The 68,593-nt window shown below is 40.7% G+C and overlaps 2 protein-coding genes and 2 long non-coding RNA genes across 4 annotated transcripts; 3 read left to right on the top strand and 1 right to left on the bottom strand.

Annotated features, from left to right (window-relative positions):
• Positions 1 to 983: 983 nt before the first annotated feature.
• On the top strand, positions 984 to 2,211 carry LOC131227242 (uncharacterized). Its single transcript, XR_009162130.1, has 2 exons — positions 984 to 1,337; positions 1,602 to 2,211. It is a non-coding gene; the product is annotated as an uncharacterized LOC131227242 (long non-coding RNA).
• Positions 2,212 to 9,325: 7,114 nt separating this feature from the next.
• LOC131227100 (uncharacterized) lies at positions 9,326 to 9,731 on the top strand. Its single transcript, XR_009162069.1, has 3 exons — positions 9,326 to 9,342; positions 9,435 to 9,514; positions 9,610 to 9,731. It is a non-coding gene; the product is annotated as an uncharacterized LOC131227100 (long non-coding RNA).
• A 19,526-nt stretch (positions 9,732 to 29,257) lies between these two features.
• On the top strand, positions 29,258 to 32,054 carry LOC131227492 (double-strand break repair protein MRE11-like). The gene is made up of 3 exons (XM_058223279.1): positions 29,258 to 29,430; positions 31,417 to 31,518; positions 31,941 to 32,054. The coding sequence occupies exons 1-3, from the start codon at positions 29,350 to 29,352 to the stop codon at positions 32,040 to 32,042; spliced, it is 285 nt and encodes a 94-aa protein (XP_058079262.1). The 5' UTR covers positions 29,258 to 29,349; the 3' UTR covers positions 32,043 to 32,054.
• Positions 32,055 to 64,417: 32,363 nt separating this feature from the next.
• Positions 64,418 to 64,943, bottom strand: LOC131226973 (serine/arginine-rich splicing factor SC35-like). The gene is made up of 2 exons (XM_058222664.1): positions 64,833 to 64,943; positions 64,418 to 64,783 (listed from the first exon to the last, which is right to left on the bottom strand). Exons 1-2 carry the CDS (start codon positions 64,941 to 64,943, stop codon positions 64,418 to 64,420), a joined length of 477 nt encoding a protein of 158 aa, XP_058078647.1.
• Positions 64,944 to 68,593: the final 3,650 nt, after the last annotated feature.

The following is a 68,593-nucleotide window of genomic DNA, read 5'->3' as shown; positions in this document are numbered from 1 at the left end:
TGTCTGTCACTGGACTATTAATCTATTGGGCAAATGGCCTACTGATGATATCTCAAAACAATTAGATTATCAACTGCATCACTATAATTGCTTTAATACCATTATCTGTGCCGTCCGAACATTGTCCATGTAAATCAATAGTTAAAAATCTTTGGTTAGACACTCAAATGTGATTTTATGCTTGTGGCCCATATGAGACTTAGAATTTCATCATTTTCGGGCAAAGTATGTATTTCAACAGGCTTATTATAACTATTGTGTCAAACATTACATGCGTACAATAATTAAAAATATTAAATTTAATTTAATAATTAAATTCAAACCCCAATAAATATACCATGCATCAAGGGGGATTTTGAATCCATAGTGGCAAACACAATTGAAGGATTTCAAATTTAGGGGGTTTCAAATCCAGGGGGTTTTGAATCTAGAGGGTTCCAAATTTATACTCCCAAACAGGCCGTGAGCACCTTTAAAATTCTTTTAGGGACCACAAAAGCTTTGGATCCCGATGATATTTATGTTTTCCCTTCATCCATGTCTATGTGACCAACCATCACAATGGACCGTAGGAGGCTTTCAATGGTGGGTGTCATTTTCATATCTGGTTAGTATTAATGCACTACAACAAAACTATGTAAAACCGGCACTTTTGGTTGCATCATGCACCGGCGCTATTTAAAAGCGGGCCCACGGATGTTTTTATATAAAAACAAAAACAAAAACAAAAACAAAATACGATTTCCATTTCGCTCCCGACTCTCTCTCTCTCTCCCGACTCTCAGCTTCTTCCTACCCCCGACTCTCTCTCTCTCTCTCTCTCTCTCTCTCTCGCGAGCTGCCATTAATTTTAGGGCTTAGACGAAGATCTGAAATAGGTATGAGTCTAGATTTCATCAATTTCAACCTTAGTGATTTCCTAATTAGGGATTTATAATGTTGAAACCCTACTTCAATGTTGAAACCCTAATTAGGGATTTTTCTATGTCCGGAAGTATTTCAAATCCTTGAGGGATTTATAACTGTACCTCCGTTGTTAATGGATTTATACACTTCTTCCTGTTCCAATAGATGATATTTCTGTCTACCTTCTGATGCTTGTTTAGACAGTATGCTTTTTGTTCTTCTCCTTTTTTGTTTTCTAGGGTTTGATGGATTTTTTATGGATCTGTAATGGCAGCAGGTGGAGTTGTGGTGATGGTGATGCCAAATGGAGAGGGTGAAAGCAGAGGTTTTGATGGGGTCGGCAGTTGTGTGCCGCAGAGTTGTGGCAGCTGGTTGAAGATGTGGTGATGGTGATTTGCTGTTGAATCTCAGTGTGCTCGAAGATGAGTAGGGTATGGGTAGATTGGGTTGTGGTGGATTGTTCCTCTTTCCTTTTCTTTTTCTTCTTTTAAGGAAAAAAAATAATAATAAAAAATTTCCTCCTATATTTCATGCATGCTAACTGTTTGATGAAATGGCTCAACAAGGAATGTTTCATGTTGTTATTTTATTAACTGGATAAGGAGTGTCATAGTTGCTTACAGTGTAGATGCTTGGCATTGCATGTGTATGTTCTTTTACTGATTTTCATTTATACTTTATTATGTTCTGTTCAGGTTCAACACCTCTGTATCCCCTGCCCATGTAGATGATGATGAAGAATCCATCTTTCGTTAGACGTGTTTCTTTCAGGGTAGAGGTCAGTAGCATGAATAATGTTTGATGGTATCCACAATTACATCAATTCCAAAAAGAGCTCAAGCTAAGCTTATCTTATGTTTTGTCAAACTGGTTCTCATGTGACTACAAGGCTTATAGACGATAACTAAAACTTTGGGAAGTCATCATTGTAATATTACAGGTATTGCTATTTCTTGCTCCCAAGCAAGTTGTTAATTTTAATGTTTTTTTCCTCACTTCAAGTGCTTCAAATGTGAGGAAATCGTTTCTTTAAATCTGAAGCATTTTCAATGTCCTTCAGCTATATTAGTTGTTTGCATAAGAATTACCATGATATGTTTTTCAATGTCTTTTAGCTATATTAGTGGTAAGCAAGAAATGTATTGTGAATGAGATTGACGTGTATTGGATGTTTTATTATGACAACTTGGGGTTGGCTTCAATGAGAGTTTTATAATGTAGGCATTATTTTGACTAGCTTTCAAATAACTCTCTCCTCCGCAACCATGTAAATTTGAATGGGAAAAAGGATTCCATTTTCATTCACCCAAGTAACATCCCAATCTGATTCATGCCTTTGAACATGATTTGTATTTGAGAGTAGAAATGGTCGGGTTAGACTCTACCCAAGCCCTACCCATTTCCTGAACGAGCTAAGAATTTTGGCCCAATCCTGACCCATAACCCATACACTGGTCCATCCCAACCCTCTCAAAATTCACCAAATTCAATCTTGATCTGAGCACAAATTTTGATTTGATTGGACCCAACCTGATAAAGACTACAACCCGGGGGGTTGTGGTTGGTTGCACCAAATGTTGTGGAATTTTATGTATTTGAATACTAGTCTAATACTTTGTTTGGATTCTGGTTAGATTGGGTTGTCTGGCGTATCCCATTCATAACTCGTATGGCCACTTTAGCTAGGTTGGGCTTTGCCCAAAATGTGCCCAACTTATTTACTTAATTGAGCCTCATTCTCCGGCCTGAGCCTGATCGGCTATCCATCTAATATGCTCCTCACTCAGCTCTGAAACAGGCCGTGCATGTTGACCCGCAGGCAGACATGACACCAACCCTTGTACAAAAATCAGCCTGATCCACTGATCAGGTTGCACATATCATAGAGAATAATGTTTATTAGCTGATAAATGACAAACTACAAGTGCATGTTGTCTGCTAGGTGAATATTATAACTCATGTGCAATCAGTTGGATGTAAGCATCTCTCTTTGTATATTCGTTTGTACATGTTTGTGGAAAACATGTGTGGTTACTTGAAATCAAGGCCATCCATCATATGTGCCTAGTTGTTTTTCTTTTTTCCTTTGTTTTTTTTCTTTTATCACTGAGAATCAGTCTAACCTATGACTAAACTGAGCCACAAAGGGAAGCAGGTGAGGAGGGAATCCCACTTTTGATTTCCTGCATAATCTGCGTGTATTGTAGTCCAATGGTCTTTTCCTAGATTTGCGGTGTATCTGCTTCCACCATTTAATGTCTGGTCTACTGCATATGATAGCAAATATAATACTCCTTATTGCCAATAAATATAGTATTAGAGGCATATTAGCTTTTTTTAGCTTTGGTGCTAGAAGATTTATTAGGGGATGGTTGGAAATATTTTATACAACTTTTTTCTATATATATATATATAAAAATCTTTCTTGGAAAATGTTTTCCACCATAAGGTGAACTCACAATTAGAGAAAATGTCATTTTCTTGAAAAATATTTTCCACTCAAATACTTTCTGAGCACTTGAACGGGCCCTTTTTCAAAGAATAATTCATAAAAGAAGTTTTAAAAATTATTCCCAATCTTTTCTTTATTTGTTTTTCTAAGCCCACAAGAAGCCATAAAAATATGCCAACTTCATAACTAATAATTTTATTACAGGGCTTCTAAAGAAGGAGAAGATGGTTACAACAAGGCCAATTGAAGTTCTTTGGAATGCCTGTTCTTAAAAAAAAGAAAAAAAAAGAAAAAAAGACAAACTTTTCCAAAGGTGAGGAGGCTTCTCTAATTAATGTAATTTTTGGATATATTCAAGCAACATAAGGCTCTCTTGAGGATAGTTTCAGGGCTCTTAACAATAGGGTTTTTTTTTTTTTTTTTTTTAAAAGCTTGTTAGTACACCCATTGTCAGTTCACACTTCACTGTTAGCCACTCCCTCTAGGGAATTGATACCAAGACCTCAGTGTTGAAACGAGGTATCTTTCACTCAGTCTACCACTTGAGCTATGTATCTGGGTAAGTGTGAAGAGGGTTACGTGTGAAGACATGCATAGGTTGCTTATTATGCTCCTATATAGACTGGAGTATATTCATAGACACTTTGCATTGTGATACAATACTACCATCTTAGTCACATTTCCAGAATGTGGATTCATCGTTTTCTTCTTCTTCTTCTTCTTCTTTTTTCCTCTTTCAACTGAAGAAGCTATAAATTACCATCTCTTTATCCTTTGGATTTGAGAAAAGCTTCACTTAAATCCCATTTACCTATTTATCCCTCTTATTCAATCTATTAGAAATCTTATCGAGGGTTACATGTGTTATGTTCCTAACATGCTGAGCAGGTTTTACTTTCCAACCCTTGTTTGACATATTTGGGAGGGAGAATATATAACAGCATTTTCAATTCTAAATCCCTCTAAAAGAAAGCCATTCTTAGACCATATCAGATCTTGAGTCATTTTTATTTTAGGCAGTTATTGTTGTCAATTCCACAAGCTCGCTCTTTGTTGCCTGGGATATCCCCACATCATATAATAGAGTGAGTCTTCATGTGCTTCAAAACCATGATCAAAGATATCTCGACCCTTGGTGGACAATATCTTGTATTAAAATAAATGATATAAGAATTGGGCTCATGTTCTTTCCTCTCTCCTCAAGTGCCATCTAGGGAGTTATCTTAGAGGTTGGCATGCATAGGTTGAGAGATAAAAGTCTAGAAACCTTTTTGTTGGTATCTCCAAATTAAATATTATTTATATTTTAGATGCTCTTATTGAAGTTTATAATGAGGTGTGAGATCTCTACTCCAAACTCTTCTTCATGGACAATGAGTCTATTAGTTGGTGCACTCTTTTATCTCTTGCCTTGGATTATTAGAAAGTGATAGAAAGCTCTTACTTTAAGATTGTCTAGGAATCCCTTCCTGCTTTTCGAATTATTCTTGCTAGCGAGTTACCTTCTCATTTGATTTTCTTTTATTTTCTTCTATAGCCTAGGATGTGGGCTCTCCCTCTCTAGACCAGAGCATGGACTCTTTTCCTTTTCCTTTTCTTTATTCTTTTTTTAGCTTGGGGTGTGGGTGCTTGTTTCAAGCCTAGTACATGAGCTTTTTTTTTTTTTTTTGTTAACTTTGCTTTAAGGGCTTTGCCCCCTGTTTTTTGTTTGTATTCAATTAGGTCTCGGCCCTTGGTAATTAGAGAGTCTATTCTTGCCTTCCTTTTGGAAAAAAAACAAAAAACTTAAACCATCTCTCTTAGATAAATAAACTCATTCTTTTACTTTTCATAATACATTAGTATATATAAGGAAAATGATTACAATTCCTAGAAGGTAGATTTTTTATTTGGCTTGAAAACCTTCAGTTAGAAGATAATCACCACACAAGAAAATATCTTTATTCTTTCAAATACTTTATTAGATATAGATTTCGACCACCAACTATTAAATACAACATTTTTTATAAACATCGATTCCACATACTGAATTATGTACATATCATAACAAGAAAAACAACTTATCTATGCTAGATGATTTTCATACAATAAACACGCAGTAATAATGTACATGCCACCACATGCCCACAAGCTTGGTGATTTTCATCCACCCAACTATACCTTCAGATCCATCAGTTGACGGAATGGCTGTAGCGAGAAAGAAGGCCCACCAATGGATAGCTCCTGAGCCACATGTCGCATGGTTGGTCGAGAGTCTGGATCTGGCCGAATGCATGCAAGAGCCATGTATACCACAATTAAGACTTGCTGTGCGACATCAGTCATCGGATCTGAGAGACGCTGGTCCAACATATCTTTTATCAGTGTATCTTGTCTACTTGATGATGACAAAGAGGAGATGAGCTCCCCAAGATGACTTCCCATCATCACTTCAAGTGCCACAACACCAAAGCTATATACGTCGCATTTTTCAGTCACCCTCATTGTATATGCAAGCTCTACAAGAAAGAATATCATCAGTCGTGTTCTTTTCACTTTGTTAATCATCAATAGTTAAACTCTTAATCATATCTCAAAGCTTATTTGGGTTTCTCGAGTTAGGTTTCATATCTTGTAGGTTTTTGTGCTTGATAACCCTAAGGCATCTCTTCAAAAATGTGTTTAGTACATTTGGGAGGTGAATAAGATAGGCCAGACTTTCGGATGATCTTGCTAGAAAAGTCGGGATGGTTCACTCGCTAGGCATGCCATATACATACATTAAGTGTATATTGTTGGGTTTTTTTTTTTCTTGAAACTATCTATTGTTTTCACGTGGTGGTAGGCTGCCCAATAAGCATACCAGTATAATCATAGTGTCAGGTCACCTGGCATGTATGAACCAGGGTGTAATGGTGCACATATAGGTATCATTGTAGCTAGACATTTCATTGGCAAGGATTGGGTGATATGGGCATTGTTTCCTAATATTAAAATGGATTTAGTATAATTATTTGTATCAATATTCTGGATTGACAGACCAAATCTCTCTCTCTTAGAGAGAGAGATTTGGTTTCAGTCAGAGAGAGAGAGAGAGTGTGTGCGTGTGTGGGAAGCAAAGGAAACAAGCAACAAACATGTTCCACCAAAATGTTTCGATGATATTCTAATCAGGTTAAAGTCAGTAACCAGTGGGACCCATAGTTCTAAGATCCAAACTACTGATAGGCCCCAATTTGGTTGGATCATGTATTAATAATTCTTCTAATTGGAACTTTTGTTGTGTGGGGCATTTAGTGTGTCAGACATCACATTGATGGCTTGGATTGTAAAGCTGTGAAACCCTTGTACAACAGAGAAAACCCAACTATTCTCTTGGATATCTTTGCAAAGGATTGCAGGATACCACATTTCTTGCTGTATCATTTACACATTTACTTCTCCGGACTTACCTATGCTTTGGATTTGAGACAAGCATCATTATAGGGTCCACAAGTTAGTTCAGTGTTAGTAGGAAATATTTAGGTTATAATCATTGAGTTTGCTTGAAAATGGGGATAAACGATTTTTTTTTTAAATGAGATAATGACTGGTTCATCAGTCATCCTTTAATTAAAGTCAAACAATGGGACTTTAGGACTATATTTTGAAAGAGTAACTGGGTTTTTGTTTGGGTTTTTCTAGTGCTTTTTTTTTCCAATTTATAATGACTATAGAACTTAGCAGTTAACCATCTGTATGGTATGAAGCCATTACAAACTCCTCGGCTTCTGTTTATCATGCATGATTCATTGCTCATTTGGATCTATGTTCAATTATTGATTCAAGCTCTGTTATTATTGAGGCTTTTTTTTTTTTTTTTTTTCAGACTTGTCCATATTTTGTATTCCCATGTGATTGCTTAAATTGCAAGTCATTTTGTTTTCTACATTTCTTGCTTATATTTGGAGCAGTACTTTTCCAGTGCTATTTAAGGAGAGATTATATGTCATGTTTCTGTTTAGTGCATTTCTTGATGCTTGTTTGATTTCTTGAATGTGTGCAATAATATTTGTGTCAACTGACCTCTTTGTTGTTGCTATGTAATAAGGCTCTATTACATTTCCTTGATCCAGAGAAATTCAAGAATAAAGATGATTTTGTTGAAAAATACAAGAATCTAAGCTCCTTCAATGACATTGAGGTTTTATCACTTACCTTGCACTCTCAGTTCCATGTGGTATATTCTGTTTCCATATGTAGTTGAAGTTTACTGGGTTTGCATCATTTGATGTTTTGGAAAAGCCTGCAGTTGTTCCTTGCCTGATTTGGTGTTTCTGTAGGAGGAGCAATCATACAGTCATAACCTCTTATTGTTTTGGAAAAGACTAAGCGCATTCCTTTGATTACACAACTGGCTTGAAGTATTTTTTAGAATGGTGTGATCGTAACTTGAGATTGTGTGTGCATGGTGTGGGTTTACACTCTTATATGGTTGAGGCTGCCATCGTAAATAATATTAAGATGCATCTCTGTTTAATTAATTTCAGTCCATTCATAGCCCTTGATTACATATAGATCTTTCCTTCAAAGAAGGAAATAAGGAATGGCCTAGAGAAGCCCTCTTATGGAATTACCGTGATCTTTCCTTCAAAATATTTTGTTGTAGGTGATGTGGTTCTGTTTAATTTGGGAGACAAGCTTCTTGAATGGAATTACCGTGAGCTTACATTTTTTGTTTTCATTTCAAAATTCAGGCAAAAGCTCTTGCGGAGAAAAATATGCGTGACATTCTTGTTCAAAGGGAGCAAGCAGAGAGAAATGTAAAATATCTGTTCACAGTTCAGAAACTCAAGGATTTTCAGACAGCTGCTCTCAAGGCCAGGAATGGCTACGACTCATTCCATATTGCTGCTAAGCAGGGCCATCTTGGTAAGCATTTGATTTGATTGATTTATTTATTTATTTTTTAATTTTCGTCTTTTCTACTTCTACATGGACGGATAGTTTACATTGGCATGCCTGTTAAGTGTTTTAAAATTTCATTTGCTTGGGATTTTTTGGCCAAGTCATTCCAGTTGGCATTTAACATAATCAAAATTGATTGTAAATGTTTAATCATTTATGGGAAAATTGTTAGTTCCAGGCTTCCAGCAATGCTTTCCTTTTGCTTTAGGCCGTTTGCTTTTTCTCTTAAGGATAGTTTCTGATCAGCAGTCTGTTTGACGTTGATTTTATTTGTTAGGCCCAATGTTTGACTGGAGATTGCTATCTTCTCTAAACAAATGAAACCATGAAAGCTTTGGTGATCTTTAACACCTCATAAAATAGCAGGAAGATCTTGGGTATTTTTCTTTGGTGTACTGACAAATTGTGTTTAGCACGTTTGCCAGAACAACTTGGTGTTTGTGGCAGTAAGGAGAAAGACATGTGTTAAGCTGCTAGTGTTTTCCTGCTCTCTGTTCCAACGGCCAGGATTTGATGCCTAGTGCAATCCTTTTGGCCTTGGAAGATCAAACATCTAAATCACAAAAGGAGGTGAACTCCATGGCTGATTGTCTGCTGATTAAAGAATAAAGAAAAAAAGAAGTGACCACCTGTTTTACCAGTTTGCCACTGTAAGGTCTTTTACAGATGCTAAGAAACGAGTTGATGGGGATAGCTCACGACTAAACTGCTTCGCCAGCTTTCTCTTAGATGTCTTCTTTCCCCTGTTCTAATGTCAATTTGCCATCCATTAAAATAATTTCTGGATTTTATGCCTGAGATCATCAATGGGGATCTCAGAATTCCGAACTAATTGCAAGTTAATTTTCCACGATACTTGGAGGAAAGATCGGCCAGATCTTCCTTCATGTTAGGTCGGCATTTGTCTAGAGACCGGGACGTGGTAGTTCGAACTTCGATTATGGTCGGCAAATGGGCATCATAATGCTGACTGAGCTATAAGAAGTGAGTGAGTTCACCCTTATATAAGATGTGAACAAACATAAATCACTCATGCTTGCCTGTCAGCCTGCTTGGATGTATGCAATTTTGTGTAATCTTTCTTCAGTATGTAATTGAATAATAATGTTGATTTTCAGCTGCAAGGACCGATTTCTTGCTGCTTTGCCAGCACCTCATCGAGCAAGTGCTTACTTCAGTCGGCCTGTTTTCACAGCCACTGCATTCTACTTGTGTGCAAAAAGACACAAGGTAGCTAATCATTGAAATCCTTTCTTCTCTTTCCATTTCGACCTGCCTGATTTTTTAAAATGTTTCTTACGCTTCAGTGTTTACTTCTTTTGCAGCTTAAAGTAGACAAGATTAAGCTTATTGAGCTCTATGGCACATCAGAATCTGAATTTACTAGTGTAAGACATGCTCCTGTTAGCATTTTCTTTATTTCTACTTTGTAGCATTTTTTTTTATTGGACTTCCGAACCAGCTTTAAACCTTTGAAAGATGGTTTTTGCAGTCTTAGAAGACGTAGCAGAAAATCTGTAATTTTGAGAAACATGAAAGCATAATTCATCTTCTGTTTTTTCCCTTTCATCCTGTCCAGCATTTGGGTTGGTTTTTCTCTCTCGATCTTTCCAGAACATATTTGGATTTTTCTCTCAAGCTATAACAGATTTTCGATGCAGATCTGGGGTTTTCTCTCAAGCAATTAGCAGATTATCTACGACCACATCTAGTCATAAGGTAATTTCAGCTATTTCTTATTCATATTATCTGAAATTGCATTGATAGGACTCTTTGATAAAGATCTCCGTGTTGCTGTTTATTTTTGGACTCTGTTTTATTGATCCTTTTTTTTTTTTCTGAGTGTCATCCCCAAAAGATGTATAAGACGTAGGTTTGGTTTGTCAATATAATCAAGCAGAGTTTCTTTGTAAGGAAGCTATTTGTTTTCTTGAGAGCTGTTATCATGTATTGTGGATCATGGTTTGGTGATCTGGATCATTCCTCTTTTAAGCCCCCCAGACTAACATTGGTCATTTTCCCATCGAATGAGGGGGCTCAAGATTTCTAAACAAAAATAGATTTGTTGAAAATTTCAATTTGAAATAGTTGTAACCACAATTTGAAGACTATCTTAAACAATTGCAATTTTGTTAATTTCTACTCTATTGAACTAATTATTGCAATTCAATTTGATTGTGCATCCAAACACTGCCTAACTACAAAGCTATACCAATGTGCTGATCCTGGCATTGCACTCATGTTATTTTACCCTGTAATATCTTTAAGTTCGATGATTCTGCAGATGGAAGGAAATGCTAGGAAATGCACTGAACGCTGTTGAAGTGGGCCAGGTTAATTTGTCTTTCTTTTGGTTTATCATACCTTTCAACATTTCCTGAAAGTTAATCTGCCCTTTCATGCATTGTGCACATTTGTTAATCTATGTGCCTACACATGTCAATGTTGCATATAGTGGCATGTTTGTAAATACTATAAGGAACATGCATATTTGGTGCATTTGTCTTTAATATAATGTGTAAAGAGGTAGAGCTTACAATTGCAGATTACTTTTCTAATTTATAAGGCTGATTAGACATACTTCAAACCTTACACTACAACAAAAGCACGCTTAGCCAACGATGTGCGTGGTTAGTTTACCGGCGCTAATTGAAAAGGGGCGTCGGTCAGCGATCGGGTATAAATACGTACCAAAAGCCCTAACCCTCTTTTCTCCCCTCCCGATGCTCTCTCTCTCTCTCTCTCTCTCTCTCTCTCTCTCTCTCTCTCTCTCCCCCTTTAGATGCAGCGACAGCCATCGCCATCTCCACTCCTCTAGGGTTTCTCTCTCTCTCTCTCTCTCTCTCTCTCTTAGGGGTTTTTAATCTCTATCTCTCTTTTAACATGTCTAAGGATGAGCCCACACACAAGGAATGCTACCTACATGCCACCTACATGCCACCACATGTGCTAGTGTGGCCGACATGTACAACATCCAAGTTAGGTTATTCAATGGAAAATCCAAATCATTGGTTGTGTGGGAAGCAGTTGATGCATGTCTTGTTGTCATCTGATAGGGAAGAAGACAATTGTACTTGAAATATGCATTGGACAGAATGGTAACACTGCAAATATAAAAGCTACCAAGCATAGTATGTCATCAGGTTTAGAGATGAAGCTTGATGAGCTGCGGAAAGAGCTCTCTTCAAGTCCTGAAGGAATATTGCCACATACCATTCTTTCCACCCAACAGATCAGCATGTTAAGCGCCGAAAAACCAACTTCCATGCAGCAGCTAAGGACTAGCCTGGTTCTGACTGACTATCATAGGAGTAGTTTTTAAAGGGCTAATGGTGGGTGATCCACTCTTCTCGTTGCATACAAGTGGGGCAATCCAGAGTTCAAATCACTTCAGCCTTTTGACGCCACTCGTGCTAGGAGTAGACTATATAGAGGATTTGTTTTTATTTATTTTCAAGACCATTTATTGTAATAAATTTTGTTTAATATTCAGTTTTATTTGTTCTGCATCATTTTTATGTTTTAAATATTTAAGAAATATAGGTTTTGATGAATTATATATAATAAAAAATTATTGGCATGCTAGAGCCTAGGGAATCCATACAAAGGCTTTTACCGGTGCTTGTGTAGAAATGTTACGGCGCTATCTATACGAAAAAGTGTCACAAACCTCTTTTAGCAGCGCTCTGAGTGAGTTTTAGCAGCGCTTATTCACGTCGGGGAAAATGATAACTGCGGCGCTTAGAAAAGCGCTGCTAAAACTTAACTAGCGCCGCTATAACCTTTAGCGACATACCCATTTATCGGCGCTTCATTAGCGCTGCTAATAGAATCACCGGCGCTTTTAGGGACTTATAGCGGCGCTTATGAGCGCCGGTAAAGTCCCATTTGTTGTAGTCTTAAGCCTCATTTTTGGGCGTGTACCCTAAAATGATATGTAAAAATGGATGGAAAGTGTAGATAAAATCCATACATCACAGTAGCTCCTCAAATCTCATGTCTGTTCCTAGCTAAGAACTGGCTGGGGTAGTACCCGATCTACGTCCTGATAACAAAGGATGCAAGAATGACATGGCCCAACCAAGAGAGGTGGGCTCACTTTCAACTTTCAAGATGCACACAATACTTTTTTGAGTCCAAATCCTCCATGATGATGTGGCCCAATTACAATGTAAGTAAACAGGATTTCACTGTTTGTCACAAACGAAAGATCCAAATTCTATTTTTTTTAACTAGCGGTGGGAGGGATTGGAAGATATTTCTAAAACAAGGCAATTCATGTACCTCCAAAAAAAAATTCCACTCCTTTTTCCCTTTCTCTATATTGTAAAAGCTCCTAGCGGCATTTTTCTTAGATTTTTTGTTAAAGCAGACCCAAGGTATATTGGGCCGCCCCAAAATAAAATCCCTTGGTAAATACTTGCTTTTTAGACTTCTAACACCTTTTTGAAATATTATTGGACAAAAATGCCTATTGCCTTTCTTCCTTATTTCTTATAAAAAAAATTTAAAAAAATTACTACTCTGCGGCTAACTCTTCTTTTATCAGTACACTTTGGTAAACTTTCTTACTTTTCAGTGATCTTCTGTGCTTCCTGACTACTCTCCAATGAGGTTTTTCATTTTCCGACTATAGTCTATGGCATAAACTTTTTTTTTTTTCTTTTAACCTGTTATATTGAACAAGATCGCTCGACCAGTCGAGGGTTCGCTCGACTCAAAGTCCAGCGAGCTGTAGTTTTTTGGGTCCGAGGTGCTCGACCGGTCGAGGGTCCACTCGACCGGTCGAGTAGCCTGCTTGACCATCGAGGTTATGCAAATTCATTTTGCAGATTTCACATGGACTGCTGAATTTTGAGGCGATTTCACAAGGGTGCGAAAGGGAAGTTGTATAAACTATAAATAGGGGTCGTAGGGTTAATCTCGAGTATGGAAAAAGGTTTTCTAAAGAAAGGCTAAGAGTTTTCTATACGTTTAAAGTGAGTACATTGCTTGTAATCTCGTTTTTCTTCATAGTGCAAGTTCGCACCCATGATTTTTTACTCTTATTGGGCTTTTTCCACGTATATTATGTCTTGTGGTTTGTTTAGAATGCTTTAATTCTATTTCCAGATTATTTTCTTCTTATTTATCATTTGTAAGTGAGACCGGAGATTGGATCTCGGTTCACTAGCGTTGTTGGCGTGCTGCGCAACAACTGGTATCAGATCTATTGGTTTAGCTTAAGTGGGAGTGATGACGGAAGAAGGGAATACTAGAATTGAGAAGTTTGATGGTTTAAACTTTTCATTCTAGAAGATGCAGATGGAGGATTATCTATATTAGAAGGAACTCTATATTCCTCTATGAAGAAAAGAGAAGAAACCAGAGAAGATGATAGATGATGAATAGTTTTTATTAGATCGGAAGGCTTTAGGAACGATCCGACTCTCTTTGTCTAAGAGCGTCGCCTTCAATATATCCAAGATGAAGACCACAAAAGAATTAATAGAAGCCCTATCTACAATGTATGAAAAACCCTCAGCGTCCAACGAGGTTCATCTTATGAAACGGCTATTCAACATAAAGATATCAGATGGTGGGAGCATGGCTGAACATTTAAACGAGTTCAATACAGTTCGAGCCAGTTGAAATTCGTTTGCATTGTTTTTTAAGACAAGGTCAAGGTGTTATTGATCTTGTTCAGTTTGTCAGACAGTTGAGATGGTTTGGTGATTACCATGAGCAATTCTTTAAGGTCGACAAAACTGAAATTTGATGATGTGATGGGTTTAATTCTCAGCAAAGAATCTAGAAGAAAGACATCGGGAGTTTCAGGAGCTTTAGGGAATGCTCTAAACGTTGAAGGAATAAGAACATCGCTGAACAAAGGGAGCAATAAACACGAACGTTCTAAGTCAAGGAAAAAGTACAAGGGACCGAAAGACAAAGATGGGCGTTGACATTGCAGGAAGAAGGGACGCATGAAACGTGATTACAGGGCGCTTAAGAAATAAGAAGGAAGCTCTCAAGGTGGAAAGGATTCAGTAAATCTATCTGAGGAGAGTGACAAGGAGGCGTTGAGCTTGTCTCTTGATTTGAGGAATGAGTCTTGGGTCATAGACTTGGGTGCTTCATTTCATGCCACTTCATGTAAGGAAGTTCTGCGTGATTATGTGTCAAGTGACTTCGGGAGAGTCTACTTGGGTGATAATGAGCCGTGCAGTATAGTTGGAAAGGGAGATGTTCATATAAGTCAGAAAGATGGAACGGCTTTAAAATTAAAGGATGTCAAACATGTACCAAGTTTGAAACAGAATTTGATCTCAATGGGACAGTTGGCCGATACTAGATATGTGACAACATTCACCAGTGATTCCTGGAAAATCACAAAAAGTGCCTTGGTAATATCTGGAGGCAGGAAAGAAGATACTTTGTACGTGACTTCAGGATCGTATAGTTCACTCGCAGTCGCATCAACTGGAGTGAATGAGCAATTATGACATCAGAGGTTGGGACATATGAGTGAGAAGGGGATGAAAGTGCTATTGTCAAAAGAAAAGCTACCAAGGCTAAAGTCTATTGACTTGAAATTCTGCGAGGGCTGCGTGTATGACAAGCGGAAGAGGATAAGTTTCAAGAAAATAGGACGCGCTCCAAAGACGCATCTGTTGGAGCTTATACACACTGATGTGTGGGGACCGACACAGGTATCATCTCTTCGTGGTTCACGTTATTTTGTTTCCTTTATGATGATGCTAGTAGAAAAATGTGGGTTTATTTCTTAATGCACAAATCTGGTGTATTTGATGTATTTAAGAAGTGGAAAATAATGGTAGAAAATGAATGAGACAGCTAAAACAGTAAAATGTTTCAGATCAAATAATGGGGGAGAGTACTGTGATAAGAGGTTTGAGGAGTATTGTACAGCAAATGGAATCAAACATCACAAAACGATTCCAGGGACACCACAGCAGAATAGTGTGGTCGAGCGCATTAACAGAACCATCCTTGAGCGCGCTAGGAGCATGAGGTTACATGCAGGGTTGCCCAAGACGTTTTGAGCAGATGATGTAAATACTACCCCATATCTCATCAATAGAAGTCCCTCAACACCATTAGATGGTGGGCTACCAGAAGAAACGTGGACTGGGAAAGAAGTGACTCTTGTACATCTCAAAGTTTTTTGTTGCACTTCATATGTTCACATTGATGCAGGGCACAGAAACAAGCTGGATACGAAGTCCAAGAGGTGCATGTTTATAGGCTATGGGTAGCATGATTTTAGCTACCATTTTTGAGATATAGAAAACAGAAAAATCATCAAAAGCAAAGACGTAGTCTTCAATGAAAAAGTGATGCATAAGAATAGTATGCAGCAAAATAAGGCCGAGGATAAAGAATTCGTAGAGTTGGAAGAGTTACTGGACACAGGTGTTACAGTGCCACAGGATGATCATGCACAGGAACATTATAAAGCAGAACCGCAGACACCGGTTGTGAGGAAGTCTACTTGGGAGAGGGGACCCATAGTCCGATACTCACCCTCCTTACATTATCTACTGCTGACAGATAATGGTGAACCAGAGTGTCTTGAAGAGGCATTATAGTTAGATACACGGGTTAAGTGGAGCAGGCCATGAATGATGAGATGGACTCTCTTGAGTCTAATCGTACATGAGAGCTAGTCACTTTACCTAAGGGTAGGAAAGCTCTTCATAACAAGTGGGTTAACAGACTGAAGGAGGAGCACGATGATTCGAAATGGTACAAGGCTAGATTGATTGTGAAAAAGTTCCAACAAAAGGCAGGTATCGACTTCACTGAAATATTTTTATATGTGGTGAAAATGTCTATGATTTGTATGGTCTTGAGTATAGTGGCTACAGAGGACTTACATCTAGAGCAGCTAGATGTTAAGACAACCTTTCTTCATGGAGATCTTGAAGAAGAGATATATATGCATCAGCCGACAGGATACGTGGCACCAGAAAAGGAGAACAAGGTGTGTAGACTGAAGAATAGTCTATATGGCCTGAAGTAGGCCCCGAGGCAGTGGTACAAGAAGTTCGACAGTTTCATATCAGGAAACGGTTATAGGAGATGTTATGCAGACCACTGGTGCTATTTGAAGAAGTTTGATACGTCATACATTATCTTTCTTCTGTACGTTGATGATATGCTTGTGGCCGAATCAAGCATAAAGGACATCTCAGATCTCAAAAGACAACTATCTAGAGAATTTGCCATGAAGGATTTAGGAGCTGCAAAACAAATCCTAGGCATGAGGATAAAGCGTGATAGGAAAAATAAGAAACTAGTTTTGTCACATGCAGAGTACATAGCCAAGGTACTTGATAGATTCAGTATGGGAAGTGCTAAGCCGGTTAGCACTCCATTAGCCAATCACTTCAAGCTTTCTAAGGAGCAAGGTGCAAAGACGTAGGAGGAACAGGACTACCTGACTAAAGTCCTATACGCGTCAGCTATTAGGAGTCTCATGTATGTTATGGTGAGCACGATGCTAGATATTGCTCAAACAGTGGGAGTTGTTAGTGTTGATGGTCAAATATTGCATATCAGACCCAGTTATTGCCTGAATTTATGAACATGGTCCCGTTTAATTGCTCATCTTAATCGTGTTTATGATACAGGGTGTATTTATGAGCTTGGACTGAAACAAGGTGCTAAAAGCTGAGATTTAACCCTCAGAATTCACCAAAGCATGGAAAGGACCCCAGGAGACCAAGATCGACGAATTTACATGCCAGAGACCTAAGAAAATCGAGAAACTGAAGCTCAAGTGGCCCGAAATTGTTCCAAAATGCTAGATCACAGGGTTCCCACCATCCATTGGGCTCGAAACTTCATAAATGTCCTAAGAACCACAAATTAACCGTACACGATGAATTTCAGCCCTCAGATCCTTGTGGAAGAGGCCCAATAGCCATTTCAGCCCACAAATCGTTAAAGTGGGGCCCGCATGATATCTGGATATGCTTCAATGTTGGGTCCAACCCCTTAAATGGGGTGGCACAGTGAATAGACGGCATGGATTTTAAATAAGCATCATGATGGACCCCACATGGGGGTTCGTGTGCACAGTGCATAAGTGCACTGGCTATGCACCAAATAAGCTAGATCGGTCAACAGGCTGTTGACCGATCCCTTCTTCATCTCCCTCGTCAACGAAAAGCTCGAACAGAGCTTGCAGTGGATCATTGTGGGTCACCACCGGCTCTTAATAGCCTGATCTATACCGTCCATTGGAAGCCTACGAGACTGGTCATCGAAGCCTAGGTGTCAGGCTACGAGAAGACAGCAGAGTTGGGTTTTTAACGGTTTAACCAGAAGCTGAACGGTGTAATGACAGACTCTGGGATCCACACTGAATCTGAGTTAAACCACGCCATCCTCGACTGGTTTTTCTAGACGCATCTAATGAACGGCGTGGATTTCTCGAAAGAAAGATTGAGTGGGCCCCACCAAGCATCAGCGCAGCTTCCGTGCGTGAAGTTACGCATGTCCAAGATTTTCGAAAGTTCTGGGAGGTGGTGACCCACCTATGATGATTAGATTAATGATCTGAACCGTTCAGTAGACTCCAACGACTCAGCTAATGAAGACCTAGGAGAGTGAATTTGAAGAGAGCTGCATGATCAGTTTTTCATCGTCCAAACGCAGTTCGAACGACGGTCTAAAAAGCTAAGGAGGGCCACATAAAAACGGATGAAAAATGGTCATGTTCGACCGGTTTTCCGTATACAATCCAATGAACGGACCCGATCTCGCAAGAAACACCAAGAAATTGGCCCACCATCATACCAGCGCAAGACCGTTTCACAGCCTCCACACGCCGAGAAAACCGGCCGCTGTGGGCCATTATGCGATCAAATACAAGATCAGCTTGATTATCTAGACCGTCCAAAAGGTGGATAGGAGGGTTTTTACCCTTCTTATGCAATTGGAATTCGCGGAATGGATGACCATTCGTCTCGGTTTCAGTTCAAACGCAACTGTTTTGCGTTGTTGCTGCGTAAAACAGAGACTCGTGTCCGGCTCTGTTACAAAGGACGTGCGGAGCAAGGAAAAAGGGGGTAGTAGGAGGGCTGAACGTGGAGCACACAGGCAAGGAACGTGAGCGAGTAGCGGCTGGAATGTGAAGCTGGTTTTCTCTCTTTCCTTCTTGTTCTTTTCTTTCCCTTTTTATTTTTATTTTGTTGTTTTATTTAGCCCATTCATGTGTGGCTAAACCTCTTAGCTAGGGCTAAGAGGTGAAGCTTGTATTGAGATGGGAGACTTTATTTGTTGATTTAATTATTTAATTGTGAATTAAACTTGATTGTGGTTTAATTATTAAAGGAATATTTTCTCAGTCTTTAATGGTCTGTTGTGACTGAAATTACAATGGGTTTGCAATGGCTTTGAATATTTCTTTTTTCTCTTTTGATGTTTATGACGTCAGGAGGCCCTGTTGTTCACCATCGTCTCCTGGGCATGGTTGGATGATAGTACCCTTCCTAACTTTCATGCACTGTTGATTGGTTGGTAATTAGTTTAATCCTGTTGTTTGCTTTGTCGCCTGGGCATGGTTAGATGATGGAATCCATTCTAATTCATATACCTTTCATCTCTTGAAAACTAGATCAAGTAAGTTCAACTTAATCCCATAATCCTTGATGCAGGCATAAGATCTCCCTGATCTCTACAAGTGGATCCTCTGAATCCCTAGTTTCCCTTCCTTGAATTGTTTAAAGTTTTTAGATAATTATTCCACAATTATTTTTAAAATTCTATTTGATTTAGATTGCATCTTAGGCTAGTTCTATTTCTATCTAGTTTTAGGAACCGTACAAGTTTCAGTCCCTGTGGATTCGACCTCGGTCTTACCGAGTTTATTACTACATCACAACCCTATACTTGGGGAGTGAACAGTTAGCAGGTTCATGAACAACACTGGAAAGGAACAGTGGGAAGTTGTGACGTGGATCCTTAGATACCTGGTAGGCACTAAGGATGTAAGGTTGTGTTATGGCGGATCGGAAATCAAGCTATAGGGCTACGTATATTCAGATTTTGCAGGAGATATCTACAACAGAAGAAGCACTACAGAGTATGTCTTTACTCTAGGTAGTGCTGCAGTCAGTTGGGTCTCTTAGTTACAGAAGATAGTATCTATCAGTATAACGGAAGCAGGATATGTTGCAGGTGCAAAATATGTTGCAAGTACAGAAGCCAGCTAAATTCTAAATTTGTGGTTTTTTTTGGTAATAGTAAAAATTATTAAAAATAATACAAGTAATCTAATTTTATCAAAACTCTTGAAACTTTAAAAAAAAATTAGGATAGTAAGTTTTAATTATTTTGTTAATAGTTTGTTTTAACTTAAAATTATAATTTAACTCATAAAATTGTTAAATATTTTGACAAAATCATTCAAGGCTAATGGACTTTGGCATTAACTAGCATGTAGAGCTGGCTATGCTCCGACTCCATGGCTTAGTGGTAGACAAGCCTCTGTTTCAACACTGAGACCAAGGATCGAGTGCCCATGTGGTGTGAGTGGGTGTGTGGGTAAAAATAAAATGTAGAGCTTGTTGATAACTTTTCAATACCATTTTATACACACGAAATGGATGACGAATCATAAAATTATGATTGTCAGAAGTTCAATTGTGTACTAACCCCTTGAGTTGAATTCTCTAACCTGATTTCCTTTGATCCTGGCTGTCTATATGATTTCCTCTACCTCATCTTACATCATATCTAATTTGAGTCTAACTAAGATGAAGAGAAAAACTACATATAATCTTGATCCAAAAGCTTATGTGGGGCTGAGAAATTTTTTCCACGATGCCTCGTCCTTATTTTTATATGTAGCTTGGCATGGTTGAATTTTCGATCAACCAATTTATTTATTTATTTTTATTTTTTTTTGCTCACATTCAAACTTGAGATTGGTTGTAAGGTGAATCAAAATATCATTAGAATTTTAAAATCCCATGCCATATTTGCAGCAACGCAGCGGCTGGAGAACCCTTGCAAAGTGTTGCTTCTACCTTTTTAGAAGGAAGAGCACTAAGTCATAAACATGTTAGCTCCTTAACTCCAATGCTCACGCTGGACTCGTGCAATGCTCCAACACTATTAGAGTCATCCCTCCTACCACTAACACTAATAGGAACTTGCTAAAAATGAAAACGATTGCTGAGACACCACAAGAGAGTGTGAAGAGGAATTTACAATCACTTAAAAGTGCTTGAGTGTTTTACAAATGAGGTCTCCTCCTTATATATATAGACCTAAGAGAAATCTAAAAATTCTAATCTAAGGCCAAAATTGTACCAAATGATACTCATTCAACTACTAGAAAAGGTCTAGAAAAGTTTTAAAACTTTTATATAAATCTAGCTCAAGACATTTATAGAGATTTTCAGAACTTTCTAAGAATCTCTACAAAAGTTTATTACATTCTAGAATACTTTACAACTCATATACAAGTATATTAGTGTAAGAGGTGGCTAAAAATTAACTTTGTCATAACAAAACCTCTAAACCAATGACAACTAGCTAGGAAAATGGCTATTTTATACTTCTGAAGAAATGAATTAGCTGTGGACAACTTAAACAAGTGGACTTTTCTAATTAATTTTGCTCCAAGTCATCTTCATGATATGGCCCACCATTTTGAGGACTGAGATATTCCACCAAAGTGACACATTATTAGAATATAAAAGCGGTGTATCTCAACATTTCCCCACCTTTCTCTCTTCTTTTCTAAAAGAAAGAGCATTAACTAATTAAAGTGGTTGTGTCGTGTCTGCTTCCTTTTGGCAGCTTGCTTTGTTGTGATACACGAGGATGTGAGCAATATAATTATAAAACTTGGCAAGTCAACTCAAAACTTGGTCGAGTCAACTCGACTCGATGAGAAATCGAGCCATTTAACTTGCTGAGGAGCCTACTTAGTCAACTTAGCATGACTTGAACGGAGTCATTTGGGTTGAATCAAAGGACTATAAATTATTTTTTAAGTGCCAACCCGTGTTGCCAGTAGTGATGAGTAGGGCCAACCTAGGAAGCTTTTAATGGTGTGACGTAGGGATGACCATGATGAGGTTGATCACTGTCTTCATGATAACTACTCCAAATCTATGGAGATTCTCCGGACTCCTTACAAAGACTTCTCGAATCCACACGGAAAAAGTAAGAAAAATAAAAATAAATTCTATAAAATTCATAATTTGATAGATGAATGAAATAAACAAGTTCACAACCCTTTAAATAGGGATACTAAGAAATGGGAGAGGTTTCACAATCAAATTACAACTAAAACTCCTAGAATTCACAACTTACTATTTATAGACGGTCGTGATGTCTACTAGTGCGCGAGGTTGTCAGCCAAAAATAGTAAGTGTCCTATTTGGCTTCACCACGCTGTTCTCCTAATTATTGTAAGTACTTTTCTAGTTGGGTGCAACTCCTAAAGCCTAACGGATGAAGAGTTAAAATCAAACTAAAACTTACTATTTATAGAAAAAATGGTATTAAAATATGAAAACGACCGTCGATTTGATGGTATTTCACAAATTTGGCTTGCGCAACTCGACATAGCTGGCTAAAGTAGCTCGTTCTACCCAAAAATCATATATTTTACATCTGATAGCTCATTTCGGATTGTGAGATACGCCCAATTTAAAGTCTAACGATCCGGATCATTTCTATCGACGACCGGGCCTTTTTTGATCCATCTTGGCCATGAAACTATCCGCGACCCGCTCTACATCATGGTGGGTGTTCAATCACCACAATTTTCATGTGGAGTGGTCTACCCGAGATTTGGATTTACCTCATTTTTAGGTACATGTCTTAAGATGATTTAGAAAAATGGATGGACAATGTGTATAAAACACATGCATCATGATGGGGCTGGAAGCCTCAATAGGCAATCCACGTCCAAAATTGGGTTATTTTAGAAATAATATAATTGAGTAGATTTATAAAAGGAAATTGTACAAAAATTACCTAATTAATATGAAATTTATATTATGGTATCTTTTTCAAAAAGCTACCTCATAATGGATATAATTATTGTTCCACTACCTTCTATCATAGTTGTTGTACCAACAAATGTATCAGTGGCTTGGGTGAGCCTCGCCGTGATGTTTTTTTTTATAAAAATCCACTTGAATTATCGGATGCATCATCCCATGTTAGGCCAAGGGCCTAAAAAATCAGCTTTATCTATGATTTAGGTGGACCACGTGATTGGAAACAATGTAAAGGATAACGCTCATCCTCCAAACTGTTTCTATTAAGGTAGCGCACATGAATCACGAATAGGTATGATTTTTGGTCCACGGGCCTAAATATTTTTGTAGAAAGTAATGATTGAAGTGGATTTTAAATAATGATTATGGTGGGCCTTGTAAAAATCTAAAATTGGACTACTCTCTCCGAGTGGTTTGTAGTGGATCTCAATAAACATCATGGTGACCCATCAAAATTAATAGTCGTGCTTGTACAATTGATTTTTTATATATAAATATTCTCTCTCCAACTATATAGGAAAGCAGGGACTTTCACTTTTTCTAGGGACCATGATGTGTATGAGAAATCCACTCCGAGCATTAGACGTGTGATTCCAATTTAGACCCATAACCAAATAATTAATCAAAGTAACTTATGATCCAAGTGGCCCACACCAAAGAAAATAGCATGGAGAGAGACGACCACCCTTAATTTTTACATAGCCCACCATGATGATTATATGAACTCCACTCCAATCATTAGTTGCCACACCAAAATTTAAGCATTTTATCTAAAATTAGATCCATTCATGATTCAAGTGGGCCATACCAAGGAAAATAGCTTGGAGGGCAAATATTGCCCTACACTATTTCCAATAATGTGGTCCACTTGAATGATGAATAGGGGTAATTGTTGAGCCCTTGGCATAACATGAGGTGATACACTTAGTGGTCAAGATAGATTTTATATAAACATCATGGTGGGCCCACCCAGGCAGCTAATCCATTTGCTTGCATGCCCACCCAACCGGCCATTAAAGAAATATAAGCGTAAGGTAGCAAAACCATACTTATCGGATTAATGAATGATACACTTAGTGGTCAAGATGGATTTTATATAAACATCACGGTGGGCCCACCCAAGCAGCTAATCCATTTGCTTGCATGCCCACCCAACCGGCCATTAAAGAAATGTAACGTAAGCAAGCAAAGCGATAATTATAGGATTAATACGCCTTTGGCATAACATGAGGTGATACACCTAGTGGTCAAGATGGATTTTATATAAACATCATGGTGGGGCCTACCCAAGCAGCCAATCCATTTGCTTGCATATGCCCACCCAACAGGCCATTAAAGAAATGTAAGGTAAGGTAGCAAAACAATAATTATAGGTAGTTTTTTCTTAAATTTCCTTTATAAATGGAAGTAAAGAGAGAGTGGTTGTCTCCATGGCCCAGCGAAAAAGTGTCATGTGAATGTGTGTTAGAAGTGGCCCCACATGGAAAATAGCTAAAACCTCATTTTACCTTGAAAATTTTTTGTCGTATTGAGGAACCCCCCTTACCTAAGATGATCGATTGGATGAACAATCCCGGCCTATGATTTGCGGATGCTTTTTGAAATAAGATGGTAGGATGTTTTCATTTCTAACGTTCTAAATAAGTGTCTACCAACCTAATAGTTAGATAATTAAATCCGACTATTTTTTGGTGAATGCTACATCTAAACTACACAAAATTTAAATGGTTAGTTTCTTTTTCTATTGTTCCCTTTGGTGTAATTCACTTTGGCCATTGTTGGATTGGATTTTTGTTCCAATGGCCTAAAACACGTCTCACCCCATGGATGGAGTGGATGTCACACATGCAGCATGGTAGCCCTTGGATCACACGTATTAGAGTACTATTTTTTAGTAGTTTAACAAAAGATGCAAATTGGCTGCAACCCTTGAAAACGGGTAGACTTTAATCCTGACGTTGCCTAATGAAAAGCTCACGTGTTCTAAATGTGAGACACAAATAAAAATCTATATCAAATGACATATAACAAGTGCTTTTTCATTGGGCCGTGTGCTTTTGGCCCCCAAAGGTTAAGGGGGCTCTTTGGCAATCTGTCATACAGTTTGGACGCAAATTGCGAGGATTGGATACTTCTGTGCTCTGTCCTTAGCTAGGAATGGATAGGGGCTTTAAGGGGCTAGTGTGATGTATGGATTTTATCCACACCGTCAATCTATTTTTTTATATCATTTTAAGGTACAAGCCCAAAATTGAGGTAGTGCCAGGGCTCAAATGGACCACACCGTGGGAATTAAGGAGCCATTTGGCACCATGAATTTAGGGGGTTTTGAGTGGATTTCAAATCCCATTGTATGTTTGGCACCATAAAGTGACTGGGTGTTCAAATCCCCTCAAAGAGGGAGTTTGAAATCCAACGTGAAAGCTTGGGTTACATCTAAAATCTTTCCAAGAGTTGTATGTGTAACATGTCTGTCACAGGACTATTAATCTATTGGGCACATGGCCTAATGATGATATCCCAAAACAATTAGATTAGCAATTGCATCACTATAATTACTTTAATACGATTATGTGTGCTGCCCAAACATTGTCCATGTAAATCAATAGTTAAAAATCATTGGTTAGACACTCAAATGTGATTTTATGCTTGTGGCCCATCGGCCCATCAGAGAGTTAGAATATCATCATTTTCGGGCAAAGTATGTATTTCAACAGGCTTATTACAACTATTGTGTCAAACATTACATGCATACAATAGTTAAAAATATTTAATTTAATTTAATAATTAAATTCAAACCCCAATAAATATACTACGCATCGAGGGGTATTTTGAATCCAGAGTGGCAAACACAATTGATGGATTTCAAATATAGGGGGTTTCAAATTCAGGGCTGGGTTCTGAATCTAGGGGGTTCCAAATTAATACTCCCAAACAGGCCATAAGCATTCACCTTTGAAATTCTTTTAAGGACCACAAAAGCTTTGGATCAAGATGATATTTATGTTTTCCTTTCATCCATGTCTACGTGACCAACCATCACAATGGACCGTAGGAGGCTTTCAATGGTGGATGTCATTTTCATAGCTGGTTAGTGTTAATGTCTTAACCCATGGAGTAGCCTCATTTTTGGGCTTTACCCTAAAACGATATGTAAAAATGGATGGAGAGTGCAGATAAAATCCCTTAGGAACGCTGCCACATGATGATAAAAATACTTACCACTCAATAAAACTAAAAATCACATAAAAAAACCTAATCCAAACCGTCTAAACAGTTAAAATATCTTAAAGTGGGCTACAAACACAATATCAAAATGATTAGACAATTCTACCCTTCAATGAATCTAAAAAATTCAATAACCAGTTTCATACCGTTGAATAAATTTTTATCTTAATCTTACTTCTTATCTATACCAAAATTCCACTTATTTTCATCCATTCAGGATTTTGATCTAGATATAGACGGCTGAAATTGAACCAAATGACTGTGTGCGTATGTATGATTTACATAATCCGGCCGGCAGTGTATCAAAACTTCCATACAAGAAAAACGAACACAGAGATCTAAAAGCAGAGCATGAGATGCTTCGTTTTAAAAACCCAACATCTATCTTTCCTTTTCCCACTCTCCCACCTTTCGTTCTTCTTCTCCTCTCTACTACAACGAGCTTTCGCTATGGCAGCTTCTACCAGAACGACGAGAGAGGCTTCTACAACACCACCCCCCTTTATAGGTAAGGCGGGGAGATATACCGTTTTCATCACCCCTCCGTCGACGCCAAAACCCCCTCAAAATGCAGCGGAATCTCCGAAAACGCCACCGCCCGTACAACCTCCGCCTCAGCAGTTCGAGAAGCCAGCATCGGTAGCCCGATCTTCATCAGGAGGCAATGACTAGAGAAAGTTAGGAAGAGATGAGAGAGAGAGAGAGAGAGAGAGAGAGAGAGAGAGAGAGAGAGAGAGAGAGGAAGATTCCGGAACTTGGAAGATGAGAAAGAGAAATCGGGGCGTGGGTTGAAGTTTGGAAGACGATAGATCCTGTGTCCTTACAATCAAATCATCGGAAAAGTAAAGGAGGGAGATCAAAAGAAAGGGTTGAGATCGGGAGATCGAAAGAGAGGGAGAGGGAAAGGGAGAGGGAGAGGGAGACGGAGCCGGTGATGGATGCGAAATGAAACGTGGGATTTTGGCATAAGGAAAGGGTTAAATTTATTCGGTAGTTTACAGCAGATGGATGCAGTGTGCCTCTTGGGCCTCGTGGGGTCCACTAAGAGGTTACTAATCAAATCCATTCCGTCCATCTATTTCAAAATAAAACAATAAAACATAGTAATAACAAATAAGAAGATCCAACACTCAATTGGGACACCACCAAAATAGCGGAAATAATGTAGTAGTACCGTTTGAAATTCAGGAACGGCTTAAAGCCGTTTCTGAACCAATAAACCGTCCATACTGGTCTAACAATTTTGTTGTAGTATGCTTTGAGAGCACCGGAGCATTTCTGATCAAAACAATAAAACTACTTCTACAAATAAGTACACACACACACACATATATATAACAAATTAAAACTAATTCTAGAAGTAAGTACACACACACACACACACACACACACACACATATATATATATATATATATAACAAATTATAAAATTTTGTTATATTAATGCATTAATATCATTTAAATGATTTTTATTTTCTTTTTTCAAAATATCATTTGATTCTCGAAATCTAGGCAATATTTGTCACAATTGTTTTACTGTCAATTACGGACCACATGCTGAGTGGTCCAAAATTATTCAAGCTAGCTTTCGATGTTTTGGACATTATGTGATAAGTCCTACCTCATGAAACATAGTAAATGGACGATTTTGACCTGTTTATTGTGGACTGAGTCTAAAATAATGAGAAGAATATTTTCAATGGATTAAATTCAACTCTAAAATACTGAGAGGATCATGAAGTGTGATCACAGTACAATAGTTATTTATGTTAGTAATTAAACAATAGACGGTTCAAATTATTGGACCCTCTTAGCGTGTGGGCCCAAGTGACATAAGCGCAAACGTAAAATGAACACCTAAAGTGAGATGCATGCCTCTTGCCGAGGTGGGTTTTGGTATATTGATTTTTCTTTGTTTATTTAATACTAACCCTTTCTCCTGTCGGGTTGCTTTCACCTTTTATAATATAAAAGGAAGAGCACTAACTAAAGGTGAGGAGGAGGATACATCCTAGCAGGGAAAAACTTTGTGAGAACATGATAGATAATGAGTTGGCACTTATAAATTTCTTGGAAATTGCATACTTGGGATATAAATAATTTGAATTAAATTGTTGATGTAAGACATGCCATAGATGTATTATTGGACTACAGAAGCCCAAATGAAAGCGAAAGTATTCCATTAGAATTGGACCCAATCATACATAGGGCATAACATAATTGGGTTTTAGGGGTGTCCGAATTGAAGAGATTCATTCCGGGTAAGGAGAAATTGTCGTTCAAAGTGTGAACTGTAAATCAATTGTAATCTTTAATCTAGGCATCGTCATAAAACGCATAACCTATCGATCTCTATGTAACGATGCTTTCAAGGACAACTGGCCCGCTATGCCAGCAGAATTCATCTATTTTGCAGAAAAAGAAACGTCCAGTCCAACATTGTGATTTTTAAAAAATATTACTATTTAAGACTTTTTTTTTTCATTGTTTTTGGAGTTTTAGAAATTTGCGTCTTTTTAATAATTACTTGTAATTAGGATGAGAATATTGCAATACAATTTATCTAGACTTTTTTTTATTTTTTCTAGCAAATTGGGCTTTTTTGATAATTTTGAATTAAGGTTTAGGTTTTCTTTATTAGTTGTGTAATCAAGAAATCATACGCACATTATTCAATAAAGACACGATTTTTCTCTCTTATTTTCGTGTGGACTCAAGTACTCTCCTTGTGTATTCAAGGTTTTAATCACTTGAGAAAGATGACGATCTTTCTCTTATTGTTTCTTGCCCTTCCCTACATTAGTTAGCATCATAGTGAGGATTTTTCTCGGTTTAATGGCATCTAACAATTATTCGAGTAACAACTCTACGAACATTGCTCTAAGGAACAATCATATTACAATGACGGTGTTTAAGGCTTTCCAACAGGAGAAATTGCGAGCCATACAAGCACTACCAAAAAAATGACCAAAGGCTACAGACCATGATAGTTTTTAGCTATGGATATAAACCGTAGCTCTATTGCTACGGTTTAAAACTGTAGCTAAAAGTAGTAAAATCGTAGCTAAAAGCTAATGCCACCTCCTGTGCCTACAACATGTGACAGCCCCATAAAGAACTCTACGAGGCCCATTGAAATGTGTGTGCTCCATCTAATACGTCTATCTATTTTGAAAGATCATTTTAGGGCAAGATCCTAAAAAAGGAAGTAGATAAAAGGCTCAAGTGGACCACACGGTAGGAAACAGTGGAGATTATATATGTACCATTGATCAATGGTGTGGTTCAATTAGACCTTTGATTTGCCTAGATTTTTGGGCTATTCTCTATAAAAAAAATTTACAAAATTAATGGACGGAGTGGATATATCAAATGCATCATGATGGACCCCACAAAACTCCTGACTACATCATCCGTCTAGAACCTGTCAAACGTGCAAACGCGGAGGGACTGTGAAGGATGGCACAACGGCTACGGCTACTGGGATTTTAGCTATGGTCTAAAACTGTAGTAGAAAAAAATTCAAAAACTCAGCCCGTGCGCTGCCCTTTTTCTCCTTCCCCCTCAAACAAAACTTTCTAAAAATTTTCTCTCCATCCACTTCGGGGAAAAAAACCCAAATCCGCGCATCCCTTTTCTCTCTCTCTCTCTCTCTCTCTCTCTCTCTCTCTCTCTCTCTCCACTCTCGCTCTCTCGCTCACTCTCCCTCTCCCTCTCGACCCTAACCCCTACATCCCTCTATCGCTCCCTCTCCCTCTCCCTCTCTCGTTCCCTCTCCCTCTCCCTCTCGATTGCAACCCTTGAGCGATGCACCCCCTTCACCTGGGCGAAAATCCACCCCTTCGGCCCCCGCCTTTCACCTCTTCTCCGTCTCTCCTCTCTGACCCGGTACCCATTTCTCTCACCATATATTCCAAGTTTGATTTTGAGTTTTTAGTTCTAAATCTTCAAATCCACAGATTAGGGTTTCGTTTCCTGTAAAATTTATAACAAGAAAAGGATTTAGGGTTCTGTAAAATTTGTAACAGGAGAAAAAGGGAAAGTTTTGTTTTTGCAAGGTATTTAAGGATTTTTTTTGTACACTCAAGAGGGCTTTCGATCTTCCTTTATTCAATTGATCCAGTGTCGATTGACATTTATAGGTCTCTCTCTCTCTCTCTCTCTCTCTCTCTCTCTCTATTTCTCTCAATTGATCCAGTGTCAATTGACATTTAAGGATTTTCATTTCTTGCAAAATCTGTACACCAGCCATTTACTTTGTGTCTATCAATGTTTATGATGATGGTTATCATTATTTTTGTGGCCACTTCTCAGAACAGTTAGCATTATGTTTTATACTTGGGTGACAGGATAACCTTTCTGAAATTGATATCTAATGATGATTTTTATGAGCACTATTGAAACATGGATTTCAGTTTTCGAGTTCTTGTTTGCATAGCAAGTGGAAAGATCATATTCCTCTCACAACGATAGCCAAGATTCAAATTATGGAAAAGTGCAATGATTGCTTAGTGGAATCCATCCTTTTCTTTGCTATCCAAACAATAAAAATTGTCACATCAAAGGAAAACTGTTTTTCTGTTCCATTGTTTGGCATGGAATCCCTATTATCGAAACATGGCCTTATATTTATGTTCGAGTTTGATAGCAAGTAGCTTGGTCCTAGGTTTCATCTTGAAGGTTGGGCTTGGACATATCCAGACCCTATACCTGCCCATTAATAGCCCTACTGAATACTGTATAGAGAGCTAGATGATGCTTCAATCTGATTGCCTTTTTCTCACTTGTTCAACATGAATATCTGAGCATAATAAGAAAAAAATGAAATAGCAGTTCATGGATGGCCAACCAATGACGATTCTCAAATTCTGCAAATTCTATGCACATCACTAACTACTCATTTCTTGATTCTGTAGATTCATTCTGCATCATCTAAAATCTCCCATGCACATCAACCTTAGCCGTGTTTTTATAACTAGGACTTTTGCATTTCCAGAAACTAGAACTCACAATGACCTTTGAACTACTCATATGACTGTTAAGAAGTCCAATTTTACAGACCTTTCATCTCATTGCTTATTGTAGAACGTGCAAGAAATCCATTTGCTGGTCACTGGTTTTAGGAGTCCATTGGTTGTCTTTGAGTCTATCTTTTTATGCATTTTGTTTTGGGGACAAGGTCATCTGTTTGGAATAATTTGTGTCACTAGCTCCCTCTGTGTGTGTGTGTGTGTGTGTGTGTGTGTGTGTGTGTTTTATTATTTTGTTAGAAACATTGTAAGTCACTCTAAGACAAGGTAGCAACATATCTCTCTAGTTTGTTGGTCCAACACGGTCATATGAAGGAACCTTGTATAAGGAAATCTTTGAGCTAGTGTGCATTTGGTGTATTTTTTATATGCTTCTCCTAGAACGTTGGTTTCTTTAATTGACAGTTTTGAGTTCTTCCCATGGTTCCCAATGCTATCAAGGCATATTTTCTTATGTGCTCTGCTATTTGTCACTACTTAAGGATGTTGGCTCTTTTCATATTCTTATTATTTGTGTCTAACCCTTTGTATTTGGAAAACAGAGCCGTATACCAGGGTATACAAAAGGGCAAAAAACTGCAATGGGTAAGGCCTGGAGCTCAAGAACGGTATGATGTGTCAGATTGGTTCAACATTATGGTGCTCCATCAAAACAGGTTAGACATTGTCTTTGAGAGTAACCTAGAAGTTAGAACACATGAAAAAAAAGAGCAACACAATCAATCTCCTCAACTTAAATTGATTTGTGATGAGTATTGTTCATGAGTTGCTAGATGTTTGCAGTGGGAAATTAAATGCTTACCTGATTAGTTGCTGCTTATAATTGTATGTCTGTGCATTGCAGGATCAAGACAAATCCCAAAACGCGATAAATGAACATTTCCTGCCACGATTCCTGGACTTCATAGTGTGGGGGCATGAACATGAATGCCTTGTTGATCCACAGGTATTGCTGATAACATTTTTTTGTTGCCTATGGATTACTTCCTTCTTATTGCATCTTATTGAGCGTAGCTTTTGATTTCATAGGAAGTTCCTGGGATGGGCTTTCATATAACTTAACCAGGGTCGTCTGTTGCAACATCATTAATCGATGAGGAAGCAAAGCCTAAGCATGTCCTTATTTTAGAAATTAAGGTTGTTTTGGTGAAGGAGCCTATTTCTTTTTACCTCCTTTCATCTTTTTCATCAATAGTCATACATGTGAAATACAGCTGGTGATTTCTATTTATAGGGGAATCAATATCGTCCAACTAAAATACCTTTGAAGTTAGTGAGGCCTTTTGAATATGCTGAGGTATGGAGTTATGTGGAATTTGGTTTTCATATTTTTGAGTATTTTCATACCATGTCATGCTTTCTAAGCAGGTCATTTTAAAGGATGAGGCGGACATTGACCCTAATGATCAATCATCTGTTCTTGAACATTTGGACAAAGTTGTATGGATTTTTCTTTCCCACTTTCATTAAGACCTACAAAACCTCATACCTTGATGGCTACATACTAGTAACTGTATTTTATTAAGTTCATACTGCTTCAAGTTAGAAATCTGATTGAGAAAGGTTGCAGAAAGGCTGTCAGTAGGTCAGACCTCAAGCTTCCTTAGTTCGCATAAAAGTATTACTTTTGAGAAGTTTTTAGTGGAGTTCCAGATAAATAGTTCTCAAAAGAAGCTTACCAAAATTTTAAGGAAGTTTGAAAGAAGCTTACCAAATTTTTTTGGTTGCAACCATGTATTATACAATGCTTGGGGCCAACTGGTGTACAACATTTGGGTTTTCAGTCTGTAAAAGTAGGGGTGCTCACAGATATTGAGGGCTTGAAATTATTTGTTAAAATATTTTGAAAATTGCTGATGAAATCTCTCAATCAATAAATATCTCTATAAAATTGTTATGGATTCTATCAAATATTCTTTTTCTCCATAGTATTTTCTTGGATTCTATTAAATCTTCTTTTTCTCCTGAGTATTTTCTTGGATTATGTTGAGACACATTTTACCTTGAATGTTGATTCTAGAGGCATATATTGTGTCTACAATTTCAAAACTAAGGGTATGCTTCAAGCTGGATTTAGTCTGTATTATCTAGTATTGAATTGAATTAAAATAACTAGTAGTTTAGTAAAGTGGAAACTACCTTTTGGAATGTTTTATATAGAAAATAAACCTCTTTTTCTAGCCTTTCTTGGGTATGCTTGGTTATCATTTGATTCTTTTAGATTTCTTTTTCTAAGTTTATTTGAAATATGATTTATGAGAAAAATGCCAGGAGGATTCATCGAAGATGATTGAAGAGGATCTTCGCAACATACATGCAAAATTGCCAATGTAAGCAAGAAATGAGTAAGGTTGACGTTGTTATTCTGGAACTTTTGTACAAAAGTTGAAACTTTTGAATCATGGAGGTAGGGGCAGCTTGTTACTTGATTCTTGTCAAATGACATTTCTACATATAAAACTAACAAATATGGAGATCCACGGTAACTTAAATTTCCCAAGGCAATCTCATTGGGATTGCCTTAGGAAATAACATATGCGAATTGAATTGCTTATGGTCATTTAAATGAAGAGGAAATAACAAAAATAATGGTGTTTCTTGGCATGCACATGTACAAACACTTGAGTGCTTTATAGCTAACTCAGATATTTGCATTGAGAACCAGCTAGAATTTGTTGATTTACATTTTATCTCTGCATATTGGAAGCTTATGCATGGTCATAGGTTCCAAAGAACATTCCTGTTAGAAGGTATATCTTCAAATTATCAGTTCATCTCTTGTAATTGACAAGAATTTTATTGTTTTAATTGGTTGGAAGTGTCTGATTTTTAATTGGTTGGTTATTTGTTCCAATGCAAACTAGTAAATGTATGCAGAATTCCGCTTGTCATTTTGTTTTTTGTAGATGCCAAAGTGCTTCATTGTTGTATGAATCATCAAGTATCCAGTGCTAGGTGCTAATATCTCAGTTCTCTCAGGTACGTAAGGCACATATGTTCATACATATATAAATTTGTATTTCATTGACAGGTAAAGAGAATTTTATTAAAAAGAACACCAATGGGGTAGCATATTACAACATATAGAGTAAATATGCAACACCATTGGAGAAAGTAATTAATGGGCTAGCATACGGTCCAAAATCACTAGACAATAATAGGAAACATGGAAAACTATCATCTTCCTGATTGAACAGGGCTTCCGCAAGTATACTTATGACTTTTGATCTACTTCTATGGTGGTGATTTGCTTGGTGTCAGTCAATTGGTAATGACATGACGCAGTGTATTTCTTCCGTTCTACCTTATGAGCATCTAGAAGGAATCTAAAGATGAAAATTCTGTTGGCTTCATTATGTATTCAACAATGTGGTTAAAACTCAATTCTAAAGGAATCAAGTTTCAAGTGGGATGATCGATAGAGCATGACTTAGTGGAGCAGCTTTTTAATGATTGATGTGACATTGTTCTTGCACATGCACATCCAGCTTGTAACCTTCATGCAATTGAAACTGAAATCTCGGCATGGAGAAAGACGTCCAATTGCACACTTCTTCCATTGATATGGATTAAAGAAGATGGCCCTTAGCAACATGTTGATTAGGAAATAAGTCTCGACCTCCTTGGCATTCTTTATAAATTATTATCAGACAATTTAATAAATATGTAAAATAAATTCATATAGCATAAGTAGTATAAAACATAATGTGTAACAATAATTGAGGATGTGTGCTTTGCTGGTTAGGAGTTCTACTTAGTTAAAGGGAAGATGGGGTTCAATTCTTGCTTTTTGCTTATTATTATTATTATTATTTTATATAAAACCAAACAGAGAGCCATAGCAAGTCGCATGGAGTTGCTCCTACTACTGGGTTTCCTGATGACTTGGCTAGAAATTTTGCTGAGTCGAGTTGACTTCGCTGAATTTTGGTTTGTTTTGGAAAATTTTAAAACTATGATTTCATCTGCAGCTGCTACTCATATGTCATCTCTTTGTACTTGTGATTTGATGGATTCACAGATTTCCTGTGTTCTGAACAATTGACACTTTCTTGCAGATTTTGGTACCAATTGCCAATGGCTCAGTGGAGATGGAAGTTGTTATGATAATTGATATTCTACAGAGAGCAAAGGCAAATGTGCTGGTAGCATCTATCGAAGATAAATTAGAAATAGTGGCAGCTAGAAAAGTGAAACTAGTGGCTGATATACTCCTCAAGGAGGTTGACAAGTTGCAATATGACCTTATTGTTTTGTTAGTAAGCCATGAAGACCATACAGTTTGAGACATATTGCATATCCACACTTTCAAGGAGTGGAAACTATTGAGCGTTCTATTAGTAAGGCTTGCATTCTTTCATATCATGTGCTTGCTTGCTTGGTTTTAGGGGGATTTCAGTTCTAAATATTATTCTTTGCTGCTAATGGTTTTTTTTTTTTCATTCTTTTTCCAGAACAACCATATGATCTTGATCAAAGGCTGTCCCACTAGCAATGAAAACTGTATCTGCTTCAGGAATTTGCAGGGATCATCAAGCTTTCAGCACCATACAGTTTCAGTCTATTTGAAAGCTGAAAATTCATATGGATTTCAATGGATTTCACCTGATGGAACTGAAATCACTCCCTACAGGTGAAGTTCTTGTTTTTATCATGTTGTTTACACACCCTGAACACACCCACAGTCCGAAATCCAAGTTGAATCTCAAACAAACAACGTGGTAGACTTTAGGAAGGTTTTAATGGTGGGCGTCACTCTCCCCATTGTTTTCTATGTTAGGATCTACTACTGCTATGGATCTGCCTCTTTCTTTATCTCGTGCCATGAAATAATATTCTTTTTTATGTCATCTAGTCGTCGTCTTTCTTTGTCTCAGCAATGTGCAGTAAGCTTTCAGATCAAAATGAAGCTGAGAATAGGGTGTTAGTTGATGGCAAATTGATAACCAGTAGAGGCACATCCATGGAGTTCTCGCTTGCGATGGTTGAGAAGTTATTTGGCTGCGAGAAGGCATTGGATCTTGCTGTCAATGAGAACTTTAAATAGACAATTATTATGTTGACATTGTTCTTTTGTAAATGGATTAAAATGAATGATTGTGTTTGATTGAATGAATGATTGTGTTTGATTGAATGAATGAATGATTGTGTTTGATTGATTGAATGAATGATTTAGCCATGACGTTTTTATCTATATTAGCTTATATGAGTTGATCTATCAGGGCATGTACTATAATGGTAAGAGATGCCATTATTATATTTTCTTAATTTTTTTTTAAAAAATAGGCATTAGCTACGGCTATTAACCATAGCCCTTTATCTGGAAACTATAGTTGTTGCTGATTTCAACCTATTGCAACAGTTCTCTCACTACTTTTAGCTACAGATATAATCCGTAGCTATATATACTTTAGAGCTATGGGAGCTATGGCTATGGATTTAATCTGTACCTATTGTTTATATGGCTACGGATTAAATCTGTAGCCATAGCTTTAAGACCTATGGCTACGGTACTAATGGCTACGGTCATGCTGCGGACTCTAACCGTAGCTATAGGCCTTTAACTACGGTTTTTATCCGTAGCTTTTACCCAGTTTTCTGGTAGTGAAGGACTGCAAGCGGTGATTTACTGTTTGACTAGAGCTTTAGGACATATTTGTGCTCGTAATGATGAGCAACGTAAGATCAATAATGGAGCTTTTTATGAGTAAAAATGGACTAGACAAGGAGAATGGATCAGCTTGGACATTTGTGCTCACTGCGTGATCAGCCAGCACCAATCATGACCAAGGGTCTCCTTAATGGCCAAAAAGCAGTAATCCATTGTTAGGGAAACCGCCTATTCTTCGAGCTTGACCATTAAAAGATGAAGTATCTCCACTTCCATCAGACGCCTAGCCTTCCACAGTCCCATCCATTTTCGAGCTGTTGCTCAGATTATCTCTTGGTAAGGGCTCTCGAGTTATGACTCCGTACGGGGCAAGACTTCGAGCTGTTACACTCAGGGAAGCCTTATGCCGCACGATAAGATGAAGAGGATGGTCATACCCAATTTCTTCTATATTCTACTAAGGGAGCTTAATCTCAGTGCTAGGATACGACGTCCAAGGACAGGTCGATAGGTCAGTGATATGCTCAATATTAAGAAAAAACTCGACCACGGCTCATTAGAGAATCCAGGTTGGTAAATGACTCCTCGGGATGGCTATGTAGGTCACCTTGAATGCTCAACCTCAGCCTCCTGCAACATGTTTCTTCTGATTCCAGCTACTCAGATCTTATCGAAGAGATCTGTCTGAGATCTCAGCCGAAGATCTTGGAAGATAACCACGTCGAAGATCTCAGAAGATAACTGCGACACACTCAGGATATGATTTCCTCTACAATACAAACCTACTAAATAGGGAGATTGTCATCTATGCCACCACACCTATCCCTTATAAATAGAAGGCCATTCTATTTTGAAAGGCACAAACAAATCAAACCCAAAAACCCTAAGTTCTACTAGACCTAGCTTGCCTAATTCTGACTTAGGCATCGAAGGGTCCCTCATTATAGCTAGGGTCTCATATGTCTTCTTCATGTGCAGGTACTCGAAGGTCCAACAAGGGTTAACCAGATTTTTGCATCAACAGAGCTCACATTCATCATGTTCGTGGTGTGACACCAGTGATGAATCTATTGAAAATCGGATGCCTCAAATATATGCTGAAATAGGGGCCTTCGGCCGGTTGACAGTCTAATCGATCGTTGGAAGGATATTGAATTAAATCATTTTTTGGGAAAAGCTTTCTAGACAATTTTTAGTGTTTTTAACTAGTAAAAAACTTTGGTCGATAGGTCGAAGGATTTCGACTGGTCGAACTGACTGATCAACGTGTTGCACAGTTTACGTGGTTTTGTGCAAATTATTTCTATTTATGTTTTTACTTAAATAGAAGGGTGTAAACAGGATTAGGGTAAGGAGAAAAGTATGCTTAAGGGTTGAGAGGATTTTAGAGAGAAGAAAATCTAGGGTTTTCTTCTAGGGGCTTTGACTGGTAAGGTTCCATCTCTTGTATCTTTGTTATTCATAGTGCATTCTCACTTTGTGCCATGGTTTTTTCTGCAAGGGTTTTTCCACATAAAATTTGGATTGTTCTATGTTGGATTTGGTTGTACGATTGCGATTACTTTGCTTGATTCAACTTTATATGTTTCCGCGAGTCCCCAATAAGTGGTATCAAACCTAACACTGGGAAGTAGATCGAATCTAAAAGCAAGGTATCAATGATATATAACCCGAAGTTCGATATAGAAAAATACTTTGGTTAAACCAATTTTGAACTATGGTAAGTTAAGATGAATGGTATCCTAGTTCAACAAGGATTAGATGAAGCTCTCTTTGAAAAGCGACCAGAATCTATGATAGAAGAAGAATAAAACAAGATGGATAAGAAATCCAAAACCTCCGTCCAATTGTGCTTAACGGATGGTGTCTTTTATAATCACTACAAGAAAGGAGGGCAGAACCGACACTTAGTGGAACCCTTTGCCCGCGGAAATCAAAGCCATCTGCAGGCAAAGTGTTCCTATTTAATTAAAATCACAAATGCCCTAATCAAAATCGCAAATGCCCTAACCGGCCGCCTCATTTCTCTCTCTCTCTCTCTCTCTCTCTCTCTCTCTGTGCCCGATCTACCTCTCCGCTCTCTCTCTCTCTCTCCCTCTCTCTCTCCCTGCGCCTGATCTCACTCTCCGCTCTCTCTCTGCACCTCTCCGTCTCCACTCGATCTCTCTATACCTCTCTCTCCCTCTCTCTCCACTCTCGAACTCATCACCGACACTCTCCCTCTCTCTGCCATCTCTGTCTCTCTCAGTCTCTCTCTCCGTTTCCAGATCTAAGACAGCAGAGCGATGAGAGATTGCAGCTGAGATTTCATCATCGGACGGCGTTCTTGCTATCCAAACCTCATTTCCATCTAAGGTGCTGATATATACACTGAATTTTTGGTGTATGTGCGTGAATCTCGGTTCTGTAGTAAGGGGTATTTTGTGTAATTTGGTTTTTTTATGCGCATGACTATGTACATTGGTAGTCCACTTCTGACATGACCTTCTCCTATCTTAATTTTTCGGATTCAAACCCATCATACACTGAGATTTCGGAGTGTTAGTGTTGAATCTCTGTTTTTATTTTATTTTTTTATTTTTTTATTTTATGCAATTTCGGTTCGGTGTATGGGGTGTTTTCTGCATTTTGAGATGCCTGCATATGCAAGAGTATTTATTTTGGTAGTCCTCCTCTACCATGACCCACACTCGCACATTTTTGGATTCGGACCCATATCCATAAAAAAAGGTGGATATAGTGAGCGGATTAGGTTCGGTCCTTACTGTGGGGCCCACTTTGATATATTTATTGTAAATCTATGCCGTCCATCCGTTTTGCTAGATAATTTTAGTGTATTAGGCCAAAAATGAAGTAGATCCAATTCGCAGGTGGACCACACTATAGGAAACAGATCAAATTTTGAATTTGGTGTTTGGATTATCATCTTCTGGTTTGATTTTATTGCCAGTGGGTTTGGGTTTGAGTGTAATTAGGTTTTCCATATCACTAAAGGGCCCCATATGGTCATATGCATGTGCATTTGAACATGTGTGCATACATGTGAGCTACCATAGTGGAATGATGCTAACTTTCGCTGACTTGATCCACATGCATATGCAAAAATCTAGATGCACAATCAGACAATAAATTACAAGGATATTACTAGTATATAGAAGGGCAAAATTCCAAACAGAGTACATGGAGTCATTAACCTTTAAGGCCAGCTCCAACACTTTTACCACTGCATTTATGCTTGAGATTTTCTTCCCTTGTACTTACATCCCTTGTTTCTGAGCTTTAGTTGATGATGTTAGAAAGTTGGTTCCCTTATCTGAATGTAATCATTCTAAAATTTATTTTTCATGTTTTTGACCAAAGGTGGTATGATGATTTTAGCAACATGGTTGAGCAAAGCAGATCTTGAAGAACAAACAACTGTTATTCTTATCATTTTTAAGGTGCTTATTTTATTGCATGATTAGATTTATAATTTTCTTTGTCTGATATAAAAAGCCTCACCCTATATTGGAACATATACATAGGTTCTTCATCACCTTCTATTACATAAGGCTTTGCCAGTACATATTTCAGCCATATTACAAACTGTTAACAGGTTGCAATTTTACTGGACATCAGGTGGCACTTGTTGTGGCCTGTCTTATTTATTTCTATATTTACATCAATGTTGATAATACATATGGCATCACTTAAAATATTATTTTGAAGACTGCATTGTCTAGGTAACATTTATGTATGTCATTAAACCATATGGATTCTTGTACTTTGGTGGATTTCAGGGAGATTTGGCAAATTACCTTCAAAAGAAAGGACGTCTACAGCCTTCTAAAGCTCTGAGATTTTCTCTTGATATTGCTAGGTAAGCTCATAACTTGATATTTGGCCACCAACTGATTGTTTTTTAATTGAAGATGATGTGGTTTTCACTGACTTTGTTGGTGACAGCAAGTAATCAAAAGCTTTATCGCTTTTCCCCTAGTTTTCTTTTCTTTTGTGGGGACCTATGATACCACCAAATCCACAAGATCTGACAGTGATGTATAGCTTCATCTACAATTGGGTCAGCAATTTGGACAATCTGGATTTCTGAACAGCTAAAAGTTGTAATTTATCAAATGTGTATCATTACAAGCTATGTAGTAGATACTTTGTATTTAGAGAATTCTATAAGAATATCTGTATCTCTTGTGTTCTTTGAGCTGACTCTGAACATGTCTCATCACATTCTGCAATCAGCCAGCTTGTTTTCACCATATTACAAAGTCGGACTACACGGGACAACTTCCCAACAAATCAACAATCATTGTTTGGTGGTCTGAAACACAATGAATGGTGATTTGGAGTGTGAGCTACTTTTAACTGCTAATGTATGCTACTTCTTCATGAATGTAAAATTGCAGTTAGGTCCTCTTTAAGCTGGATTGGGCTTGGGCTGACCCCCTGGTTGGAATTGGTCAGGTCAAGTATGGTTACCTGATTTGGCAATTCTGCTTCTATCCTTGTGCTTCCCTGTTGGAATGTAACTCTTTAGAGATGGTAAGCTTATTTTGCTCTTTCTCATTTTTTTTTCTTTTTTTCTTTCTCTAACTTTTTGGTCCATGCAAAATTCATTTTTGGTGATCTTTTTGGTCCAGGAATTTGCACCATTCCTCAATTTGGTTTTCTTTTTGTTAGTTTCTATACTATGACTTGCATTGATCATTTAGCTTATTATGTGGAAGTTTTTTGGCACTTCTTTCTACTGTAGTTGTTTATCATTGTTATCTTCTTCACTTTTCTACGCTAGATGAAAATTGTTGTTTCATGAAAGTAGATTGACAAATTTGCCTTCTATGTGTTGCATTTTGCAAGATTCTGAGCCTATATGATATTAAGGATGAGGATATTGATAGTGTTTTTAATCATTCCTAGCCTTTGCTCTTTATAATTTTGATGAATAACAGTTTGTTATCTGTTTTCTCAGGAAACCTCTTGTTACAAATATCATGTGGATGAACTTACCTTGTTCACGCAAGTATCTATTTTCTCTTATGCAATGTGTTTCTAAAATTTATCATCATCACTAGAAAAAGGTAACAGAGTCTTTATGCCATTGTCTAATCTTTTATTTTCCCTTGAACAGCTTTTACCCTGCTTTCAGAGCTTGGTAGTTTCAAGTTAAAATCCATTCATTACACTAGTAATCGTAATTAAATTTGATCCAAACATGCCCTTAAATTGTCTTTTAAGATGTCATGTTGCAATAACAATGTACTCAAAACAATGGATTTCATGATGAGCGGTCCAGATGATGGTTCTAATGCATATGTGATCAAAACAAAAACAAGTACGACAACTCATCAGGTGGGCCACTCATTTATGAAAAAAATAAAAACTGATTTAGAATTAAATAGAAATTGGTCACATACCCAACTTGTCTGCAGTTTCTTCTGGTTAATCACTATCTTTGGAGTGTTCAGATTCTTGGAAGGAAGTCAAATAATGCTAAGTCTTTGGAAATTTTACAAAGTAATTTTTAGAGCCTTACGATATCTGTATCTTTTGCCTAGCTGAATGCTAACCACCCTTGTCTGTTTCAGTCTCATTGATTTCTTTTCCATTTACTTTTCTTTTCTCATTAACCCTTGTGCAGATAAGTTGAATGTGTAACTATCTTCGCCTTGTTATGTTTCAAGGTGATTTTCACTGCCAACTTTGTTTGTTGACTTGGTTTGGCATGATTTGTGAAATTAGATTGTGGCCTGATGGGGCCCACATGCAAGGATGTACTGGTTTTTGTGAAATTAGATTGTGAAAACCATGCTCCATTTGATATATCTTCCTTTATTTAACCGTTATAGATTTATAGAACCTGTTAGGATGAGCTACCGCTAGAAATGGAAAATTATGAAAACTCAAACACATACTCTAGCCTCGAAGATTTGATAAATATACAAAGGAAGATTCAGGTTGGACAAGTGCAGGAAACTTATTATATATAGTTGTCTTTTACGATATTTTTATTTTTACATGTCTAAACATGTGTCTCTTAACATGTCCTGATACATGTTTCGGTATCCTCGGTCATTGATACATAATGGTACTGATACTCTGAACACAGCTTACAAAACATTACAATGTGTATTTACTATTGCTATTTGGTATATTTCCTGATTTTCTTGACTAGAATATCATCATGTTGAAAGACCGTTAATTTTCTTCACACACTTTTTCTAAGGAAGTTGTAGCATTCATAATGATTTGTGAAGAAACAGCGATCTTTGTTTTGGTATTTATTTCTACATCAGTTTTGAACTTCAAACTCTTCAAAGTTGGGATGGTAGTTTGTTGGTGTAGACTATGGTTATTTGGAACAGGATGAGCGTTTGGTTTTTGGGTGGGGAATGGGATGAGGGCTCAGTTTTTGAAGGATTTCTGGTTAGGGGAGTGTAAGCTGCAAGATCAGTTCCCCAATTTGGCCTGCAAGGTGGTGGATTTGGATATCACCGTGAATGGATGTTTTGTGCTTGAAGGGTCCCAAGGGATGTGGCTTCCTCCATTTTGCAGAAATCTACGGATGTTGAAGCTGAAGAGTTTCTTTCATTGCTATATCTTGTGAGGATTTCTCTTGTTCCCTTCAAGTGCGGGATGGTCTTAGTCCTTTCAATATGATTATTCATTTATATGATTATTCATTTCAATATATTAAATGATTTCCATTTCCCTTTCTTAGTCCTTTCATTTATGGTCTTCTCTCATTTTGTGGGCTGTAGGTCAGACAGATTTGCTAGGCTTCAACGGATTCAATGCTCATTGGGCCCATGACCAGCCTTATTCATTGTGCCTGGTGGTGGTCCTTCCTTGGCCACTGCGATGTTTTCTACACAAGGGCAATGAGAGGAATTTCAGCCTCAAGCGCACTGGTTTGATCTGCTCCCAGGATTCAGGTCTAAGCATAGTTGTCCAAGCGACCACATTGCATCATTTGATAACATCTCCAGTGAAAGAGAAGGCCTGAGCAAGGATGAAAAAAAAAACTAAGATAAATGAGTGTCACCTTTTCTTTTCTTCTGTCTCTCTGCTTTTTTTTGTCTTGCTGACGAAAAAGATTTGCTCTATGGCTATGGGTTATCGGTAGCCATGAGTTCTATAGCAACCAATTTAATTCGTAGCCATATGTTTTTAAATCTATAGCTACGATTATACTACGGACTATAACTGTAGCTATTGATAGCATTTCAATAAAAGGCTGACGATTTAGCGGCGTCCAGCACAATTGTCAGGAAAGGTCCAGATCGCCGGTAAAGCCTTTACCGACGGAGGCTTTACCGGCTGTTAGCTAACCGCGGGTAAAATATTTGCCGGCGGTTTTCTGGGCCTTCGCCGGCGGTTTTGACCGCCGGTAAATGACAATTTTCTTGTAGTGAATGTTATGAGAGAGAAAACTACAACAAGTACATGAGAGAAATCAGAGAATATCTGTGCGAAGAAATATCTTGAGAATCGCTTGTACTTAAAGCTACAGTTGTTCAATCTGAAGATGACGAAGGGAGGCTGGCATTGAGGTCCACATTAGTAACTTTAATAGGTTAATTTGCAAATTATTGGATGTGGAAGAGACGATGAAAGATGAGGATCGGGCATTTGCTTAATTCTCTTCCAGCATCGTATGAATCGTTCAAGCACCCATAAAACGACCATTAGTGCTGAGACCATTATCTCAGCCCTTCAGTTAAAGGCGATGAGAAAGAAAAATGGTGACGTGGGTGCTTTTACAGATGCACTGGCTATTAGGGGGAGAAATTCTAAGCAGGACAGTGAATTATCGTGATTGAGGTCCAAATATAAGGGCAGGGGCAATGGAAAAGGCAATTTGAAGTGCATGAATTATGGCATGATCGGGTATATGAAGAAGGATTGCACAAATCCTAAGTCGAGAAAGGAGATTCAGAGAGTTCTTCCAGGAAAGCCAACATTACAGAATTTAGTGAGGCAACGAATGGTACTAATGTGTTGATCGCATCAAAATTCAGTTATTTCGATGATGAATGGATTTTCGATATGAAGGCTTCGTACTACATGACCCTTCATCGGAGTTGGTTCACCAGTTACAGTGAGTGCGATGGTGGTCAGGTGTTTATGGGTAATGATAATGCATGTAAAGTAATAGTCTAGATTAATGGATTGAACAATACAAGTTCCCTAATATAATTAAATGCAACTAGGAATACTTATAACACAATGCTCTGAGAGCACTGGAGCATCTTTTATATTAGTTTAATAAGGATAAAACATTAAGTCATCTCTTGTTCGAGTTGTGTGTGTGTGTATGTGTGAGAGAGAGAGAGAGAGAGAGAGAGAGAGAGAGAGAGAACATGGCGTGTGGGAGTGACGCAGGTTTCAATCCCTAGCTGAGTTAAATGGTAGGGATAGAGTAGTAAATTTGAGTTGAGATGATTTCTAGTTACACGTTCACATACAACTAGTTGGACCACTAATCTAAAAGATTAACTCCGGTAGCCCTATCCACACACACAAATACATACAAACATATATAAAGAGAGAATGTTGGGCAAATTACCATCCAACTAGTATATAATTTGTAACATGTCATGTGTGCATGACATTCAACCCATCTAATAAGTTAGCCCCACCATAAAAATCACCTATTACCAGAATCAGCCCGGTCCAATCATCATGTGGATCACACCATATAAAACAATTGATAGTCGCTATAGTGTAATTAAAAGAAAATTCAGGTTTGACATTCAGGAAGCTCCATGCCTAGAAAAGTAGGCCACTTAATGGGTGAATTGTGTTGAATTTTTAAACGAGGTGATCCTCATTCTGAGGCCAACCTTTTGGTTGGGTTGAATGTTGGACCTACTTGATCGGATGGAAGTTATTCATTAGTTGGACAATAAGTCAGTGGTCCAATTGGTTGGACATATCTCCCTCATATGTACGTGTGTGAATGCTCATAAACATATACATATACATGCATGTATGCATGTGGATAATCACATATTAGGTAGCTGGTGTTGTTCGAAGATGTGGGCCGTGCTGGAAAGACAGGCAGAGAGAGGGGATTCGATGTGCAATGGTGATGTTGTTGGCCAGTGAAGAAGAGGTTACTAGTGCTGCCGCTCATGAGTTTATTTATGGAGGGAATTAATGCTTTTTTTGGTTGTGAAGGAGGAGATGCACCAAGATTTAGTGTAAGAGAGTTGGTAGAGGGATGATACACCAAAAAAGTTAGTGTATATCTTGAATGATGCAACGAGATTGGATTGTCGAAAATTGCTGGATTAGTGGCCCAGATCAAAGAACCGCACTGATACCATGACAAAAATAATAATTTGCAAGAAATTTCTGTATGTATTTTATCTGTATCGATGGTGTATAAATACATTTTTTTAACTGAAAGAGATATATGCATTAATTAGAAACGGTCGAAAAGGCGTACACGTATTACGAGAAGGACCAGAAATAAAAAGGCCCGCCTATCATATGGGAAACGAAAAAACAAAGCCTGGCTGGTGAGACTAGGAGAGGCGCAAGGACCCTAGCCCGACTTTGTCGAGAAACAGGAGTCCTTTGATGTCAGCGGGAAGCATGTCCGAAGCAAGAAACGAAGTGTTGGACCGGGCCACACTTCAAATGTATTTATAGTGTACAATATACATTAAATGTGGACATTATCCAAAGATTGAAATTTTAGATTTTGGGCCCTTGATTGATAATCAACTAGCTGGAGACAATCCTTATAATTGATGCAGCTGACTAAAATTAGAAAGTTCAATCTAAGTGTCTATCGCACATGATAGCTTTCAATAGTTTTTTTTTTTTTTACTAGAATGGCAAAGCCCAGATCTTAGGGCCCGCCAGCTTCATTGAAAAGGGGTGAATATTACAACCTAAGACTAATTCGGGTGGAGCCGAAACATGAACAAAGGCTTGCCTATCGTAGGCTATACACGAGGCCTAACAAAGGAAAATGAACAACAAAACCACCTCAAAGGAAACGAGAAAGGGGCGAGCAGGCTGCCACCCTAATCCGCTGCGTGGACTGGTCTGATGGAGCTAAGGCCCTATAACGCCCCGATTTTCAGAACCCGAGTACACGACTCGCAATCCGAAAACCCAAGAGTTAACTAATAATAATAATGGTCAACAATAGGTAAATCAAAGTGCAAATAGTGGGAATGAAACATAGCATAAATCTAGTCCAAAGTGTGAACAATATCCCGACCCACTCAGCTGGGGGCCAATTACAAAACTTCAAGTTCGACGCAACAATTCTAAATAAACTATCAAAGAAATGCTACTGGTTAAGGCCATAATATGTCGCTGCCTCCTGATATGGCTCCCCACTGCCAGGATCCTCCTCGATCGTGGGCTCCACCTGATCCATCGTAAGTTCGTTCTCCCCTTTATCCTCTATGCAGTTGAATATTGATGAATGAGTGGCCAGCTCAATGTGATCTCCCCTCAAGATTACACACTACCGCCATAGATAGGAAATAACATAAACACATACAGCTCATTTGAAAATTTACATGTGCAGTCTTATTACATGCATGGATGCATGGAATGCAATCATCGCCCCGAGGATACACATCCGTGCGGACAGTGGGCTCATCACCAATGCAATTATCGACTTAGGAAATCTCATCCAGTCAGACAGGATACGTACAACACGTACGATAGCAATAGATGCTAGTTTATGCCATGCATGAATGATTAGCTAATCCATTATTAGTCCAATTACACTTAGCCAATTTAGTTAAGCTCACGGTCACTGCGGGGAGCTCGTGGCCCAGCGTAGGCCGACGGCTCGAGCATAGTGTCCCATGACAACCATCCCCGACCCATAAGACTACCGCCTTAGAGTGTGTGTAGTACCAACCAACATATGGTCAATCAATCCAATGTAAAGGGCCACCACCAATGCTGACTGGGAATGAAATGTTGAAATTACTAAATATGGTGATTAAAGCATGACGACATGTATGGTTCAAAGACAAGTAAACAGTGACATTTAAAGGGTTGCGAAGTTCATCCCAAGTCAGTTAGGAGGAACCACACATGGATGGTAAACCCCATAGTCAAAAGCCAACGACCAAAACCTCCATGTCAGGGGCCTACTCACATCACAGCTAGTCCAGTTTCACCCCAAGCACAAACTCTCCTTTGCTAGAACTTCTCATGGAGAGATTCCAACAATGTGTGTGCCATAACAGTATAACAACAACATGGATCTTATAAGAAATAAGAAACAACACATAAATTTTTATTGCAAATACATACTAACTAAGCTAACACATGACACATACAATGACTAACTAATTTAACCATCTAGATAGTTCAATACACATGTTCAGAGATCTAAGCAAGAAATAACAGGGGAGTCATTATACTCTAGATAAACATATCAAGTAAGTGCAGTCTATTCCCTCATAGTTTATCATTAGTCTAACTAACCATTAAATCACTAAATCAACTAACTCTAGTCTAGTTGGGAATGAAAAGCTTAAGGGGAGGAAAATCATCACCTAGAGGGTTGGAGTCCCGACCTTGATCCGAATTCCTGTGAAGATCTTGCGGCCCAAGGTCACGCAAGTGGCTTTCCTAAGATTATTTCCAATCATATAATTTGCTTTAGAAGGCTTCCACACCTTATAAATGAATGAGGTTTATAAGGGGCTTGAGAATCAAGGAAACCTAGGCCTGCTTAACATGACTAGGCCCACCTACTATGGCCTGATCATCAAGGCCCGGGCTCGGCCTGTAATAGGTCTAGTTCAGCCTGAAAATCAAACCAGTCTAGGCCGTTTCTGGCCCAACCGTGTGGCCTAAGTCTGGGCCTGGCTCAGCCCAAGTGGTCTAAGGTGAGGCTCACCATGATCTAAAAGTGGGGCCCTAAAATCTCAACGTGGTGCGGCCCACCAGCAATTAATAATCCCGGTCTGCTGTATGGAAATGGTGCGGCCCACTGGGCTAGTTACACCGGTGCAACCCACAATGAATCAAAGTGCGGCCCACTGAGAACTGGTCTCAGGTGCGTCCCACTATGAATCAAGGTGAGGCCCGCTGAGAATTGGTCTAAGGTGCGGCCCATTATGAATCAAGGTGCGGCCCACTGAGAATTGGTCTCAGGTGTGGCCCACCGGCAGCGTGCAGGGCCAGGGCTTGCATAGGCCCACTACCTACTTACTGGCCTAGCTTGGGCGGATTTCAGCCCAATCCTGGGCTGGCTTTTAGTCCAGACACGGCCCAAATGGGAGGCCGATTCCAACCGATGCAAGGCCCAGATAAGGGCCTACTTCTGATGGCCCGATAGAAGCTCGTTTCCTCAGTCTGCTTGGGAGCTGCTATTGCACCTCCATGCCTTTGATGAAGGTCTAATTCCAGTCCAAATCAGGACTTATTTGAGGCCTAGTTTCAACTGGGTTTCAGTCCGCTGATTGAACCAGGAGGAGGCTGGTTCCACAGCCTATTTACGACTGTCATTAACCCTATGCAGAGCCTGTTATGGGACTGCTTTTGGTCCGATCCCGGGCCTATGCAAAGGTCTGATTACACTTCCCATTCATGGACCACCAGAGGTTCTTCCACCTCATGGATGTTAACCAGATTTTTTGCCCAAACACAGCCATTATCTGGCATGGTTTTGGGGCTGGAATGCAGGCGTTTCTAGGCCTGGATTTAGGTCAGAACCATGGCCATTGGTTGGCCTAGTTCCAGCTCAATACAGGGCCTCCGTTTGGCCTGGTTTTAATCCCAAATCAGAGCCATTATTTGGCCTATTCCCAGCTTGGAATGCGGCCATTGGTTGGCTTGGTTTCAGCTTAGACACACTGTTTCGGTTCCAAACAAAGTCTCCACTTGGCTATTATTTCAGCCTAAATAAGTCTTGTCTTGACAGGTTTTTCCATCCGATCCACGGCCATTGATTGGCTTGGTCCCTAATCCTGTTTCAAAGCTCTATTGAGAGCTTAAAACAAAGCCCAACTAAGGCCTGAAATAGTGCCCCTGCTTAACTATGTTGCAGCCTGAAGCGGAGCCATTGCTTGGCTCGACTCCAGCCCCAAATGTCGTTGTTGCTAGACCAAACCTCAGCTATTACTTGTCCTAGTTTTAGTCGAAGAAAGCATCACTTCTCCCTAGCTGAAAACTACAGGGAGATGGGAGAAATGGTCACCTGAGCTGTGTGGATACTGTTCTCTTCTCTCGAGCTGCAACAGGAGGAACCAGCCACTCTTCTCTCTTTCCTTTCTCTCTCACTTGGGTGTGATTCCCAAGGTCTATCGGACCTCCATTTATAGAGCTCGGGAGAGAGCTCCCAATGGTCGGATCCTCCACGTGGTCAGGGGATGGCCGAGATCACGCCATCCTCTGCTTTCCCAGCAAGGAAGGTCTCCATTTGGCGTGTATTTCTTCAACATGGACACGTGAAAGACGTTGTGTATACCGGCCAGTGCAGTAGGCAACGCAAGACGGTACGCCACAACTCTAACACGATCCAGGATCACAAAAGGCCTGATAAAACGAGGTGCCAGCTTCCCTTTCTGGCCAAACCTCATCAGACCCTTCATAGGTGACACCTTCAAGAACACGTGATCGCTAGTCGCAAACTCCAGGTTGCATCATCGGTTATTTGCATAGCTCTTCTGCCTGCTCTGGGCGGAGCGTAGTCGTTTTCGGACTACGTCAATAACCTGGGTAGTAGCCTGGACCAGCTCAGGTCCTAACAAGCTTCTTTCTCCAATTTCTGCCTAGACTGAGGAGCACGATAAGGGCGACCATAGAGAGCTTCATATGGTGCCATGCCTATGCTGGACTAGAAACTGTTGTTGTATGCAAATTCCGCCAGGGCCAAGTGATCGTCCCAATTACCCTTAAAGTCCATAACGCAGGCCCTCAGCGTGTCCTCTAGTACCTGATTCACCCTCTCCGTCTGTCCATTTTTTTTTAAGGGTAGAACGCCGTACTGAATTTAAGTTTTTTACCCATTTCTTCCTGTCACCTCTTCCAAAAGGCAGAAGTAAACCTGGAGTCTCTATCTGATATAATTTCTCACGAAACTTCGTAGGATCGCATGACTTCCCAGATGTATAACCTGGCCAAACTGTCAGTGAAATCTGTCATAAGGATCGGGAGGAATCTGGCAGCCTTCGTCAGCCTATTGACAATGACCCAGATTGAATCATGCTTCCTCTGCATTCTAGGAAGACCAAATATAAAATCCATAGAAATGTTGTCCTACTTCCATTCGGCTAGTGGTAACGGCTGAAGGAGGCCAGTAGGCTTGCGATGCTCAGTCTTGATCTTCTGGCACACCATGCAATTTGGCACAAAGCCGGCAATGTCCCTCTTCATATTGCTCCACCAGTACTGTCTTTTAATATCGTTGTACATCTTAGTTCTTCATGGATGGATAACTAATTTGGAATGGTCGGCTTCTAACATTACTTCCTTAACTCGGTGTCATTTGGAATGCATACTCGTCCCTAATACCAAAGCCCGCCATCGCTACCAACCCTCCAGTCAGGCATCTCCTCACTTTTACACCTTTCTTTCATCTTGACAAGCCATTCATCCTGGTCCTAAGTGGAGATCACATGACGAACTAGGGTCAGCTCTACAATTAATAGAGCCACATAAGCATCGGGTTCGTCGAGGGTAAGTTGGATGTTGAAGTCTTATACGAACTTCATCATCTCCCACTCCTTGATCATTAGAGTGGCTACCAGCTCATGCTTTTTCTTCCGACTCAGAGCATCGGCCACAGAGTTTGCCTTGTCAGGGTGGTATGAGATATCAAAGTGGAAGTCCTTAAGTGTCTCCATCCATCGACGCTGGCGCATGTTCAAATCTTTCTGCGTGAATATGTATTTTAGGCTCTTATGATCACAGAATAACTGAAAATCCTCTCCATATGGGTAATGCCTCCATATCTTAAAGACAAAGACTACCGCTGCTAACTCTAAGTCATGAGTCGGGTAGTTCTCTTCGTGTTTCTTCAGCTGGCGAGATGCATAAGCGATCACCTTGTCATTTTGCATCAGAACGCAGCCAAGGCCTAACTTCAAAGCATCGCTATATACTACGAACTTTTTCCCTTCTTGTGGGAGAGTGAGAACCAGCGCAAAAGTTAATCTCATCTTCAGCTCTTAGAACACTACATCTGCATTCTCATCTCATACGAATCGGGCATTCTTCTTAGTCGGTTGAGTGAGTGGTCGCGCGATTATGGAGAATTCCTTGATAAAGTGCCTGTAGCACCCGACCATACCTAGGAAACTCTGAACTTCAGTCACTGTAGTTGGCTGCTCCCACTTAGATACTGCTTTTACTTTAGTCGGATCAACCGCTATACCTTCTGTCTTCACCACGTGCCATAAAAACTTCACTTCCTTTCCCCAAAACCAGCATTTAGATAGCTTAGCATATAGTTGGTTATCCTTTAACGTACTCAGGACCGCACGCAGATGTTGTTCATGCTCTTCCTAGCTTTCGGAGTAGACCAAGATGTCATCAATGAACACGATCACGAATCGGTCTAGGTAAGGCATGAAAACTTGGTTCATTAGGTCCATAAAAACTGCCGGAGCATTTGTGAGACCGAATGACATCACTAGGAACTCGTAGTGCCCATAACGAGTCCTAAAGGCCGTTTTCGGGATATCCTCATCCCTGTTCCTCAACTAGTGATATCCCGAGAGTAGGTCTATTTTGGAGAAGTACTTGGCATCCTTCAACTAATCAAATAAATCGTCAATACGTAGTAGGGAATATTTGTTCTTGATTGTCACATCGTTCAGTCTCCTGTAGTCTATACAGAGACGCATCGACCCGTCCTTCTTCTTGACAAAGAGAACTGGTGCTCCCCAGGGAGAAACGCTGGGATGGATAAAACCTTGTGTTAGCAGTTCATCAATTTGACTCCTTAGTTCCTCCATCTCGCAAGGAGGCATGCGAAATGGAGGGAGCAATATAGGAGCAGTTTTTGTCTTGAGGTCAATGCAGAAATCTATTTCTCTCCTAGGGGGTAGCCCTGGTATTTCTTGAAACACTTCGGAAAAATCTCAGGCTATCGGTATTCATCTGATGGTGGCTTCCACTGACTCAGCTTCCTCTAGAGCCTGCAAGCTCTCGAATTCTTGGCATCTACCCCTTCCTTTCAAAGTGAACGAAGCCTGGATATAGTCACCGTTTTGTCGCGACAATCCATGACTGCACGTACCAACGTGAGCCAGTCTATCCCAAAGATGACGTCAAACTATTTGATGGGCATGGCAATTAGGTCTACAACGACCTCATGATTTGCGAGCGTAATGGGACATGCCCTGCATATTTTATCTGTTTCCACAAACTTGCCCATAGGGGATGCTACGACTAAGGTGACATGCATCCTAATGGTGTTCAATGCTAGTCTAAATGCAATAGCAGAATCAATAAAAGACAAAGTTGCATCGGAATCGAATAAAGTAAGTACAGCGGTACCACTAATGTGGGCAGTTGTACCATGGATAGTCTACAAGGGGTCCTGCTCAGCCTCCATAGCGGCAACGACGTACACTCTGGCGTGAGGAGCCCTCTGCTGCGCCGGAGGTCCCTGCCTGGGCTGTTGAGGTCTAAGCGGTGCTCTGGCCATCACCTGGTTCTGTTGTGGTCGATTTACAGGGAGTGGAATGCCCTGGTCCCACATCCTCTGAAAACAGTTACGGGTAACGTGATTTGCCCTGCCACAATAACCGCAACCCCCACCAGGAGTCAAAGGCGGGGCTCATGCAAACAGCAGTCCAGATCTTCCTGCAGGGATAGGTGGAGCAGGAGGTACCTGCCTTGACCTGACCGGGGCATTTTGTGCGGGAAGGTGGGAGCGAATGGTGCGCTAAAAATCTCGCTCTACCCACATCGCCTTGTCTACTGGTTTTGGGAAGTTTGTGAAGTCCCAGGTGCACAATTGGGATTGTATCCTAGGCTTCAGCCCCTCCTTGAACTTCTCCAACTTGTACTCCTCATCTTCGAGGGCTTTGGGTACATACTGGGACAGCTTGTCGAACCTCGCCTCGTACTGGGCGACAGTGAGGTTCCCTTGCTCTAGCTTTAGGAACTGCGCGATCTTTTCACTTCGACAGGACCGCGAAAAATATTTCTCTAGGAATTTCATCCTGAAACCAGCCCACGTCCAGGCGTACCCAGTTGGCATGCTTTTCTGCACGCTGTTCCACCAATTTTCTGCCTCACCCTCCAGCAGGTATGTGGCTAGCATGACCATCTGAGAATCTGCACACTCCATATGCTGCATCATTTTAGCGACCCTAGCTAGCCAATGCTTAGCTTGAACTGGGTCAGGTGCCCCTCCAAACGTTGGTGGATGGAGCCACATGAATTGTTCGAACACGTCAGAACTTCCAGTATCCCTATCCTGGATGCCGCCCTGTGGTCCCGAAGAGCCTCCACTACTAGTGCGTGTACGCCGTACTACTACCGGACGAACGTATCTTGTTGTTGCTGCATAGTGGCAGCCATCTGCACAAATGCCGCAGAGGCTGCTGCTTCCGTTGGTGAATCTGCATGTACATCCGCTGAGGGCTCAGCCGAAGGGGTTCACCGCCCGAAGTACTGTGAGGGCATCCTAGAAGTGACATTTGAGGGGAGGGAGAGTCCCCTACAGCCTCAAACCTCGTGTCCCCATTTGCTACTCTAGGCGGAAGGCCTGGTGTGTAGACGGTACTACACTCTCATTGGTGTTTTGGAGACAGAAGGGGATGGATGTCGATTGTGCGGGTCTGTTGTGACCGCAGTACAGGTGGCATGGCTACTTGTGTGATCAAAATTTTGGGGTTCAGGTATGGGAAAAAAATAATTCTACACAGCTACATAAGAGTTAGGGGTCTAAGGTTTTTGTTTCTAAGTCCAGATGACCGACTTGTCGTTTCCCAAGGGATTCTAGGTAATTCACGCACTAAGTTTTTCCTAGCTACTTAGGGATTCCTTCACGAGTTCAAATGTTCATTCTGCTAACGTCTAAGGGCCTAAGTCTTTTGTCTTTAAGTTTGCTCATCCTATCTACTTTCTAAAGGGGAATGTCTAAGTTTTGTCTAAGTTATTCTCTTAAAGTTTTTTGTATTGATCCCACATCCAGGCTATCTCATACTCTGCTTTGATACCAACTTTGTAACACCCCGGTTTTCAGAACCTGAGTACATGACTCGTAATCTGAAAAATAAAAATGGTAATCAATAGGTAAATCAAAGTGCAAATAGCGGAAATGAAACAAAGCATAAATCTGGTCCAAAGTGTGGACAATATCCTGGCCCACTCAGCTGGGGGCCAATTACAGAACTTTAAGTTCAATGCAACAATTCTAAATAAACTATCAAAGAAATGCTACTGGTTAAGGCCATAATATGCCACTGCCTCCTGATACGGCTCCCCACTGCCAGGCTCCTCCTCCATCACGGCTTCCCCTTGATCCATCGTAAGTTCGTCCTCCCTCGTATCCTCTGTGCGGTTGAATATTGATGAATGAGTGGCCAGCTCAGTGTGATCTCTCCTCAAGATTTCACACTGCCGCCATAGACAGAAAATAGTATAAACACATACACCCAATTCAAAATATTACAGGTGCAGTCTTATTACATGCATGAATGCGTGGAATGCAATCATTGCCCGGGGATGCTCATCCGTGCGGACAGTGGGCTCGTCACCCATGCAATCATCAACCTGGGAAATCTCATCTAGTTGGACAGAATACATACATCACGTATGATAGCAATAGATGCTGGTCTGTACCATGCATGCATGATTAGCTAATCCATTATTAGTCCAATTACACTCAGCCAATTTAGTTAAGCTCACAGTCAAAACAGGGAGCTCGTAGCTCAGCGTAAGTCGACGGCTCGAGCATAGTGTCCCATGACCACCATCCCTGACCCATGAGACTACCGCCTTAGGGTGTGTATAGTACCCACAAACATATGGTCAATCAATTTAATGTAAAGGGCCACCACCAATGCTGACTGGGGATGAAATGTTGAAATTACTAAATATGGCAATTAAAGCATGACGGCATGTATGGTTCAAAGACGAGTAAACAGCGACATTTAAAGGGTTGCGAAGTTCATCCCAAGTTAGTTAGGTGGAATTACACATGGATGGTAAACCTCATAGTCAAAAGCTAACAACCAAAACCTCCATGTTAGGGGCCTACTCACATCACAGCTAGTCCAGTTTCACCCCAAGCACGGACTCTCCTTTGCTAGAACTTCCCATGGAGAGATTCCAATAATGTGTATGTCATAACAGCATAACAACAACATGGATCTTATAAGATATAAGGAACAACACATAAATTTCTTTTACAAATACATACTAACTGAGCTAACACATGACACATACAATGAGTAACTGATTTAACCATCTAGCTAGTTCAATACACATGTTCAGATATCTAAGCAAGAAAAAATAGGAGAGTCATTACTCTAGATAAACATATCAAGTAAGTGCAGTCTATTCTCTCACAGTTTATCACTAGTCTAACTAACCATTAAATCACTAAATCAACATCTCTAGTCTAGTTGGGAATGAAAAGCTTAAGGGGAGGAAAATCATCACCTGGAGGGTTGGAGTCCCGACCTTGATCCAAATTCTTGTGAAGATCTTATGGCCTAATGTCACGCAAGTACTTTCCTAAGATTATTTCCAATCATATAATTTACATTAAAAGGCATCCACACCTTATAAATGAATGGGGTTTGTAAGGGGCTTGAGAATCAAGGAAACCTGGGCCTGCTTAACATGACCAGGCCCACCAACTATGGCCTGATCATCAAGGCCTGGGCTCGGCCTGTAACAGGTCTAGTTCAACCTGAAAATCAGACCAGTCTAGGCCGTTTCTGGCCCAACCATGTGGCCCAAGTTTGGGCCTGTCTCATCACAAGTGCTCTAAGGTGAGGCTCACTATGATCTAAAAGTGGGGCCCTAAAATCCCAACGTGGTGCAACCCACCAGCAATTAATCCTGGTCTGCTGTATGTAAATGGTGCGGCCCACTGGACTATTTACACCGATGCAGTCCATAGTGAATCAAAGTGCGGCCCACTGAGAACTGGTCTCATGTGCGGCCCACTATGAATCAAGGTGCGGCCCACTGAGAATTGGTCTCAGGTGTCGCCCACTGTGAATCAAGGTGCGGCCCACTATGAACCAAGGTGCGGCCCACTGAGATTTGGCCTTAGGTGCTGCCCACCCGTAGCGTGCAAGGCCAGGGCTTGCATAAGCCCACTACCTATTTGCTGGCTTGGCTTGGGCGAATTTCAGCCCAATCCTGGGCTGGCTTTTAGTCCAGACACGGCCCAAATGGGAGGCTGATTCCAGCCGATGCAGGGCCCAGATAAGGGCCTGCTTTTAATGGCCCGATAGAAGCTCGTTTCCTCAGTCTGCTTGGGAGCTGCTATCGCACCTCTAAACCTTTGATGGAGGTCTGATTCCGGTCCAAATCAGGACTCATTTGAGGCCCGATTTCAATTGGGTTCCAGTCCGCTGATTGAACCAGCAGGAGGCTGGTTCCACAGCCTATTTACGACCATCATTAACCCTATGCAGAGCCTGTTATGGGACTGCTTTTAGTCCATTCCTGGGCCTATGCAAAGGTCTGATTACACTTCCCATTCACAGCCCACCAGAGGTTCTTCCACCTCATGGATGTTAACCAGATTTTTGGCCCAAACACAGCCATTATCTGGCATGGTTTTGGGGCTGGAATGTAGGCGTTTCTAGGCTTGGATTTAGCTCAGAACCATGGCCATTGGTTGGCCTAGTTCCAACTCAATACAGGGCCTCCATTTGGCCTGGTTTTAATCCCAAATCGGAGCCATTATTTGGCCTGTTCCCAGCTTGGAATGCAGCCATTGGTTGGCTTGCTTTCAGCATAGACACGGCCACTGTTTCGGTTCGAAACAAAGTCTCCACTTGGTTATTGTTTCAGCCTAAACAGGGTCTTGTCTTGACCAGTTTTTCCATCTGACCCACGACCATTGATTGGCTTGGTCCCTAAGCCTGTTTCAAAGCTCTATTGAGAGCTCAAAACAAAGCCCAACTGAGCCCTGAAATAGTGCCCCTGCTTGACCGTGTTGCAACCTGAAGTGGAGTCATTACTTGGCTCGACTCCAGCCCCAAACATCGTTTTTGCTGGATCGAACCTCAGCCATTACTTGGCCTAGTTTTGGTCCAAGCAAGAGTCACTTCTCCCTAGCTAAAAACTACAGGGAGATGGGAGAAATGGTCACCTGAGCTGTGTGGATACTGCTCTCTTCTCTCGAGCTGCAACATGAGGAACCGACCACTCTTCTCTCTTTCCCTTCTCTCTCACTTAGGTGTGAATCTCGAGGTCTATAGGACCTCCATTTATAGAGTTGGGGAGAGAGCTCCCAATGGTCGGATCCTCCACGTGGTCAGGGGATGGCCGAGATCGCGCCATCCTCTACTTTCCTAGCGAGGAAGGTCTCCATTTTCTTTTCTCTACCTACCATTCCTGCCTGGTCATTTTTGGCAAAAAGGAGGGCACGTCACTCCCTAGAAAATGGATGGATGGGATGGCCTGATCAAACCGATCGTGAGCCATCCAATCGATCCCAGATTGGTCCCACCTCACGGATGCCTCCCACGTGTGGTGTGTTGGATGGTGGTAACCCATCTTTTTTGTCCGTTTACGAGAGCTCAAAAGCCTATACGATTTTGTTAATTTGGGTCTCATGGAGGAATTGAATGACTCAGATGGTTCGGAAAGTGGCCATGGTGGGCCACTTAGGAGCTCAAAGATCGCTAGTTTTGAACTTGGGTTTGGCAGGAGAACATTGGTTTCTCTATTTTTACAAAGAACTCGGTCAAAGCTCATTTGACCAAGCCAATAGCTCCAGTACACTTCATGTACAAGTGCATAGGATGCACATGCACATCGTGTGGGGTCCACCAGGATGGTTACAGTGAATCTGATCCGTCCAAACATCTTGTAAGTATCCGTAAGGGGGTACTAGCCCATTTTTAGGGTGGACCTGAGGCCCAGGTGGGCCGTACCACACGTCTAGGGCCATTTTTATGGTCGATACTCAAAGTTCATAGGTTGGATTGGCTTAATATTTATTTTCAATGGTTAAACGAGAGTTTGGGAGGTAGCAGTGACTTGGTTGGCCCTATACTAGCCTTCAAGAGTCCATTGTAAGTGCATTTTTCTCGATATCTTCATATCAGGTGTCCCATGAATGGTTTTAACTGGAAGAGCTTAGTTATTCATTCCTCATGGCTGAAGCAGTGTCTAGTTCGGCTCCTGGAGACTCAGATGGGTGACTTTAATGCTGGTTGGAGGTCCCATCCTACATATCAAGTTCAAGTTGTCGGGTTACTCGATCTTGGTTTTTCATCGACATAGTTTTAAGGGGTAACACTCGTGTACCAGAGGTACGGGGTGTTACAGGCCCACTTGCTCTAGTAAAATGAGACCCCTAATGTGGATAGGGAGATCACGATCTTGGCTCCAAAAAAATGGCATTTGGCGCTCACTGGCCAGGCGGGTCAAACCATCGGCCGGGCCATTTCCTTCATGACAGATAAGATTGATCGATATATTACCTCTCGACATGAGGGATCTGATCTTGCTGACCCAGTAGGAATATTGCCAGGAGAACATCGATCTCCCAGTCAGCATATCAATTGTAACTTTGGAATCCGACTCGATCTCGATGCTAGAGAAGCCTGAATTAAGGGCCAGTTGTAGACCATCATGAACAACACGTAACTCCGCATGATTGTTGGATCCCACTCCATAGGGCGACTTGAACACAAATAGGAATACTCCTTGATCATTTTTTACGATGCCTCCTCCCCCTGACGGCCCTGGATTGCCCCTGGACGAGCCGTGGACATTAAGCTTCACCTTATTAGCAGGCGGTCTGGCCCATGTAACAATTTCCACCAACTTATGGCGGGGGATTTCTTAATTATGGCTAATTGGTGTGCCAAGTGGCCTCCTTGGAAACGGGACGTTAGGCCGCTGCGACAACCAATGGAGCTACCAGCTAACTCTAGAGATGGAAACTGTTGTGGTCACCGGCCAGTGGTCAAATCTGGCCCTATTTCTCGCTAACCAGATTTCCCACAGGATGCAGTAGGCCGCGAATCTGCCAAGCTGGGTGAAGCCGGCACCAATGGAGGTCGCGAACCACCATTGTCTCAACCTGGAGAGGATTGAGTGGTTGGGAAGAATGACAATCCCGAAGATGCACCCAAAATGGGCCCAAATTGCTGATGCAAGCACACTAGAGAGGAACAGGTGCTCGATCGTCTCAGAAGAGGGCCTAGGGTGCACGCACTCCTCACAACACACACACTTGGATGCCAGGGCCATGCCCTTATCTTGAATTCGGGCATCTACCGGCACAACCCCTTGAATTAGTTTCCAAGTTAACACGACGATCTTTGGGGACCATTTTCTCTGGCCGTAAAGGAAAAACCTTCCCCCGTCGCTAGCTCGCTGCCTACATAAATCTCAGGTTGACCTAACGATGCACTTCCTAGATGAGGTCAAGGGCTAGATACAACGATCATTGGCCTCAGAAGTAGAGAAACCGCCCTAGAAGATGAAGTCCACATCCACCTGAGAGAGAAAAGAGAATGTCAATGAAGGAGGAAGAGGCCCATTAGGGCCCAGGAAATGATGAATCTTTAGGTCCAGCAGCTCCTCCGACAACGGCTTAATTGTTCTTTATAGTAACGAGACCAGGCTTGACCAGTTGTCAGCCCACAGGCTTCTGGAGCCATCACCAATAAGCCATTAAACGTTCTCCAGCAGTTGAGGCAGGAGAGATCTGATCTTGGCCCACATTGGCAAGACAGCAGAGGAAACGACCCTCCCCGTGCTAGGGAACAGGTCTGCGTGGTACTTGGCTTTCATGAGGCGAACCTATGGCCCATCTGCTTCACCGAATTTGGCATCCCACGCCATCTTGAGCCTGGTAGCCTACACAACTTCCTTGAGTTTCCTAATGCCCAAACCTCCCTCCTCAATAGGGCATATAATCTTCTTCCAAGCGATCCATTGGAGCTTGTGTTTCTCGTCAGAGGAACCCCAAAGGAACCTGACAAATGTCTTTCCATCTGGGCTAGAATTTGGGATGGGACAGCCGCCGCTGCCAACACATTAAACGGAATGCTACTTAAGACGTGCTTGATGAGAGTGGCTCTCCCAGCCTGCAACAAATGCCTGAATTTCCAGCCTCCAATTCTGGCCTGCACCTTGTTCACCAGGAATTGGAAATTAGCCACTCTGGTTCTACCGCTGACTAAGGGGACACTCAAGTAGGATAGGCCCCCTCTTGATCTGTTGATTTCTAGCTGACGTTCAATCGCTCTAACACGGCCCTCAGACAACTTACTGGAGCAGATAAAGCTGCTCTTCCTCCAGTTGATCCTTTACCCCCAAGGCTTGTTAGAAGCTCTCCAAGAAGACCTTCATCGCTTGAAGAGAAGACCTACTCCCGTTTAGGAATAACATAGTGTCATCAGCGAAGAGTAGGTGGGAGGCAAGGGGGCCGCCCCTTCTCATGTGGTATGGTTTACACCACCCTCTCTCAATCAAGTTTCTGAAATTTCTGGAGAAAGCATCGGCTGCTAGGATGAATAAGCTAGGGGATAGAGGGTCCCCCTGATGCAACCCTTTGGAGGCTTTGAAGAAATAGGCCGCTTCGCCATTGATCAACACTGAAAACCAGTTGTTACTCCAGCAATTTTTCATAATGGTGATCCATTTTTCACTAAATCCGAACTTGTTTAGCACCTTTATCAGGAAATCTCAGCACACTCTGTCATACGCCTTCTCGAGATCCAGTTTGAGCAAGATATTTCTACCACAAACCTTTCGGTTCAGGTCCCTGAACACCTCCTGCGCGTAGGCTATGTTCCCCAAAATGGCCCGCCCATGAACGAATGCTCCCTGCTCAACCGAGATCAACAGATGGGAGCAGTCTCACCAGACGGGAGGACAACACCTTGGAAAGAATCTTGTAAACTATGTTGCACAGGCTGATGAAGTGGTAATCCGCGAAGGAGGTAGCCGAGGAGGATTTGGGAATCAAATAGATCAAGGAGGCAGTATAACCTCTAGGCAAGGGGGTGCCATCCAAAAAACTCTGAGCAGCTCCAAGAATGTCCTCACCTACAATCGTCCAACAGTGGTGAAAATCGCTGCTGAAAACCCATCTGGCCCTGCAGCACCATCCCTCGGGATGGAGGCCACAGCGGCACGCAACTCCTCAAGCGCGATCGGACCCAGCAGATATGTATTATCCTCCTCAGACACTAGCGCAGGTATGGCGTCTGTGAAGGAGGTTGATGATGGGGAGACAGGGGACTGGGACAGGTTGGAGAAGAAGGAAATCGCAGCCTGTTTCAACTCCTCTTGCCCTGACAACACCTCGCCTGAAGCAAGCTTGATCGCGGAGATCTCGGCTTTACAATATCGAGTGGAGGCCCCAGCATGGAAAAACTTAGTGTTACGGTCCCCTTCCTCTAGCCAACTGTTGCAAGCTTTTTGCTTCTAGAAGAGCTCCTCCATGAGCTCCAATTGAGATAGTTTCTGCCTAGCTTCCGCACCAACTCGTTGCAGATCCTTGTCCCTGAGGCTTGTATTCTGCTTTCTATGATATTCAGCTCCTCTTAAGCTTGCTTCACCTAGGTGAGAACGTTGCTAAAAACTTCCCTATTCCATAGACGAAGGGCTTGCTTAACTCGTTTCAGCTTGATCTGAACATTGATCAAGGGAAAAGGAGAGAGCTGGCTTGCCCAAGCATCATTAATCACCTACATGAAGCCATCATGGAGAGTCAACATTCTAAAAAAAACCTGAAAGGCCTGGGAGTAGAGAGCGTACGACCTGGAAAAGGGAGGCGCGGCGGGACATGACCCGAATTGAAGCGGACAAGATGCTGAACTCGGAATGCAAGGAAAACCATAAGCCACTGGTCATTGAAGATGACCCTGTCCAGCCTGGCTCATATCCTTGCCATAGCCGCCCCGTGTTGCTCTAAGTAAATTGATTTATGGAGAAACCCACGTCCAAGAGTTTCGCGTCTTGGACAACTGTCTGAAACTCCTCCATGCTGGCAGAGTCTAGCCTCAGCGAACCAAACCTTTCGTCAGCCACAAGAATCGTGTTGACGTCACCTATAATCGCCCAGGGTGGTTGGGTGATTCTGCTAGTAGCCACTATCTCCCTCCAAAGCGATCTTCTCTGGACCCTACAACACTTCAAGTACACAATCGAAAACAGGATGGGATCCTTACAGTTGGGAGCAACTATATGCAGAGAAATAAGCTTGTTAGACTTAGAGGCAATGGACACATCCAGAAAATCATGGTAAAAACCCCATATTTTGCCCCCTTCACCATCATTGGATAAGGAGCAATGAAAGTCATGTCTCACTCTAGTGGAGTCCTTAACCATCGACTCAAGAATGGCCAGTAATGCAAGTTTGAAATTATTAACCAACTTCGAGAGAGTAGATTGAGTGGAAGAGTTTCCCACTCCATGAGCATTCCACACAATAGTTTTATCTATCAGTGACACAGCCAAAGTTCACTGCCCAACGTTTCAATCTTCGAAGTCTGCTATTCCAGTCCCCTTTACCTGGTTTAACCGAGAGATTCCTTCCTCTCACCTTCTTCTTTTTAACAACTGCTGGTTTCTTGGCTTCACTTAGAGCCCCTGTGGCATTCCTAATGGGAGATGAGGCATTCCTCGCTGCCACATGGACTGGAGAATTGTGGCAGGGAGAGCTCTCCGGGATATGTATATGTTGAAGGCCAGGCGAGGTGTCTGTGGCTGGGGTAGAGCTTTCAGTCGGAAGACTAGAGGCTAGTGGGATTCTATGGTCCACCGATACCTGATCGAAGTATGGGGAGAGGTCCACTGCAAGCTGCAGGCAGTTTTCCGCCAAGCTAGGATGGCTGTTATGTGTGGGGGTACTCCCTCTCCCTGGGGGCCTGCGGTGAATCATCCCTACTGTCCAGGGATGGACTTCCTCTAGACTTGCCACCTGATCTCTGAGAGGGGAGCAACCTTCTAGGAAGTTGCACGCAGTGGAGAGGCTTCGATGGTTGAGGTCCTATCATAAGGCATGGCCGTGTGGCCGGATGTCTGCTTCGCTGTCGAAAGGTCATGTTGAATTGCGGTGTCTGGCCCCTTCATAGTCTGTGGGGCTAAATTGTTCTGGGAGTCCTTGTTGGTTGGACCACCCTCCGAGGCAACAGTAGGCAGGGCTCCATCAGCTTCCACTGACCTCGCGGTTGTCGTAGGCAGCTTACAACCCGTGGGGGAATGGTTGGTATCGAGCATCAAGCTCCTAGTTTGAAGGCCATATGCTTCTGTCAAGCCACCCGCACAACCAGCAATTTGGCCCTGATGATCTAGACATTCTATAGGTGATTGCACTGGCATTGGATCTAAGTTATCCCACAACGCAAGCTGACCCTCTCTGTGTTTAACTGAGCACTTGTCTAATGTTCTCTCCGCCAAGTCCTGTAAAGCTCCTCTGTTTGTCACTGTGGCCTTATCACAAACAGTTGGTAAGCAGACCAACTGACTCGATTGATAGCCATAGAAGTTTCTTTCTACCCAATTCCTGGTGGATTCGTTTTGATTGACATGTGTTCTGCCATACTACTGAGCTTCTCTGCATAGCATGTCACCCTGGATGCTCCCTATAACTGCATAGATGGGGTAGCTTGCCTCAAGAACCTGCAAGTTAAGGATTTGGCTGAAGTTTACTCCAGGGCAAAGAACCACTTTCACTCTTGCATACATTTGGAAGAGACCGAATCTACTGTTGGTTTCCAGCTAGAGGACCTTCCCGAAGAAGTTGCCTAGGTCCAGAATCACAGCTTCAAACCAAGCTTGTGGAGGAATGCCAAAAATTCTAATCTAGTGACCTTCCCTCCCCTTCGACTCATCCTGGGACCATGGGGTCACCGAAGTTAGGCCCATTGCCTTATGGAGCTTCCCATCCAATAGGAAATCTATGTACTCTCTCTCCAATTTTAGCAAGATTAAGAACTGTAAGTGTGATAACCTAACGACATCGATAACAGAAGAAACGAATGACGAGCCTCTAATGGCTTCAATCAGCCATAGAATCGATGTATCTTGGTTGGACACCCTGCCTATCAGGCCCCATTTGAGCTCCTGCAGTTTCCTATTCACTGCTCCTGGGTCGGCCACTGAGGTGAAGTCGCGGGAGGCGCTTGCTTTCTTTCCTATCATCCTTCCCAATTTTGATGGTTTCTGCATACAATCTAGCTCTTGTTGGCGGGTGGTTGAAGGATGGTAAAGGCCTCTGTTGCTGCGAGTTAGGGCGACTGGATTTTGCCAGTTTAGGGACATTAGATTTAGGGTTGGCTACCTGAACTGAAACCTCTCTTCCATCGATTTTCTTTCCATTCAATACCCCTATTGCCGCCCTACCATCCGTTTCATAGTGGAATCGAACGAATGCGAATCCTCTAGGGCCTTTGCTGTCCCTGAATCTTGGGATGTAGACATCGTTAACCTTATCGCATCTCTGAAAGATGTTGAGAAGGTCCTCGTGGAGCAATCAAATGGTATATTACCAACGAAGAATCTACCGATAGATCTACCCGGGAAACGGGAGGCTTCAGTTCCCCCAGTCGAACGGCCCCTGCTGGTCCCTCTCTGGATTTCTCCCCTGCGCAATGGGGCATGGGATCTATTCCTTAGTCAATCTCCCCTCCGCAAGGGGGCCTAAGAGCCATCTCTATCATGCAGGGACGACAGGGCTATCTCTCATGGGGCTACGCGAGGGATGAAAAGGATACCTATCAACAATAGCTTTCAATAGTTATAACTTTGTAATTAGTTATATTTCATGTGTATAATACATTGTTTGGAAGCTATCATCAATTAGCTTTACATTGTAGCTAATGCCAAAGAGCATTTACTCTTGAAAGATTTTCTAAAATAAAGGGTTCATTTTGAGTTTTTAGTCAAAAGTTATTATTTTTAGTGAGTTATAGTTTTTGTTATTTTAGGTTTTTTTGGACTTCTGGAATAACTTAAATCCTTATTTAAGTCATAGGAATGAATCTAATTCACTTTAAAAGTTGTTTACTATTTTCAATAAATAAATATATTATTTTTATTTTTATTTTGGAAAAGTTGTGAATTCTGCTTTGAAAATAATATTCTTTCATCATTAATATCACTTTTATATCGCTTTTATAATAGGTCATGGCATCTAACAATAGATTGGGCGGCAACAATTCTACAAGCGGTGTTATGGGGAATCAAGTATTATCTGAGGCAAAGTACAAAGCCTCTCAAAGAAAATTTCTTTGATCAATGCAGAAGATGAACGTGATGATCGTTTATTAACTGAGGTCATGGTTGCAATCATATTTATGGCAACAAATGAACCACGATTGTCGAAGGGGCTCATGGTTAGTCATTTTTTTTGCTAAATTCTTTTTAGCCACTTGAATTGGAAGAAGAAAAATCGACTTATGCAGATGACGAAGTGGCTCTTGAGGAATCCATCAATGAAGAAGAATAGTAGACCTATATATGCAGATGAAAGAGTGACCCTTAATGAATCTACTATCGAATTATTTAATGGATTCACATATAGATTAACTAAGAAATTTATGGTTGAACTAGAAAAAGTTTTAATTCAATTAGAAGATTAGTTGATGAGTGGGATAACAGAAATAATCAGCGGATGTGGATGACTCGATTGCTAAGGAGATTGTTACTTTCAGGGTGATTATGTTAAGCTTTAAGCATATAATTAGCCTTCTACCTTCTCCACAACGACTAAATTGCATAGACTGAAGGTTGATAGTGACAATAATAACAATGCAATTAGTTAATGTTAATTGAGATCAACCAATTGCAAATTTATTATTAAAAAATAGGTGAAAGTCGGCACCCTAGAGCAAATGATTGCAAAGAAAAAAAGTGTTATTCATTTTTTAGTTTTTCTAAAATTTCATCATAAGTATAAATTTTTAATCCAACGTATAAGTCTTCACTATTAGTTGTTGTTGAAGACAGAAGACACGATACAAAGGCGGATCATCGTGATAGGTGTTGCATAACACACCAACAACGCTAGTGAACTGAGATCCAATCTCTGGTCTCACCCACAAACGATAAACAAGAAGAAATATAATCTAGAAGTAGAATCAAAGCATACCAACAAACCACAAGACATAATTTATGTGGAAAAACCCCAACAAGGGTAAAAAACCACAGGTGCAAACTTCCACTATGAAGAAAATGAAGTTACAAGCAATATACTAACCTTCTTAATGCTCTCATGCATAGAGATAGCCCTTTTCTCTTTGAATGTATATAAAAAACCCTTTGCATACACCTTAGAATTACACTAGAACAGTCCTACGAACCCCTATTTATAGTTTAGGTAACTTCCTTTCGCACCTCTGTAAAAACTGCCTTAAATTTACGCAGTCCGCACCAAATCCGTGCAAAATCTGCGTAGCCTCAACTAGTTGAGTGGGCCACTCGACCGGTCGAGCATGGGCCTCGACTGGTCGAACACCACGAACCAAGAAAAACATCACACGCTGGACTTTGAGTCAAGCGAACCCTCGACTAGTCGAGTGGGCCACTCGACCGGTCGAGCAGCCCACTTGACTGGTCGAGCAGCCTGGTCCAGATGAGGCTTCACACCTCAACAATCTTCCACTTGGAGACACTGTTGAGGGTCAAATATTGCATATCAGACCCCAGTTATTGGCAGGATTTACAAACATAGTATTGTTTAACAGCCTGATTTAATCATGTTTGTGATGCAGGGCGTATTCACGAGCTTGGACTGGAAAAGGGTACTAAAAGCATGGATTTAATGGTCTGAAAGCACCAGAGCATGGGACGGACCCTAGGAGACCAAGATCGACAGATTTGCATGCCAGGGATCCAAGAAAATTGAGAAATTGAAGCTCAAGTGGCCTGAAAAGTGTCCAGAATGCAAGATCATAGGGTTCCCACCATCTGATCAGTTCAAAACTCCATACGTGGCCTGAGGACCATAAATGAACCGTACACGTAAAATTTCATCCATTGGATCGCTGCAGAAGTGGCCCAACGGTCATTTCAGCCCACAATTTACTGATCTAGGGCCCACCTGATCTCTGGATACGCCTCATCTTCGGTCTCAACGTCTTAATTTTGACGATTCAGAAGATGGATGGTGCAGATTTCTCGCGAACATCATACGTGGATCCCATATGAGACAGATGTGCATGGTGCATAAGTGCACTAGCCGTGCACGGCATTAAAAGAAAAATTCAAATCGTCTCTGACCGAGACTCTGCTTCAGCGCCATGATCCGTTCTTCCAGCGTCCGCACACGGACGTGCGGACGAATCCTTGTGGGCCCCACCACGCATCAAAGGGCAGATCCGGACCGTCTATAAGACGCACGTGCCCCCTATCACTCAGGCCTAGGTGGATGAATGTCAACCGACACCGGAGATTGGTTTTTGAGCATTAAAACGGACGACGGACGGCTGAATGAAAACATCCATGGACCACACTGATTTGGATCCAAACAGTGATCCCCGCTTAGTTTTTCGAGCAGAATACAGTGGACGGAGTGGATTTTCCAAAACAAAATCTGTGGGCCCCACCAACTTCGACAGCAAGCCAGCGTGCGCAGGCCCTGTTTTCGCGTCCGGTTGAGTCCGGAATTTGCGGGGGACAGTGGGCCACGGTCATCGATAATTTGAGTGATCCATACCGTCCAATGTGTCCATAAGGAGGCCAATATTCCAGCCAAGATCTCAGAAATGACGGATGGTTTGATATCCTGCCACAAATACAACCCAAACGCAAGATATTTTACGTTTTCACTGCGAACGCGAACGCGGCTGCGTAAATAGCTATCCTTCTCTCCCTACGCAACAACTCAGACTTGGGCATGAAGTCTTTGATTCGCAGGGGACCAGGATATAAAGGAAGAAGAACCAGGAACGTGGGTGGGGGGAAAAAAACAGCTTGAAGAGGTAGCCGTGAACAGAGGCGGAGCTTAGTTTTCTGCTGGCACGTGGGAGGTTGGTTGCTGCTGCACGTCAGGGAGAGAGAAAGAGAAAAGAAGGGGAGGAAGACGTGGCTGGAGGCTGGGGACGAACAGGGTTGCGGGCTTGGATGATTGCAAGAAGAGGGTTAGCCATTAAAAGTTTTAATGTTTTATTTATTATTTATTTATTTATTTGAGAGATCAAACCCAATCATGCCAGGCTAAACCTCTTAGCTAGGGCTAAGAGGTGAAGCTTGTAGCGAGATGGGAGACTTCATTGTATGCTGGTAATTTAATTTAAATTTCTAAACTAAC

The sequence above is a fragment of the Magnolia sinica genome, chromosome 15 (genome assembly GCF_029962835.1).
Source record: "Magnolia sinica isolate HGM2019 chromosome 15, MsV1, whole genome shotgun sequence".
NCBI lineage: Eukaryota > Viridiplantae > Streptophyta > Magnoliopsida > Magnoliales > Magnoliaceae > Magnolia > Magnolia sinica.
Note: the sequence above shows the minus strand (reverse complement) of the source record. Positions and strands in the feature narration are given on the sequence as shown.

What these genes read in the sequence shown, in the direction of transcription:
- LOC131227492 (XM_058223279.1), top strand. Translation starts at nt 29,350, where the DNA reads ATGCACCCCCTTCACCTGGGCGAAAATCCACCCCTTCGGCCCCCGCCT. An exon ending in CGTCTCTCCTCTCTGACCCG is followed by an intron (nt 29,431 to 31,416) that starts GTACCCATTTCT and finishes TGTGCATTGCAG; the next exon opens with GATCAAGACAAATCCCAAAA. An exon ending in AATGCCTTGTTGATCCACAG is followed by an intron (nt 31,519 to 31,940) that starts GTATTGCTGATA and finishes CTTTCTAAGCAG; the next exon opens with GTCATTTTAAAGGATGAGGC.
- LOC131226973 (XM_058222664.1), bottom strand. Translation starts at nt 64,943, where the DNA reads ATGCCCCATTGCGCAGGGGAGAAATCCAGAGAGGGACCAGCAGGGGCC. An exon ending in TATCGGTAGATTCTTCGTTG is followed by an intron (nt 64,784 to 64,832) that starts GTAATATACCAT and finishes AACATCTTTCAG; the next exon opens with AGATGCGATAAGGTTAACGA.